Source organism: Lolium perenne, chromosome 2, assembly GCF_019359855.2.
Source record: "Lolium perenne isolate Kyuss_39 chromosome 2, Kyuss_2.0, whole genome shotgun sequence".
NCBI lineage: Eukaryota > Viridiplantae > Streptophyta > Magnoliopsida > Poales > Poaceae > Lolium > Lolium perenne.
Genome location: NC_067245.2, coordinates 206,721,339 through 206,790,874, shown reverse-complemented (window position 1 = coordinate 206,790,874; position 69,536 = coordinate 206,721,339). Strand labels below are relative to the sequence as shown.

Genomic DNA, 69,536 nt, shown 5'->3' with positions numbered 1-69,536 from the left:
GCGATAGAACATTGTTTCACATCAATTCAAAAAGAAGTTTGTTACAAAAATCAAGGGGCTTGGGTCTGGGTCGATAAACTTGGGCCAGCCGATGTTTTCTTTGATGAAACCAGCTCAAGGAGCTGGCGTGCACACTTAAGAGCTGACGTTTTGAAGATGCTTAAATCAATGAACTGCCCATCTTGATCTTTCGGCAGCTCCCTAGACATCTCCTCAATATCGGCCTTGAAGCCATGACCCATCATAAGTTGGAAGGCTAGGAGGGCACCATAGGTACGCGAAGTACGTTTGAATACCTCGATAACCTCCTTGGTGTCGACCGCGAAGGCATCGATCAGCTGCCCCAGAGTCCTGTCTTGACTAATCTTGGGGAAGATCATCGAGTGCATCCGCGCCATGGCACCTTTGCCCTTATCAAGGAGCTCCCGTGTAAGTTGGTGTGAGGCAAGAGTCATTGACACACCGTTTGCCGGAGAGTTGTTTGGAATTTTATCCAAGGCATCGGCAGGGATGTCAGCGGCCTCTACAAGAGAATGAAATAGCAAAGATTACTAACAAAGGATCTAATTCGCAAAGTAATAATCAACAGAGAAGCATAAACATGAATTACCAAGCAAAGCCAAGGGAGACTGGCGAAGAAGATCATCTTTTTCGGCCGCCCAAGCTTCAGCGACCAGCCTAGACGCTTCCTCCTTCTTCAGCTTTTCCTTTAGCTTGCCAAGTTCCTCCTTTAGGGAGTCAACCTCTTGGCGAGCTTCGGCGGCAATTTTGATTGCGCCTTCCAATTTCGAGGAAGAAGATTTAACTTCCTTCTGCAGCCGAACCTTGTCTGCTTCCAGGGAAGTAAATTGGGAGGCGAAGGCCTCCAAAGAAGACATAACGCCTCGCAGATCCTTAAGGAAAGGGAAAAACAGATGTTTGACGAAGAATCATTAATCAAGGCACATTCAGGGAAATTCGCGTTGCGATCGAGAAAGACTTACAGGTTTTCCTGAAGGAGGGATCGTGGCGGTAGCAGTCGAAGGAATATCCTTCCCCCTAGAAAGGGAGGAAGCAGTCGATACTTGGGCCGCGGGGGCTGCAGTAGGAGCTGAAGCTTCGGAAGCTGCAACATCCGGCAGAACGGCGCCAGATTTGGCTTTCTTAGACGGAGGCTCGATGAAACCCTCGTCACTACGAAAGGGAATGGGTGGCAAGAGTTATGAAAGAAATGCGAATGATAAAGGCGAAATACGAATTCTAGGAAAAAGGCACTTACTGGTCAAAGAGATCGTCTTCGTCGGCAAAGCCGCCGGTTGATCTCTTCGCGGGTGAAGCTCTGGCCTCCTCCACTGCTGCATTAACAAAGGTATCATGATCAGCGTCATCATCACGCACTGATCCCGCTATGTCGCAAGTATCATTGGCTGGGGGAGGAAGATCGGTGTAGATAGCCTCAGAATCTATCGGATCATCGTGTTCATCCTTTGAACTCATGTACTCGGCAGTATGAAAATCAACAGGGGCTGAGGAACCTCTTCCCTCGGAAGTGTCATTTGGTAGATCATGCAAGTTTTCAGAAACTATGGGGATCTGCCGAAGGAAAGAACAAATAAGAACAATAATAGTCGTGTCGACCAAGTGGAGCAGGGTAATAAGAGTGTGAGAAGGAAAATTTACCTCTGTCAGTGGATGATCGGCATCAAGAGGCGAATAAGAAGATATCAACGGGATCGAGTCTTCCTGACTAAAGAGAGTAAGGCGTCGAACTTCGTCAAGCAACTCCTTTTCCGATAGTTCAGCAATGTTTATCCTGGTCTCATCTTTCGGACCCGAATACAACCACATCGGACGAACCCTGGCCATAACTGGCTGGACTCGACGTTTCAAGAAAACCGCAGCCACCTCTGTGCCGATCATGGTTTGGCCATCGGTTTCTTTGATCCGAAGAAATTTGGCAAATAACTCATCGGCTGCTGTCCTTTCGTCGGGAGAAAGGATGTTCTTCCAAGAATGCTTAGGTTTGGATTCGAGGACGTCGGCAAAGCAAGGAAGCTGGGACTCGGTTGTTGGGGAATCCTTAACATAAAACCATTTCAGTCTCCATCCTTGCACGGATTCTCTCATTGGAAAGCTGAAATAGTTGACTTCTGAATGAACAACAAACCCCACTCCCCCAATGACAAAGGGTCCATTGCTACTGCTGTATCTCTTTACGAAGAAAATTTTCTTCCACAACCCAAAGTGAGGCTCGATGCCCAAGAACGCCTCGCAAAGGGTGATGAACACAGCAACGTGGATTGAGTTAGGGGAGAGTTGCCACAGTTGGATTTCGTAAGTCCGCAGAAGACGATGAAGGAACTCGTGAGCAGGAAGCGAGAGACCCCGATACAAGAATGACAAGAACATCACGGTAAAACCAGTAGGAGGATTGGGCCGAGAGATCGCACCTGGGAGAATCACATTCCCCTCATCGGAGGAGATTAGCCCGAGGCTTCGGGCCCTCTTCTCATCACGCTTCGTAATAGAAGACGCTAGCCAATCTCCGTGTTTGGCCGCGGCTACCGAGCTTGGCGGTGCTGGCGGCGCCGGAGTTGGGGGAGGAGCGTCTGAAGCGCTTCTCTTTGGAAGAGACGAGGAGGCCTTAGCAGCGGCGCCGCCGCTCGCGGAACTGGCGGCAGCAGCGAGGTTCTTCTTCTTCACCATCACGGGATCTGGAGAAGATCTAAGAACGGTGGTGGCGGCGCAGTGGTTATAAGAGAAGAAGGAGGAAGAAGAACAAGAGGATGCTACAATGATGTGAGAGAGTGTACATAGGATTTTGTTCTGAGAGATTTTAAGAAGGGGAGAACTTGAGGATTGCGTGGGCACGTGTCGTTGCTTCCAGTTCATTAAGTGGACCCTCTCTCCATTGTTGATCGCGAAAATCGAGGAGGCACTTTGGTAACCGTGCGAGAAAGGAGGATATTACTTAAAAACAGAGCAAGGCAGAGGTAGGATGGGCCCAATGGGTCGTGTCCTATCAGTCAAAACCAAAGTATCAATAACGTCATCAGTGACGTCGTGAAGATCGCTCGAAGCATTCGAAGGAATATAAAAGATGTCGGATGATGGACTTGAGTCTACGTACGGATTGCGAGCATCCGCACCTAGACTCGGGGGCTACTCCCATCGGGAGCGCTGGTCGCGCACCCGATACCCTGAGGACTCGAAGATATTCATGTGAAGAAACAATTGAAGAAAAAGATGGAATGCTCAGCTCGAGTCTGCACCCGGTTGCAAGCGCCCGTGCCCAGACTCGGGGGCTACTCCCATCGGGAGCGCTGGACGCACAGCCGATAGAACTTTTTTGCACTCCAGGATCATGCCCGGGGACTTGATTCTGTGTAGGGTGACGTTGTTTTGCCATCGGTAGTTAACCAGCAAAAGTTGGTCATGTTACTCATTATCCCTTAAGAGTTGAAGAATACAAGCCTTGATACAAATGTATCGGATGGCCTATGAAGGCTTGCAGTAAAACTTCGGCAGAGGAAAACGTTCGACTGGTACAACTTGAGTCTACGCATGGATTGCAAGCATCTGTACCTAGACTCGGGGACTACTCCCATCGGGAGCGCTGGACGCGCACCCGATAGAAGAAGATGATGCTGATGCAAGATGGACAAGAACAATCAAGGAGAAGAACATTAGGTGAAGGCATGCTTTAGTCTCTACCTGAATTATCTTCGGCTAGACACTCGGGGGCTACTGACGTGGGCATTACCCTTCGGGTAACCGACATTGCCCTATCCCGTAAAACCTAACTGGAGGCCCATGAAGGTACTCGATGGCAAGGCGGGCCACTTGGATGATGCAGCAGAAGGTTCCTTGGCGGACAAGACAAGGAAGGAGCCGAACAAGGAAAGTTTAGAGCTAAGACTACTGTAAACCTAGTCGTACCCGGTTGGATCTCTTTAGACCTGGCCTCCTATATAAAGGCCAGGAGAGGGGCTGCCGAGGGACACGATCAATCTTAGTAACTTTAGCCACCAGAAGTCTAGAGCTAGGTCGCCGCAGCGCTTAGCCTCTCGACGAGATCTCAGTCGAACCCTTCGGCACCCCATTGTAACCCAATATTCTCATAATCAAGATCAGACAGGCAGGACGTAAGGGTTTTGCCTCATCGAGGGCCCCGAACCTGGGTAAATCGCTCTCCCCGCTTATCTGTGAACCGATGTCTCGTGTCAGCCTACAGGATTCCATCAACCCTAAGCCCCAATCGGAGGGCATTGCCAAGGAGTACCCTCGACACTCGACGAAGTCGAGAATATATCGTTATTAGTGCATGTTAGAGACATGCGCACTGTACCTGACACTGCAGCGGTTAGGGAGGGTCAAATCCCTCATCTCCCGCGCGCATTTATGGCGCCTCATTTGATCCGTGTAACCCTCGTGTGGCCCTTTTAATTCTTGCGTGTATGCCTACGCCACGTGGTAGCCCAACCGCCAAAGCGACATGGGCCGAGCAGTTTCCGGCCCAATAACCGCCTCTCCCTATTTAAGGGGAGACGGTTCACCGCCCCGTCCATCTTCTTCCTCACTTCTCGTTCTCTTTGCCTCGGTTCTCACTGCGAACCGCCACGCACTCCTCTCCGCCGCTGCTCTCTCCTGAGCCCAATCCCGCTGACAAACTCGATGCCACCACCGAGGAGAAGCTCCACCGCCCATTTGAGGTTAGTGTGGACCGTCTCAATGTCTTTTTCCTCCTAGCGTTCTTCGTGTTCATCACCGTGGGTGGTAGATTTACTTATGCATTTTCCTCTTCTTTTTCCATGTCCTTAGATCTTCTCGAACGAGTAGAGTTGGTGAAACTAGTTTGTAGCTAGTACCGGTTTGATTAGTCAGATGGCCTTGGAAGAACCAGAGTTAGAGCTTTCCGAAGAGCCTAAAGTAGCCAGGGGGCATGAAGATGCCAGTGAGCAGGAAGAGGCCGGCGAGCAGGAGCAAGAGGCCGGCCCCAATTCTGCAGCTTACTCGCGAGGCCGCTGGGAGGGCTCTGATGTTTCCCAGGCCGAGATTGACTGGTTATACCGGTCCCGGCGTATACCGGAAGGGGTAACATGCCGGATCCCCGTGATGAGAGGGAACCAAAGGTTGAACCGGGCGAAGTAGTGGTCCTTACCGCTCACTTCGTGTGCGGCCTAGGTTTGCCGGCTTCGGACTTCTTCCGGCGCTTCCTTGATTTCTACCAACTCCTACCCCATCATCTTCCCGGCAACGCTATCTTCTATCTATCCTCCTTTGTTTCTTTTCTTGAAGGATATGTCGGCCTCTGGCCAACCATTGAAGCCTTTGCTCGGTTCTACAATCTCCGGATCAACTCTATCCAAGATCCGGAACTGCCACTCCCAAAGCCGGTGGTTCAGTGCGGGGCGTGCATAATCACCCCCCGCCAGAAGAGCCCATACTATAAACTATCCGGCTTAGAATCTTGCCGGAAGTGGTAGCAAACCTTCTTCTATGTCAAGAATTCCGGAACCACATACCTCATCAACTTGTCGGCATATGTTCCCGGCGAGCCCTCCAAAACTAACTGGCTCTTCAATCCGAAGGATACCCATCACGGAACCAACCGAATTGTCAAGTTTATCGTGAAGCTGCGTAAGCACAACGAGCTTACCGCAGATGACATTGTGCGCACGTTCATCACACGCCGGGTTCTTCCCCTCCAACGTCGTGTGCATAAGATCTGCCAAATGAGCGGGCGGTTTGATCCCACCCGGATCTCCACCTTCAGACTTTCTAAGGCAGACGTGGTCGCCAAGGCCAGACTCATCTCGAAAATGAAGATGCCGGTTGATTGGGATTAGGGCTTAGAGCCTCACAATCGCAGATACCCGCCAGCACCCCAAGTAAGGTTTTGGGAACTCCGGAATATCTTTTCCGGAATGTCCAAATTCATAATCTCTAACTCATTTATTTCATCTTATGTGTTCAGAACTTTGCCCGTATCAGCGCTGAGGAGCCGGCTTCTTTTACCCCTGACCGTACCGAGGAGGACGAGGAGGATCCGGACTCTATCCAGAACACCCCGGTGCACGAGATGGACTCCACCCACAACACGGGCTTTGGTAAGCCCTCGGAATTTTCTCCATCAAGAACTCGAGTCGATGATACCGGCAGCGAGGAAGATGATTGTGTTATTCTTGAGGTACTTGACCCAATTCCCATCTCCTACGCATTTCCCACGATGCCGGTTTCAGCTGATCCAGATCGTCAGGTGGTGGAGGACACGGTGCCAATTTCTTCCCAGTCTGGGGCACCTCCGCCCTCTCCCACTCGGAAGACCCCGGCAAGCGACGCTGGTACTAGCGCTCCTCCACCCTCCAAGCGCCGGAAGACACCTGGCACGGGTCCTTCGCGGGAGAGGAAGAAGAAGACCATTCCCACCACCACCGGGTGAGTTACGATTGAATTCTTTCCGGTTTTTAACCTTGTGTCTCCGTTATCTTTTTCAGCTAACATCTTTTCTTTATTTGTTCTCAGCGCTCCGCTTGAGCTTACCCGGAGCGCCCCCGGCAGGACCCGGCTTCCTCCTCAGAAAACCGACCGAACTCATGACAACACTGAAGAAGAAGAAGAAGTTCCTTTCGTGGTGCCTATTCCTTCTAAGGACAAGTGTCGCGTCTCTCGCGCAAGTCCGACACACTCCGGTGCCGGCAAGACTCCTTCCCCCCTCGGGGACCCACTGCAAGTGAGGGGAACACGGCCCCTGAAACTGAAGATCATCGTGATGAGGGGGACTTTGCCTCACCTCCGGAACCTGAGAATCCCGGCGCCAGCAACATGGGCGCCGGTAAAGATCAAACCGGGTGGTCGGAACCTTTAGTAGTTCCGCCCGTCCCTGAGAAAACTGCTGAAGTACCACATGTTTCTCCCAAGAAAACTTCTTCCTCTGCGCCTCCAGAAGGTTCCAAACCGGCCTCTCCTGCCAAAGGTTCTCCTGCATCGCCACCGGTATCCTCCAAGAAGCCTCCAACTGCTCCTACTACTAAGAAGGTCTCCTCCCGAAGGAGCACTGTAATTACCCCAGAGCAGCTTTCCGGCGCCCTCCAGGCCACTACGGCTCAGCCAACCGGCTCCCGGGCTCTTACGCTGCACACCAGCCGAGCCGCGGCTTCTATCAGCGATAAGATATCCGTGCAAGATGGCGGATCATCGAGCTCAACCGCGGAGACACTAACCTGGGCTCGCTGCAGAGGTACGCCAATGAGTGGAACGTCTGGGATATAACAGAAGTGACCTCTGGCTTGGGCAAGGATGGGCTGCCTGTGGTGGATCCTCGCGGCTCCCGTAACACAATCCAACACATGCAGCGGCTCAAACGGTGCATGCGAGATTTCGACAATGCCTGGTACGACGTCAACAAGAACGTATCGGTAAGTTTTTCCTTCCGGATCTGAATTTCATCATCATTCCGATCTGCCATTGACTTAGACATTTACACAAATATCCTCATAGTACCCGAGTTTTAGGTTAAGTACGCAGTACTTAGCGTGAAACTGCTGAAAAAACCGGCATACAGTCCCCGAGTTTCGGGTTAAGTGCAGTACTTAGCGTGAAACTGCTAAAAGAACCAACATACATAGTCCCCGAGTTTCGGGTTAAGTATGCAATACTTAGCGTGAAACTGCTCAAAAAACCGGCATACATCACGCCTGCACTTAATCTTTGCAGGGCGTGTTGGAATCCCGCAAGAAGATGTTCGAGCAGCTGCTGTGGGAGCACCACGGCCTCTCTGACGCTCATGCAGCACGCCAGCTGACCCACAGCCAACGCAGAGGTATGTTTCTTGTCTGTGCTTCTTTTCCCTGACTGGTTCCTTTCATATCAGTTTTGCCATTGTTAAACCTTATGAATCAGTTTCTTTTTGTATAGCGGCGCTGCCGGAATCTTCCCAGCTTGATGAGCTCATTAGCCGGGTCGTAGCCCTCCAAGGTTTTTCTCATTTTTTCCTATTTCTTTCACTTGTTAATTTTCATTTTGCTAACTTCTTTTTTTCGGTTTCCAGGCGAGAAGGAAAAGCTTTCCCTCCAGCACCAGAACGAATTGCAGGCTCAGAAGAATGAGACCGCCATGCTTAAGGAGGAGCTAATCCAGCTTGGGCTGCGACACGACAGCACGCTGAAAGAGGCCATCAAGGCTGGCAAAACTGAGGTCAAAGAATCCAAGGCCGCGTTGATCGAGCTACATGAGGGGGAGATCCAGATACTTCGGGACCGGATGTAGCAGGAGATCAAAGAGGAGAGGGATCTGCGGGAGCTGGAGAGTCAGCAGAACAATCAGCTGGAGCTGGTCTAGATTACCCATGGCCGGATCATCAAGGACTTGGATGACAAGTTCCGGAGTAAGCGTTTTTCTCCTTCTTTGTCAATTTTCTTATTTTGTCGGCTTGTTCTTATACCGGTTTCTTTTATTTTCTGCAACCATCTTCCCCGAATCACATGCACGTGCCGAAGCGGCCGTTGCTAAGGTCAGGGTCAAGGATCCAGCTTCTGATGCCGCCCCTGGACCACAGAAGAATGTATCATGGCTCTCTCTGCCCGCGTGACCCACATGAGCAAGCTTGCCAAGTTTCCGGATGCGGCGATCCAAGTTTTCAAGTGTTTCTGGCCCGATGAAGCTGTTCCGGAATGCGTTGATGACATCTGTGCCCGGCTCAAGAAGTGTGGCACCACGCTTCATGAATGGCGGTGTTCTGCCGCACGTTCTGGTGTAGACACCACTCTGCGGTTTGTTTGCTCCTGGTATGAAGACCTGGACTTGGATGCCCTGGAGACGATGCGCTTTGGTGCTCCTACTGACACCGACCCCACTCTTACCGCCAAGCGCCGCGACCGAGCTTATAAAGTAGCCCACTATGCCTCTGTCAGCACTTCATACCGTGCCCAGAAGACTTTGAAGATGCTCAGAGCGACGATGAAGTTGAAGAGCCTGCTGAAGAAACTGCAACTGCTAACGACGAACCAGCCGCATCTGGCCAAGCTCCGGAAAGCTCCTCTCCGGAATATACATTGCAAACTTTGTCCCTGTCTGAAAAACAATTCGTGAAATGCCCGGTATGCCGGGTTGGAAGATGTAATATACAGTTTATGTCCGTCTGGTCCGTTAAACTCTTTAGGTTCGGTATGTTTGAACTATGTTTAGTTTGTGTGAACCTTTTAAGTCAAGTACTCTGGGTTCAATCCCGAGTTCAATTTAGTGTTTGCTTAGCTCTTTAACTTTGGCTCTGTCTACCTCTTGTTGGTGTTTTGAAGTATGAGGTCCAAAGTCATTTTTCCAAACACACAATCTCTTGAACTTAGAGAAAAAACTTCGAGTAACTCGAAAATTTTGCAAAAAACCGGTGTACCCGGGGTTAGCTAGATTTTATCCCGGATTGTTTGCTTTCGGTCTCTTTTTTGTCCTTCATGTGTTTAGATCCTTCCGGTGCGTCTTTCTTGCCATGAAGCCGGGTTGTGGACAACAGCTAAGTCAAATATTTACCTTTAGGTTGAACACACTACTAAACCGGAAAAGTGAACTTCAAGCAAACTAACCGGCATACAGAAAAAATAAACATGTTGCATGCAATTTTGGTAAAGGCAGTCCCCGAGATACATTCGAGGTGCCGACATCTTATAGATAGGAAAATATTAAAAAAAGTACATGAACTTCTTACATTACATCTTCAGGAATAGAAAGGGCGAAGGAGAGCTACATTCCACGGATGTTTTGTTTCCTCTCCCGATGTGTCCTTCTTTCCTTCCTTTTCCTCATGTGCGTCGACAAGATAGTAGGCATCATTGTGCAGAGCTTTGCTCACAATGAAAGGTCCCTCCCATGGGGGTGCAAGCTTGTGTTGTCCTGCAGTGTGCTGCACCAGACATAGCACTAGGTCTCCTTCTTGGAATACCCTTGGATTTACCTTCCGGCTATGATAGCGTCTGAGGTTATGTTGGTATATGGATGATCTTGCCAGTGCCAATTCTCTTTGTTCTTCGAGTAAATCGACATCATTTTGTCTAGCCTCTTTGACCTCTTCCTCTGTATAGAGTTGAACTCGTGGTGAGTCATGGAGAATGTCGGTTGGTATGATCGCTTATGCTCCATATACCATGAAAAATGGTGTGTATCCGGTTGATCGGTTTGGTGTGGTCCTTAGACTCCACAACACAGATGGTAATTCATCAAGCCAACATCCTGGTGTTTTTTCCAGTGGCTCAATAAGCCAGGGTTTTATACCGTACAACACAAGTGTGTTCGTCCTTTCCACTTGCCCGTTGGCCTAAGGATGTGCCACAGAGGCAATATCAAGCCGGATCTTGTTATCCTCGCAGAACCATGAGTATTCTTCCTTGGCAAAATTCGAGCCATTGTCAGTGATAATGCTGTGTGCGTAACCATACCACATGATGATGTCCTTCAGGAATTTCACGGCTATGTGCCCATCGCACTTCCGGATTGGTTTAACTTCCACCCATTTTGTAAACTTGTCCACCATGACTAAGATATGAGTCATGTTTCCTCTTGCCGGCCGGAATGGTCGAACCATATCTAGGCACCAAACCACGAACGGCCAAGTTATCTGAATTGTTTTTAAGCCGGAGGCTCGGGTATGGTTTTTCTTGATGTACCTATGGCATACATTGCATTTCCGGACCATGTCCTCAGCGTCTTCCAAAGCCATGGGCCAGTAGAACCCATGTCGGAATACCTTTGCTACCAATGCCCTTGACGAGGCATGGTGCCCACATTCTCCTTGATGAATTTCTCGGAGCATTTCTTTTCCTTCTTCCGGCTCCACACAACGCTGCAGTACTCCTGTTACGCTTCTCTTGTACATTTCACCATTGATGATGGTGTAAGCTTTGGACCACCTTTGGATCCTTCTCGACTCAGCTTCGTCAGCTGGTAAACCGCCATTAACCAGGAATTCCTTAATACGTTTTACCCAGGTTGGCGCTTCTCGAACAAAAAAGACCGGCACATCGATTTCCATGCAGTCCACCAACATAGTTTATTCCGGATTCGCCTCTGAAGTCCCCGGGTTAGATGGAGTATTCCCCGAGTTAGACGGAGTAGCCCTCGGGTTTACCTTGTCAATGTCCATCGGAACAACATGTGACTCCGGAACAAAAATTGACTCGGATTCCAGACTTGGTTTGATTGATGGCCTCCTTAGGTGGGACAAGGCTATTCCGGGAGGAATTTCTTGCCTGGATGAGCCTAGCTTGGACAAAGTGTCAGCTGCTTCATTTTCCGCCCACGACACATGGTGAAACTCGTACCCTTCAAAAAATCTGGCGATTTGCTGCATGTAGAACCGGTACGACGCCATGTTTGCATCCTTTGCGTCCCAATTTCCGGAACACTGTTACACCACCAGATCTGAATCGCCGTAGCATATGATCCGGCGCACTCCAACTTCTTTTGCGACCATGAGTCCATGGACTAAAGCCTCATACTCATCGACATTGTTTGATGCCCTGAAGTGTATTTGCAGCACGTATCTCAGGTTGTCTCCCTTTGGCGAGGTGAGAACTACTCCATCTCCAAGTCCTTCCTTGAGCTTTGATCCATCAAAGTGCATCCTCCATTATTCTATTTCCGGCAGCGGCGGCTTGTATTGCATCTTGGCCCAATCTACCAGGAAATCTGCCAGTGCCTGCAACTTAATCACATCTCTTCTTTTCTGTAGCGGCACATATGGTGACAATTGGATTGCCAACTTTGCGATCCTGCCGCTTGCGTCCTTGTTGCCGATGATCTCCGAGATAGGAGCCTCACATACCACCATCATCGGGTGCTCCTCGAGGTAATGCTTGAGCTTCGTGGAGGCCATAAACACGCCATAGGTCATTTTCTGGTAATGCGGGTAGTTTTGTTTAGAGAGAGAGAGAGCACTTCGCTCAGGTAGTATACTGGTCTCTGCACGGTTTTTCCTTCCTCTTCCCTTTCCACCACAACCACAACACTTACCACCCGGTTCGTTGCTGCTATGTAAAGCATCATGGGTTCTTTTTCCAAAGGTGATGCCAGAATTGGCGCAGTGGCCATCATCTTCTTTAGCTCCTTAAACGTTGTGTCAGCTTGCGAAGTCCAGACAAAAGTGTCTGATTTTTTCATTAAGACATATAGGGGCAAGGCTTTTTCTCCCAGCCGGCTCACAAATCGGCTTAAGGATGCCAAGCACCCGGTAAACTTTTGCACGTTGTTGAGACATTGCGGTAATTCCATTCTCTCAATGACTCGAATTTTAACCGGATTGACCTCTATGCCGCGGCTCGACACCAGGAAACCAAGCAACTTTCCGGCTGGTACTCCAAAGGTGCATTTTGTCGGGTTGAGTTTCATCCGGAACCTTCTTAGCTTATCAAATGTTTGTCTTAGATCTTCGATCAGAGTGTATTTTACTTTTGTTTTTATCACGACATCGTCGACATAGACTTGCACATTTTTACCGATTTGGTTATGAAGGCATTTTTGCATACAACGCTGGTATGTTGCGCCGACATTTCTCAAACCAAAAGGCATAGTGACATAGCAATAAGCCCCGTGCGAGGTAATGAAAGCAGTTTTTATTTGATCTTACTTTTTCAGGGGAATCTGGTGGAAATGAGAGTAAGCATCCAGAAACGACAATAGTTCACATCCAGCAGTGGAATCTATCACCTGATCAATCCGGGGTAGTGGAAATGGGTCTTTGGGACAGGACTTGTTCAAGTGTGTGTAGTCAATGCACATGCGCCAAGCCTTCGGTGCCTTCGGGTCTTCTTCCTTTTTCTTCTCGACTAGCATGGGATTTGCCAGCCACTCGGTATGCAGGACTTCGACAATGAAGCCGGATACCAACAGTTTGGTTAGATCTTACTCTTGTCTTCAGCAAACCGGTGCAAAGGTGGATTCACCGGCTTAGCGTCCTTCCAGACATTCAGAGAGTGCTCAGCCAACTCCCTCGGCATACCCACCAAGTCATCAGTAGACCAGGCGAAGATGTTCTGATTCTCACGGAGGAAGTTGACGAGCGCGCTTTCCTATGCCTCACTCAGGTCGGCACCGATACGAACGGTGCGCTCTGGGTAAGCCGGATCCAGCACAATGTCCTTCGTCTCCTTTGATGGCTTGAACGCCGTTCCCCCAAGTGGGCTGCTCATTGCCGCTAAGTTCAACTGGGATGATTGAGCCAGCGCGACAATAGTTTGAATTCTCCTTTTTTTCTTCCGCTATGACCAGTGATTCGGCCAAGTTTGATCCGGCTGAAGCTATTTCCAGCGAGATCTTGTAGTTACCCACCACGGTTATTGGACCGTTAGGTGTCAGTATCTTCATCTTCAGGTAAGCCGTATGAGTAGAGGCCATGAACTTTGCCAATTCCAGCCTTCCAAGCAAGGCATGGTAAGGGCTTTCCACATCCACCACTTCAAACAGAATGTTTTCAACGTGGCACTTATCCCGGCCGCCGAACAGCACATCAACCCGGACTTTTCCCATCGGAGAGCAGGACACTCCCGGAACTATGCCATGGAACGTTGTGTGACTTGGCTCTAACATGTTTTGAGTTATGCCGAGTGTGTGCATGGTGTGCCGGTACATGATGTTGATGTTGCTGCCATTGTCCACCAACACTTTGCTGAACCGGACTCGCGATGATGGCCTGTGCATGATTGGATCCACCACCAAAGCGTATCCGCCCGGGTTAGGCATCACTTTCGGGTGATCTTTGAAGGGCCAAGTGATCTCTTGTTCCGACCACAACATTTATCTCGGTACCGCCGGTATTACGGCGTTCACTTTCATGGAACGGCGGTGCATACTTTGCCGATCTCTTGGTTCGGTCACGAAGACCACGCAACACACATCTGGATCATGAGAAATGTTCCGGCCTTGCAGCGTCGGAGGCGGGGCGTGGTTATTATTGCCCTGCGCCACCTGATGAACTCCTTCTTGCTGTTGCGGCCGGTTTTGCTATGCGTGAACCGGTTGCGCATTTGCCCCGGTAAGCGGAGGTGGTGGCGGTAATGTTTTGAAACCTTCTTTCATCAACCTCTTAGTCTAGGAGCAATCTTTCGTCAGATGATTTGCTGGCTTTGTTGGGTTAGGAGTGTGCCAGTGGCACGGCCGATCCATTGCGGATTCCATGGTGTACTTGGGCTGATCATGCCAAGGTTTTTTCTCCGCCCATTGCTTCTTTTGGCCGACCCATGGCTGACCTCCAGTTTTCTGCCTTTGGCTTCCGCCGGCTTCTGAGTTATCTTGTACTGCGGCCACTTGCTGCATTCCGTATCTTCTGTCCGGGAAATCTTCCCTTCTTTTGTTATGGTGGTTGTTCCGGTACTAGTCTTGGCGCGGTGGGAATCTCGGCAGTGGGTCACCCACGATTGCCGGCTGCATTGGATCTCCCAATGCAAAGCTATCGGCCACCCGGATCATTTCAGCCAAAGTAGTTCGCATGTTTCTCTGCAGCCTCTGCCACAGCGGTGAGCCTCTCCGGCATCCATTACAGGACCAAATTATAGCCTGAGCTTCGATCACACCTTCGCAGGAGTTTCTTGTTGAACTCCATCGGGTTAGATATTCCCGGTCAGTTCGGCCTCCGGTATGTGCTGCTGAAATTGCTCACAAAGGCTTCTTTAAAATCAAGCCACCTAGTTATGCTTCCTTTTGGAAAGTTGTTCAGCCAAATGCGTGCCGGTCCAACTAGCACAGACGGTATGAATCTCACCGCCCAGCGCCGGTTTCCTCCTCCAGCGACTGTTCCTCCACCACCAGCAACATATACCGCTGTGATGTAATCCGTGAGCCAATCTTCCGGCTTAGTGGTGCTGTCATATGTTTTTGTATCCCGGGGCAACTGAAAGTTACGCACCGAAGGTTCTTCCCTCATGATCCGGGGGCCAAAACATGGCGGATCCGGTGGACCCTCGGACTCAATCATCTCGGACAAATATACTCTATCCAATCTATGTCGCGCATCTTGCTCTGGCAGGCATATTTCTCCAACACGTTCTCCCAACGGATTCCTGTGATATCCGGTTCTTTCTAAGCCGGAGTTAGCCTCATCATACCGGCTTGGCACTGCAGCATTGCCTCTCGGATATCTCGGCGGTGGCACTTCTGCCCCGACATATGCGGCTCTAGCCGGCCTATAGTTTTGCCCAGTTTCACCGTTTCCGGCATAAGAGTTACCGGCATAACCGTTTCCGGCATAGCCGTGGCCTGCTCCTTGGCTTTTTCTGCTGGTATTATATTGCCCGCCTTTTTGTTTTCCGGCCAAAACCGGATCATACACCGTCATCTGTTGTGCGTTTGCATATTTTTCTCTTCTTATGTCCGGATGGGGGGAAGAGGCCTGCCCATGCGACTTGCTTCTGGCATTTTTAGCCGAATGAACGACATTGGACATGCCAGCAACTTTTTTGCTGCGGGCAGCTTCCGCGTTTTGAGCTGAGACCGCATCAAGCAACTCTTTTACTCGGGCCTGACAACGAATCACATGCATCCATATAGCAGCTCTAGAAGCTTTCAGAGTTTTATCCGGACTACTATACTTTGGTTTCTCTGCCGGCCCAAGCGATACCGACATAGTTTTACCGGAAAGAACTTCGCGGCGCAAATCTTTGTCTAAGTTGCGACCTCTAAGCCGGTTTCCAGCTACTCTAGCAGGGTTTGCGCTAACTGAAGCAAAGCCATGTGCAACATTGTACTCACGGAGGGTTAGGTTGAGATCCTGCTGGGCTCATGCGATGTCTGCAGCGCCGGTAAGCAGCGTCTGCCGCTGCGCCTCCAGCTCGGCTTGCGTGGCCGCGACATCGGCATTGGGTGTGATGGGCGTGGCCAGCACGTTCATGGCAGCTTGGAGCAGGGTTGCCATCGATGGCATGTTGGAGGTGCTGGCGATGTACCCGTCCCGCTCCGTCGGGGGTTTTGCCTGGCGTCTGGACTTGGCGGTCCCGACATCTACTCATGCGGCTCCTTTGCCAGCACCTGCTGCGTCATCCATCATCACCTCGATGCTGCCGGCGGTGCGGTCGGTGCGCGACCCGCGAGCAGCTGCAGATCTTGGTGGATCCAGCCCCGCCAACACCATCGATCGGTACCGGGGCTCCGACACGGTGCCAAGGTAGACATGGTGCGAGCCGAAGTGGATTATACGGCCGTTCATGGGGAAGCGGCTGCCGTTGGCGAAGCAGCCGACATTGTCGTTGACGAAATCCAGCGAGCCGAGGCGCTGCACGAGGCCAGACACCACACGCTCGCCGGAGGCGGTGAGGAAACCCATCCGGATATGAACGCCAGCAAGCGCAGCTGCTGGCCCCATGGTGGGCGCCAACTGTCGTCGTGGTGAACAAACAGATGCCATAGGATGGATTAAGTTAGGGGCCGGATGTGCAAGGGGATCCGGAGGAGGGGAAGGTTGAGAGAGAATGCAGCAGAACTCAAGGGACTAGCCCACGGGATGTATGAATTCACGAGATCAACAGGAAGCTACAGAACTTGGCCTCTGGCCAGAGGTTGAAGATGTACGACAACTAGCCTATCTCCTACTGTAACTGCCCAAGACTCGATCCTCTCGCACAGGGGAACCCCTCCTCTCCTTATATAGGGGAGAGGAGGCTTACAAGGGAAGGAATCCTAGGGGTATCTTTGCTGATCTAAGCTGCTTTATAAAGCTTCTTTGGCTCCAGGGTGACACTCCCTTCTTTAATCGATGGGCTGATGACCTCCCTCAGTATCTTTTACGTCATCTTCTTCTTTGACCTCAGGGCTTCGATTAAAGCTGAACTGCTTTGCTCATCTTGTCCTTTGGTCCTTGAGGGTATCTTGGACTAGGGTGCCGACATGCTACATTTGAAACTATGCTGGATCCCCGGTAGCTTAACCGGTATAAACCGGACTCTTGTTCTTTTATCTTTAGATTTTAACTCTTGAGCGTGCCTCCGGCTTAGATCTCGCTGGTTGCCCTTACTCCGGCATACCCCTCCTGGTATACCGGATTGTATCATCCAGCATTGTTAAACCCGGCCTTCATAATCCGGATTATCCTTTAATCCGGTTTATAAATACTCTATCATGACATATTTGCCATAGTCTTGACCTACCGGGGGTCATCCCCCCGACACTATAGTATTAATTTCTATTTGCGGTGGAGACAACCATGGAAATGTCTCCATAATGATGGAGATCACCCCGGTGTTGGATATGGAGACCAAAGGCGCAAGAAGAAGGCTATACCATATCACATATTAAATTGCATGTGATGTTTATTCTTTTTATGCATCTTATTTTGCATGATCATGACTTAAGTATTATAAGATAAATCCCTATTTTGCAAACCTTGATGTTTCTATCATAATATCTTTTGTGAATTGCAAATTCATGTGTTGTCATCAAACACCAAAAATGGGGAGATTGAAAGAGCATATTCATACTCCTTGTGTTTTGTGTGTTTGTTGACAATACGCGAATGAATTTTACCGTGTGCTCAAGTGTGCAGGGATATAAATAAAGGAGAAGACTATTGTTAACCCACCAAAAATACAAGACCATCATCGTGGTTTTAGTCTTTGTTAGTACCTAGGTGCTAGGTGTTTTGAGTTTGGTGTGTGTGTGTTTGCAGATTTGGATGAGGAGAAAGAAAGAGAGAAGGCAAAGAGAAGAAGACTGCTCCCAATAAGGGGGGCGGATAGTCCGACCTCACAAGGCCCTGTCCATCCCCCCCCCCCCCCCACCAGGGTGCCCCAGAAGTTGCCCAAAAGGTGGCAAGAACAACACTGGGGCCGGATCATCCGAGCCGGAGGATATCCAAATAGGGGTCACAACCCTATAAATAGGGCTCTTCTTCCCTAGCCCAAGATATATGTTGAAACTCTCTCTCTCCTCCATTGTTGCCGAGCTTCAAAGCCGTGGATCTCCCTAACCAACAAAACCACCCAATACTTGGGGATTCGGCGGAGGAGGGCCCGATCTACCTATCTACCCAAGAAATTTTGGATCCCCCCAACTTTTCCTGTGTGGATCTTGGAACCCTAAATATCCTTTTGTGGAGGTGCTTGTTGAGATGCATCTAGAGGCTAATTTGGTGTTATACTAGCTCTAGATGATGTTGGGAGCCTCCAAGTTGTATGTAGGGTCTTGCCCCAACCTTGTGTGAAGGTTAGCCGCCTCGACCTACCTTTCTTAGTGGAGAAATGGGCACACCTTGGTGGTGTGCTCACCGGGGAAGATGGTGATGCCTTTGTGGTAGCTGGTGGCCCTCGTGGCACCACACCTCTCAGACTTCACTTGGGAAGGAACTATATGAAACATCTCACGCTGCTCGTCTCCATTCGGCCTGGTTGTATCGCTTCCTTCTTTACATGTTGTTTTCTTGTTTTTGTTTGTATCTTGTTGCATCACCTTGTATTCAAGTTGCTCAATTTACTTTGTTGATTGAAAAAGAATAAAAATTGAGTAGTACTTATTTGCCCTCCTCGGATCACTGCCCTTTTAACGGGCTAATAGACCGAAAGTCACGCAAGCAAACATGATTTTTAGAAATACGTTTTGTACTTACATCTATGGGTGTGGATGTTTTCATCATCGTTCGTTTTGCTTTAAGATTCGCATAAAAGGAGAAGGGAGAGAGCTACTTTTTCATCTAGCGAGCGGGAATCTCGAGGAAAAAATCGACGGTCCTGAACACACCCACACCCATTCACGTGTGTACAAAATCCATTCTTTGGGATTAAAAAATGATTGTATCAATGTATCCCTTGCAGGGTATCCTACCGCTCATGAAGAATTTCTTAATTCATGCGATAATATTTTCAGCAAAATAAACATCTTAAGTATTGTATTGATTAATGTTTTAAAATCCAAATATGATTTGGTTTCGTATTTTCTCCGAGCTCCATCACAGTTGTAGGGCACGAAATTAGATGCCGCTCATACGAGAAAGATTTCATGTGACTAGAAATAGCCAAAGAAAGATCGCAAAAGCCGAAGAAAATAAAAGGCTTCAAAAGGGTAAAAGTGAAAAAAAAACAATAAACAAGACTGCGACGCGAGGAGGAGAGGACGCGGTTAGATTGGTTAGATTTTAGTATATCCAATACTGTCGAAACAGCCAGATCCGAGAAAGAAGAAAAAATAAAGAATTAGTGAACTCGTTGCTTCCCTCTCCCTCCCTCCTCCTCGTCCTCCCACCCCCATTATATTCTCCGGCTAGCCCACACACCTTCCTACCAATTTTCCCCATCCTCCACACGCCCTCACCACACCCGTCTCCTCATAGCCTCCTAGCGCTCCTGCTCATCACTCCTCCGCCTCAGCTTGTTCATCCTTAATTGAAAGGTGAACGAATCATCATCTCTGGCATGCCTTCTGTATATACATGTGTATATGGAAGCTCGCCTGCTTTTGTTGTCTTGCCCTGAACTTATTGGTTCTTGATTCATGCGTGTGTGCTATAGGCCCTTCAGGAACGGGGATTTCTTGGAGCAAAATTTGGGTTTCTATACGCAGATTGGATTGGGTTCAGGGATGAGGGGAGAGAAGGGGCTGCATCACCTGCCTCGATTCCCATCTCTCTGAACTTATGGATGCATCTGTGCGTACTCTCCCTGCTGTTAGCTTTGGTCGGTTCCATTCTTCCTTCTTCTCATGGAGTCGTCTTCTGCTGTCGTTGTTGTTGTACTGCACAGGTGAACTTCAAGAAGGTTAGCTCTTGTGGAAACACCGGTCATAGCCGCTGTGGTGAAGCTCATAAACCTGTCCAGCCGTGTCGCATGCGGGATCGCTGCTTAAACAGAAATAACCCCTTCTCACTTCAGGTTATCTTCTCTTCCCATTTGCCTTGTGAGATTGTTATCTGTATATGCTCCTTCTCTGCAGAGTCCTTGATTGATTTGGCAAGACCGTTAAAAAAAAATTAAAGATAGATCTTGCTAAACTCTGTGACGTATTAGATGTGGTATTTTCAGTTCTCAAGAACCTTTCCACATGTGTCCTATCGTGTGTGGTAGCTTCAAAATAAAATACTCCTCCGTCCATAAAAGGATGTCTCAAATTTTACTAAATTTGGATGTATCTAGACCCGATTTAGTATATAGATACATCCAAATTTTGACAAAATTGAGACATCCTTTTATGGACGGAGGAAGTACTATTCTTGGATACTATTAAATCACGCCCTGTATTTTTGGTAAGAAGGTACAACCTGTATAATTCAGCTCTGATGGAGGTTGTTTGTAGTCATAATAAATATTCATGAGACTGGAAAAGACTAGTAATATTGCATATGTCAAACTGGTGTTTTCCAATTGATTCACAACATGTAATGGTGAATATTTTTTCGACCTTCCCCACTTAAATTTTGATGGAAGTTCAGACAAACTTACTGGTAAAGCTATAGGAAACTGAATTACTGATCAACTACAAAAACCATGATATCAGCACCATGAATACATCACTTCCTTCAATATATAAAAAAACATAATCCTCACACTGTTGGAGAGCATGCTGGTATGTAGTAAAATAAAAAACTATTTTTACAATTGCTGAAACAACTGTTCCAAGCAATTTGGGGTAGGGTTGACATGAAAACCAACAAGAAACTGTGGTAACCAAGAGAAGACACATTTTTATCATGTTTATGCTACCTACAATTCTCTTGCATTGTATTTAGCTGATATTTTAGCTTAACATTGCAGGTTTGGTTTGCATTTCCATTTAAGTACAAAAGCAGCTGTATTTGGCATGGCATCTGAGTAGCATCAGAACCTCAAAAGCAAAGTTTGTCAGCAATATTACACTATTGTTGGTGTCATACTTTCTATATAAAGATGGTGACTGGGATGTTTTTTGAGGACAATAATGATCACAGCATCAGCTCTGAGGACGAAGAGACACTTGTCAGGAGTTGCAGTAGTCTCAGCGTCAGCTTTGGATATCATTGCAATTCTTATCAGAGCTTTCCTCTTGAAAATGATGAGCATGAAACGTCTCACCAGATGAGGTTTGAAACTAATGACCTGATGAAGTCACGAAATGGCTCATTTACTTGTTTATCTGGTGCTGCAATTAGTGCAAATTTCACACTGGCCAATACAAATATTTGCAATGGTCTTATTGGGGAAGAAATTTTACCAGAACTAGATTCTCCAAATTCTTTCAGAAAAATTGTTTCTTCTCCATCTATGTCAAGATTGGACTTACTATCCACCTCACAAGGCAGCCCTTCATCAATTGATAGCCCCATATTTGAGATCAGCAAAAATATTTGGAGGTCCAGCGCTCCAACAATTGTATCATCCAATTTTCTGACTGGTACCGAGGTTAAAATGGCTGGTGGAGCTGCTGGAGAGGATAGAGTCCAAGCTGTTTGCTCCGAGAAAAATGGATGGTTGATTTGTGGAATATATGATGGATTTAATGGACGAGATGCAGCTGATTTTCTGGCAGTAACTCTATATGATAACATAGTATATTACCTGTACTTGTTAGAGTGCCGTATCAAGCAACAATATGGCATATATAACTCACTGGAAGACTCCCTTAATGGTGTTAAAAGTGAGTTAACGTTGGCCATGAGAATTGCAGAAAATGAAGATGTAAAACTTTCTGAAAGTTTTCGAGCAGGTGTGCTAAATTGCCTCACTTCTGCTGTTGAGCAAGCTGAGAATGATTTCTTATCCATGGTTGAACATGATATGGATGATAGACCAGATTTAGTTTCAGTTGGGTCTTGTGTTCTGGTTGTGCTTCTTCAGGGAACAGATTTGTGCATTCTAAATCTTGGGGATAGTAGAGCCGTCCTTGCTTCCATGCCATATGCAAAGATGGATACAGTGAAAGCTATTCAATTGACAGAGATCCACTCACTTGAAAACCCGTCGGAATACCAAAAACTCTTAGCTGACCATCCTAATGAGTCTAAAGTTGTGACGGGTGACAAAGTAAAAGGGAAGTTGAAGGTTACTCGTGCTTTTGGAGTTGGCTATCTAAAGCAGGTAACATATTATACATTAGCATGTGAAGAAAATTCAAGCCATTCTCATGATTTATCTAATACCAATGCTTTAATCCAAATTTGCAGAAAAAGTTCAATGATGCACTCATGGGAATTCTCCGAGTTCGTAATTTGTGCAGTCCACCTTACGTATATACAAATCCACACACACTGAGTCACAAAGTTACGGAGGATGATTTGTTTGTTGTGCTTGGTAGCGATGGCTTATTTGATTTCTTCAGTAATGATGAAGTTGTTCAGTTGGTTTATCAATTTATTCATGATAGTCCATTTGGTGATCCTGCAAAGTATCTCATTGAGCAAGTTGTACATAAAGCTGCCAAGCAAGCAGGTATACCCCCAAAATGTATTAAATTTAATTTTTTATATGCAAATAGTTAGCCGCTAAAAGTAAGACACATGCTAGCTTTAAGGCGGACTAACACCAACTCTTCACTACTTTCTTCCTATGCCTTGCAGCTTTAACGGCTGAACAGTTGATGAGGATACCTGTGGGGAGCAGGAGAAAGTACCACGATGATGTGACAGTCGTCGTTATAATCCTTGGAAACGCGCGAAGGACGGTGAGCGCATCGACTTCAATATGAAAGACTGCAGATGTCAAGAAGAAGCTATGAGCTGGTAAAATTTTGTGGGTGTTAGGATTTGAACCTTTCTGAGGGTTCTGGTGTGATAGTGAATAATAAACATAATAATGTGTGTATATACTTCAAGTCAAAAGGTTCACTCACCGAGACCTGTTTGGCTTAATTTTGTACGCGGCTAAAAATAATTTGGCGCCTTTTTCGGTATTGTGATTTAATGAGCAGAACGGGGATACCCTTCAGTTCACATTACCTAGCATGTGCTGTCGTTCTATTTTACTGATCTGAAGATCACATGGAAACCTGGAGAGAACCCATGAAAAATGCCAGCCTAGTGTGCTGGTCCCCTGGTTGAGTTTGATAAATTTGCTTAGTGAGTGAGCTCAAGAAGATATTATGTGGTGGGTGATGGGTCCTGGTCACATCAAACCTATCAAATTTTCCATATCTCCAGTATTTTGGTGCTTTCTGGTCCACAATTCCATGTCGCGGCGTCGCTTGAACCTAGAGCACACCGGTTGTCCTGTCCATCTGCCAACGCACGCCACGAATTCCTGAGTTTCATTTTTTGTCATTTGAGGTATCAATCCTGATAGCAACGTCCTGGTTAAGCCGCCATTCACAAGAACTGACAAGCAATTGCCGCAGCAGTGATAGCTCTGCATGATTATTGCTTTCCCCGTAAGCAGAGAGCCTTTGCAGTTGCGTGCTTATTGCCTGGAGCCTAGTTTGGACATCTTTGGCACGTCATTGCGCCAAGGATTTATTTTGTACCGGCGTTGTGGACTTCACACTTGGCATAGACCAATGCCAGCTGCATGATGTGCCCTGTAAAGATTGTTAAAATTAGGCGAAAGCGACGGGCTTGACACCGTCACAGTATAACTTTCCCAATCCTCTGCATATGTGTTGGCGATCATAGTAGTCTTAGTGCAGTGCCGTTTCTCTTAGTAGTATAGCATAGCATGTGACGAGTCTTCGGGGGAGAGGAGACGATGGACGTGTTCATCCACGAGGACTACGTGAAGAAGCGCAACGAGGTGAGGCGAGAGCAGAGGAGGAAGAAGGTTCAGATGCAGGTGCTGCAGCTGGGACCAGCGTCGGGCAACCCTGGCGCTTCTTCTCGGCCGGCGTCGGCATGCCGGGAGGAGAGCCCCAGAGCGCCGAGCCTGTGCACGACGCCCACCGGCATGTCGCCGTCCACCGTCAGGTCCCCAGCACCCGCAGCAAGCCCATCGGAGGAAGCAGTTTCTTCTGGTCACCGCCGCCTCTTCGATTGCCTCAAGCCGTACTAGGTGAGATTTGGGCGGTGAAGATTCAGTCCTTTGTTGAAACCTATTTTTGTGTACCTGACATGTCTTCGCTCAAGTTGATCATACTTGCAAAAGCATGGCCGTAGTTTGCTGGTTGAGGCACCTGGTTGACTGCTGTTGCCTGTTGACGAGAACAAGCTGTAGCTGTTTGCATGTGCTAGTGATGTTTTATCTACTGTACTTGATGTAGCATGCCATGTAATTTTAACGATGTAAAGTATGAGTGGTGCCAGCTAAGAACAACGACAGCTTTTCAGTGGAACTTGTTAGTGCATTTAAACTCTCTAAACACTGCATTGTAGTATTGAGTTCAGCCTTAAGCTATCCACTAGTATCACAGAAGGTTTGAAAGAACAGGAACATCCCTCATAACTTCATAAGCTATTTCCAGCTAGGTATGGAAAACCTTACACTCTGACATTGGCCGCAGCTTCCTTGATTTGCTCGATTGTAAACACACCGAAGAAGTTGTCGTCTATGACAGCGTTGATCACCGCATAGGCAACATCGTCCACGCTCACGGGGGGTGCGAGAACCAGGTCCGAACCAGGCAATGCGCTCAATGGTCTGGTGAAATTTTCGACGGAGGAAAGCAGCTTCTCTAACGGTTGCCCTACCAAGTCGAGCGGTATCTCAAAGCCGTCTACTTTCCTTTTACCGTAAATAAAGCCTGGCCTCAATACAACACCTGAAAGAGAAAAGGTAGATTGGACACGTGGCAAGAATACAGGGAACAAAGAACAGCTGGGTTTAAATGATACCGAGCACTATTTCTCACCCGTGGAAGGGTATTTGGAGAGGACTTCAGATTCAGCCTTTCTCTTGCCAGTGAAATAGCCCGAGGTAAGAAGAAACGATGGAAGGTTGTAATCATGAACAGAGATCAAAATGAATTTCGGAATCCCTGCAGAAGAAAATAGCAAAGCTGTTTATGTTGTGCCCATTCTATTTTCCAAACCAAAAAATGGGAAGAGTAAGCTAAAGTGAGCAACTTGGTTTCAGAAAGAGTAAGTCTCAGCCATTTAAAGTCGTCAAAGGTTTAACAAGAATAGCAAGTTCCTGGACAAAATATAACTTAAAATTTGGTGTTCCACCAGATGCATTGTTAATTTTAAAAGTTGGTTTTTCCTATAGCATAGAGTACTCACCAAATTCTTTTGCGGCATCTACTGCAATAGCATTTGCTTCACCATTTATCCTTTTCATCTGTTCTTCGTTACCAAATCCTCCAAGGGTAGACACAACAGCAGTAGCACCTACTAACACGTCCTCCCATCTTGCATAGAAAACATCTCCTGCATAACAGTAAGATGCTTATTTGAATATGAGAGTACCGAAAGAAACAAATATGTATACCAGATACTCTTGGAAATCCAATATAAACATGTCGTTCCGTGACAAGTAAAAGATGGTGAAGGAGGTGTAATGTTAAAGCAATACTTTTCAAGAAAACTCATTTGTAACGAGCCAGGGGAGCAATTAAAAAATAAAGAATGGTCTTAAGTACATACTCCCTCCGTCCACAAATAAGTGTACTTCTATGTTTTGTCCTAAGTCATACTTTTTAAAGTTTGACCAACTTCATAGAAAAATATAGTGCATGTACATAGGCTCCAGGTGCTGGAGTTTCTTACTGAATATAACGTAAACTGAAGTCTTACAACACACGTACATAATGTTATATCTCGAACATGTATGCACATTGTTAGTGTCAGAAATCTGGAATATTCACATTTTAAAACTGCTGTGCTTCAACAATTCATTCAACCTGAGAAAAAGCTGGTGGAAGCAGGTAGCGGCAATCACTTCAATTTGAATTCGTTAACTTAGGTTCAGTGCAAAATTTGTGAAGAATGCGATCATAGATAAAAGAAACTAAGAACTTAAAACCAGAAACATATGCAATCATTCTAAATCTTGTAATGTGATACAGTGTGACAAACTTTTGAATCTTTTAATACTCTGTCAAATGGGTTTCCATTTTTAACAGATACTATCGATTTATTAATTTATTGCATAATTGTCATCAAAGCTGGAATAGCTCAGTTGGCTAGAGCGTGTGGCTGTTAACCACAAGGTCGGAGGTTCAAGCCCTCCTTCTAGCGTAATTATTTATTTATATTTTTCTCGGCCAATCAGGTCCCTCTTGTCAGACCACAAAGTCTGAACTAATCTTTTACCCTTGTAAAATGTGAACGGACACACTACCCACAAGTCCTCCAAAATTGAGTTAGACATGCCACCATATCAGAATTTGTATTATTGTTTTCATGTGTATAATTTCTCTCATTTGCCCCCGGAAGTTTTCCTCCTTCTAGCGTAATTATTTATATACCTTTATATTAGCCAAGCAGGTTCCTCTTGACAGAACATCAAAGCTGGAATAGCTCAGTTGGCTAGAGCGTGTGGCTGTTAACCACAAGGTCGGAGGTTCAAGCCCTCCTTCTAGCGTAATTATACATTTATCTTTTTCTCAGCCAATCAGGTCCCTCTTGTCAGACCACAAAGTCTGAACTAATATTTTACCCCGTGTAAAAATGTGAACAAACACACTACCCGCAAGTCCTCCAAAATTGAGTTAGACATGCCACCATATCAGAATTTGTACTCCCTCCGATTCATATTAGTTGCCATTAATATAGATGTATCTAGATTAATATAGATGTATCTAGCGTAATTATTTATTTATATTTTTCTCGGCCAATCAGGTCCCTCTTGTCAGACCACAAAGTCTGAACTAATCTTTTACCCTTGTAAAATGTGAACGGACACACTACCCACAAGTCCTCCAAAATTGAGTTAGACATGCCACCATATCAGAATTTGTATTATTGTTTTCATGTGTATAATTTCTCTCATTTGCCCCCGGAAGTTTTCCTCCTTCTAGCGTAATTATTTATATACCTTTATATTAGCCAAGCAGGTTCCTCTTGACAGAACATCAAAGCTGGAATAGCTCAGTTGGCTAGAGCGTGTGGCTGTTAACCACAAGGTCGGAGGTTCAAGCCCTCCTTCTAGCGTAATTATACATTTATCTTTTTCTCAGCCAATCAGGTCCCTCTTGTCAGACCACAAAGTCTGAACTAATATTTTACCCGTGTAAAAATGTGAACAAACACACTACCCGCAAGTCCTCCAAAATTGAGTTAGACATGCCACCATATCAGAATTTGTACTCCCTCCGATTCATATTAGTTGCCATTAATATAGATGTATCTAGATTAATATAGATGTATCTAGCGTAATTATTTATTTATATTTTTCTCGGCCAATCAGGTCCCTCTTGTCAGACCACAAAGTCTGAACTAATCTTTTACCCTTGTAAAATGTGAACGGACACACTACCCACAAGTCCTCCAAAATTGAGTTAGACATGCCACCATATCAGAATTTGTATTATTGTTTTCATGTGTATAATTTCTCTCATTTGCCCCCGGAAGTTTTCCTCCTTCTAGCGTAATTATTTATATACCTTTATATTAGCCAAGCAGGTTCCTCTTGACAGAACATCAAAGCTGGAATAGCTCAGTTGGCTAGAGCGTGTGGCTGTTAACCACAAGGTCGGAGGTTCAAGCCCTCCTTCTAGCGTAATTATACATTTATCTTTTTCTCAGCCAATCAGGTCCCTCTTGTCAGACCACAAAGTCTGAACTAATATTTTACCCCGTGTAAAAATGTGAACAAACACACTACCCGCAAGTCCTCCAAAATTGAGTTAGACATGCCACCATATCAGAATTTGTACTCCCTCCGATTCATATTAGTTGCCATTAATATAGATGTATCTAGACATATTTTAGTTCTAGGTACATCATACTAGTGGCAAGTATTATTATTTTCATATGTAAGTTCTCTCATTTGCCCCCGGAAGTTTTCCTCCTTCTAGCATAATTATTTATATACCTTTTTCTTAGCCAATCAGGTTCCTCTTGACAGACCACAAAGTCTGAACTAATCTGTGAACCCGTGTAAAATGTGAACGAACACACTGCACGCAAGTCCTCCAAAATTGAGTCGCACATGCCAGCATATCAGAATTCGTATTATTATTTTCATATGTAAGTTCTCTCATTTGCCCCAGAAGTTTTCCTCCTTCTAGCATAATTATTTATTTACCTTTATCTCAGTCAGTCAGGTCCCTATTGCCAGACCACAAAGTCTGAACTAATCTATGACCCCGGGTAAAATGTGAACAAACACCCTCCAAACTTGAGTTACACACGCCAGCATATCAGAATTCGTATTATTATTTTTCATATGTAAGTTCTCTCATTTTCCCCCGGAAGTTTATTTTTAATCATTTTCACGATTATTTTGGATTGGCACCATGCGTTGTGATCAGTTATCAAAAAGATATGGGCGGTCGCTGCAGTTATTTATAAACAGTTTTGGGATTCAGTCAAAGATGAGTAGATGACCTGCTAAGCATGTTCAGTACTTCAATGACTGGAATGCTGTAACTATTCAGAAGTTCAGTCCTATTGCTCTTACTAATTGCAGTTTAATTTTTTTCTCGAAGTGTGCACTAATAGATTAGGTTTGGTTTGTGAGGAGTTGATTTCTCTAGATCAAACTGCATATTACAGGTTGGTACATCCTACTGGGACCATCAACATCTTAAATGGATTCTTTTCTTAATCGAACAAATCTCTGATATGAGAATTAATTTTTATGGGTGTGATATAGTTCCAATTAATATTGATTCTGGTAATGCTCAATATTTCAGTTGTAGATTACGATAACTTTCATCAAAGCTGGAATAGCTCAGTTGGCTAGAGCGTGTGGCTGTTAACCACAAGGTCGGAGGTTCAAGCCCTCCTTCTAGCGGAATAATTTATTTATCTTTTTTCGGCCAATCAAGTCCCTCTTGTCAGACCACAAAGTATGAACTAATCTTTTACCCGTGTAAAATGTGAATGAACACACTACCACGCAAGTCCTCCAAGCTACACACGCCAGCAAATCAGAATTTGTATTATTATTTTCCTATGTAAGTTCTCTCATTTGCCCCGGAAAGTTTTTCTAATCATTTTGACGATTATTTTGGATTGGTGCCATGCGTTGTGATCAGTTATCAAAAAGATGGTCGCTGCGGTTATTTATCAACATGAGTAGATGACCTGCTAAGCATGTTCAGTGCTTCAATAACTGGAATGCTGTAATTATTCAGAAGTTCAGTCCTATTGCTCTTACTAATTGCAATTTTAAATTTCTCTTTAAGTGTGCACTAATAGATTAGGTTTGGTTTGTCAGGATTTGATTTTTCTAGATCAAACTGCACATTAGAGGTTTGGTACATCCTACTGGGACCATCAACATCCGATATATCTTCTGTTATGAATCTTAAATGGATTCTTTTCTTAATTGAACAAATCTCTGGTATGAAAATTAATATTTGTGAGTGATATATGGTTCCAATTAATATTGATACTGGTGACGCTCAATCTTTGAGTTGTAGATTAGGGAAATTCCCTTTGAAATATCCTGGGGTTCCTTGCATTATAGCAAGCTTAGAAAAAAAAAAGATTTGCAACCAATTATTGATAAAAATGATTAAGAGACTTGCTGGCTGGAGAGGGAAACTGCCGTCTCAAACTTGTCCTTATTCAAAGCTGTCTAGCCAGTATTCCCACCTACCTGCTGAGTGTAATTAAATTCCTAAGTGGGCCGTTTCTCTTATTAATTCTCAGATGGCACATTGCCTATGGATGACTATGAGGGACACCATAAATACCATCTAGCTAGTTGGGGTTTGGTGTCTCAGAAAAAAAGTTTGGGGCCTTAGGAATTCCCAATTTAGCTGACATAAACTCATGTTTGCTGGCTTCCTGGATTAAAGTATATCAACTAAATGACAATAAGCTTTGGAAGCAAATCATTGACTAGAAGTATCGGACCAGTAACACTAACTTGATTTCTTGCTATGCAACTGGTATTTCCCCTTTTTGGGAAGTTGTGTTATGAGGCTGAGAATGCTGCCAAAATGGGGCGCTAGTGGAAAGTAGGCAATGGTGAAAAGGTCAGATTTTGGGAGGACCCTTAGTTCAGCCCTTCTAGCTTAGCTATTCGGTGCTGGGAGATATATGTCATCATGAATGAACATAATATCGACATTGTTGATATATGGGATGGGGAGACCTTTAGGAAAGGTCTTGATCAGGAGCTTATGCTAAAATGGTTTGAGATTTTTACAAATTTCCCAATCCCTTTATCTTAGTGAAGAGGAAGATGCAATTTTGTGGTAAGTTGAGTTTGAAGGCATTTACAGTGTTAGCTACTTGTATGCAATTGCAAATTTCCTTGGAGTTATAGACGTGCATGCTTAATGGCGTAACTCAACATACCTGCTAGCCAAGTAACTTCATCAGCCCAGGGATCGGAGGAAGATGGTCTTCCTGACCTGCCATCAACATACAATGAAGCAGAATGTCTAATGATGACAGGATGGAGAATTGGTTTTCAGAAATAATGCATGAGTAATCGCCATGTTCACCATGGATGACAGATCACAGTCATTTTTTTGAACTCATCTAATCCCCTTATGCCTTAATGCTTCTAATCATCCCCTCAATAATCTTATAATTGTACTCCCTTAATTAACTACATGACACAAATCAGAAGAACCAAGGTTTCTCTGAGCTGGGAGGATTCAGATGCATGTGAGTCTTGTATTTGGTCTCTAGAAAAGGAACTTGCTAGATTGATGACATGCAGTACATGGACAAATCACTTGAGGGGCTTTGCAACTTGCAAGACCTTTACAAAGTTAACATTGTGAGGATGAGTTGGTTGATCCACTCTAGTAGAGCAACCACTTGATTGAAGAAATGGGAAAGCTAAACTAAAATATTTTTAAGACAAATAATACGAATGATGACAACTAGCAGAAAAATGTACATGACTTCACATGCACACTGTATATACATAAGCTCATACAGACAATGAGGTCAAAGCTGTACCTGCTCAGGCTCACAACCTCAATGCCTTTAGCCACAGCAGCTTTGCATATGGAGGAACCAACAAATCCACTTCCTCCCAAAACTACAATCTGCAAAAGCATTGTGAACTATTTCAGGAAACCCGGTCTTACTAGAGAAAAAAGCAGTGCCTGACAGCGCTGCCGAGCGAGTGATACAGAGGAACAAGTGCTGAATTGAAATCCATGCCTTCTCTGTTTTCACGTCGGCGACGACATCGATTGGCGTAGAAGAGTAGTCTTCCCTGACACCGGGGGCGGCAAACCTGCACTTGGTGCGCAGCCTGCGTAGCCAAGAGAAACCGTGTCACAGCCGCAAACGCTAGCACGACATCGTAATCTGCGGGCTACATGCATTTTCTTGCAGTAATAGCTCAAGGTCAATCAAGAAAAAACCATACACCAAGCGAGAGGGACAGAGACGGGGAGAGAAACCTGGAGAACTGGGCCACGGAGGAGGCTGCAGGAGACGTGCGGAGCGTCGCTGGCGCTGCCGCCGCTGATGCGGGCGCGCACCGGCGAGGCGGATTGGACGGGCTCGCCGGCGCCGGCGCCGGCGCCAGCGGCCGGACGAGAAGTGTCGAGGGGGACATGGGCGGGTCCGGGGCGGGGTCTCTCCTTCCGCCTCTGACTCTTTCCCGCGTCGGCGACGGGAACGGCGGCCGGCGGGGCAGCGGGGGAACGGCCGTGTGGAATGTGTGCTGTCTTGTTTCGTTTCCTGTGGCTGTGGGTTGGGGGTGGCTCGCTTCGCTCGTTTTCTTGTGGCGCGAGGAGCTAGTGACACGGCCGCTGTCGACATGAACACCGGTCCTCAACGCATGAAGCCACAACTTCACAAAATATTGTTTCGCAAAAAAACAAAAACTACACAAAATATTTCTGTCTCAAAAGTACAAGTGGTTCAAACATTAGTGAGTCCACATGTACCGTATATATATATGATTACAAAGTAAATCAAAACACTAGTGGTTCAAGTCTCACAACCTCAACTTGAAGAAATGGGTTCACATGTCAGAAAATATGCTTGCAAGATTAAGATTCACGAAACATGGCCACCGAAACTCACAGATAGTCAAGTGTGGTTGCACTTGCACATCCTAGAATTGCTACATTGGGACTCTGCTTGGGCAGGAGGAAAATTGTCTACGTAAAAATGAAGTGCCAGAAAAATTTCCTCAAAAACAAGTGAAATTGTCTAAATACAAAAATCAAGTGAAATTGTAAATTCAGTGTTACTTTAGTAAATCATAAAATATAGTTGCCTATTAGGCTCTTTTCTGTAAATACACAAATCTTTTATTACCAATACAACAAAGAATCACAATACATGTACACTACACAATATAATCTAAAAATTTGTAACTGAATCATCTTCAATCCTTCCAAGAAATAATCCTGGTAATTCAGGCAGCTGTACGTCAGATAATGCCTGTCCTTTGACATGAGGTCGATGACAATAATTTGCTCTTTGTTCAGAAAGATTAACTCGGACCTGCAAATCTGAGTCTTCAAAGAAGTTTTGAAACCTATCTGTGAACTGTTATGTTTTTATCTACTGCACTCTCCTTGAGAGCCCTTAGCCAATGAACTATCAATGCTGCACTTCCTATGCTGCAATGCCAGCATCCAACTTCAGGTATCTTTTCCCTGGCTCTGGGAAGATTCCACCTGACCCCACAGCGTCTCTGCATATATCTTCTCCTCTTCTTTCTCCTCAGGAGAACAATCAGATAGCTCAACCACAAGCTCGTCATCTTCATCCGCTATATCCTCGTCAGTCTCCTCCGACAAGTCAATGCTCTGCGGAATACAAGCTTCGATCATGGCTTCTCGCATAGCCAGCGGCGTCGCAGGCCTATCGCTGTGCGTGTACCGTGGTGCAGGGGTGACAAATGGAAGAGATATGCCATCGATCCGATGCACCCTTCCATTGCCCTTCTTTGACACGCCTGGCGGCGGAGCAATGAGGATGATGCCCAGCTCATAGTTGCAAATGTGCAGCCTTGGCCCAGAAGGAGCTGCTCTGGTGGCATCAGTAGTATTCGCTTTGGATGGAGGGCGCAATGGTTGTCCCCAGGCAGCTGGGCTGAAATTGTGAGACCCACAGTAAGTCCAGCCAAATGAATGACCACCTTTCCGAGACCGAAATCGCCTCTGAACAACCTGGTATAGAGAGTATGTTGTCAATATTGTAGCTTGGGTTCATTAGTTGTTAGCAAAATCGATGAGAGAATTGTCTTCATCAATGTAAATTCCTTGCCACTGTTTGCTTTAGAATATTTTCTCTTGAATCATCATCCTAATATAGATGTAGCCTAAGATGTATATATATGCTATTCACACATCAGTATGTTGACTAAACGCAACGAATTACTCCTATGATATGCCAAGAAAAAGTGCATACCTTAACATGCATAGGATGCCCGATTCTGTCATGTGGATGTGGGACTGCATCATGAAGTATGCCCGTTGATCTCAATCTTTGCCACGTTTTCTGTCAGAATGGAGTATATGAGATGGGTAAAAGTAAACTTGTAGTAATAAACCATGCCTTCTTTGTTAAACAACAAAACTACAAAGTTTAGGAAGGAAAATGATGATTGGAAGAAAACTATTCCCACTACAATGCATCTGCCATACAAGGAACATCTCTAAATCATCGATATCCTTATTCACTTGCTTCTCTAACTGGAGAGATGTGCCCTGCCTATATCATTGTGCATAACTTCATAATTCATTGAACTAATATCTCAGATTAATATGCAACTTTATCCTGGAGAAAGTTGCTTGGGTACAACTGTACAAGGATTTAAAATGTAATGTGAAATGTGTCATGAGCTCTCTTACTGGTAAAGTATGAACATAATTAAAATTCTGAAAAGTGATCTACCTCACGCAGAGAAAGCAAAAATCTGGACAACTGAATTCCACAAGCAGCACTTTTCACCCTCTCAATTGTCGGAAATAATAGACTGATTGATGGTTTCTTTAGCTCATGCCTTGCCGTCCAGCAACCCCACTAGGAAGATCAAGGGACATTGGAAGTGATTTATGCCATGAAGAATGAGTAAGAAATCCAATTTTACTAATATAGTGCAAGGTTCAAGACGCATTTCAATATATACCTCTGGATCCGATTCTTCAGAATCAAAATCATGATTGGCTCGTTTACCAGTTGCTGAAGCAAAGTGTGCAATGAACTGCGAATTAATAGAGGTCCCAATGGATGAAGCACCTATAATATAATTAATAATCACATTTGTTTAGTTAAAGACCCAGATTAAGATGATTGATTTCCAATAAAGAAATTTATGGCATTACTTACTGTACATAAAATCAGTCTCCAGTGTTTCAGGCCACTTGAAGCGTGATAACACCTGTCTCAGATCAATGTAGATCACAGTTTAAGACAATTTGCGAAAATCACAAAATATAACAGGTGGTAACATTTACTTTACACAATCACTAAGCAACTTAGGAAATTTTAAACAAACCTTCTCAAATACACGAGGCAAGTGTAAAACCCTATTTAGCTCCGATGAATTTCCCGGTCCATGTCTTTTAAGAAATAAGACATTGCATTGAATGTGCGCAAAGAGCGCGATGGGAAAAAAAAAAAAGCACTGGAAATGTAACACCATTGTATCTGGCCTACACTGCCCATAATTATCGCAGGACTTTTAGGGAGTTATTTATCATACACTGAGTGAGTCAGATACAAACGGTAATTCAAGTTATGCCAATGATAATTGAAAGCGGCAACTATCGCAAGTAATATGAATTCAAGACTGGGATACTGTTCCACATAAATGGTGTCAATAAAAAAAATAACTATTCCGATCACGGACTAGTGCTATGGAGCTACGAATTTCAAGTATATCAGAGTAAGCGTACCACTAATTCAACAAATAGTATGGAATAGTAATTTCTATTACGGAGTACCAAACTTTTGTTTGATTCAGTACCTCTTCTAACCGCCAAAGCCCAAGGCTCTTTTTCAAGGATGCTACTAGTGAGCACAACGAAGGAAGATGCTCATCCCGGATCAGCCCTGACATCCGAGAAAACTCTGGACCCTGCATTTCATAGACAGAGTTTAAGATCAGCATGAGTTTCTGAGAGTACTGCAAAGATATGAGAAGGCATCTAAGTCCTTCCTGCCATACCTTTGATACATACAGAAGCAACTGCACCTTTGTGTTAGTTACTCCAAACGCAGCTTCCAGGGCTTCCCTGGGGTAGATAAATCCAGAAAATTCAAAGAAACCCATGTCACTTAGGGGAGATACCCATTTTGCAACCTCTCTAGGCAAGAAACCAAGATGGACTGAATCTGCTTCAGGGCATTGGACATGGTTATTGATTAGAATAAGAAGCAAATATATCTTTTACGTGAAAGAAGCAAAATATCTTGTTCTGCACATGAAACATGATATACAAAGCACGTCAGGATGAGTACACAGGTTGAGATTTGCATACCTTCCTCAGAAAATTTATCCAGATCAGCAACAAGAACACTCACAGCATTAGCATCTGCAGGTATATTTGTATTCCTTTTCAATATCACTTCTGCAGTTCCGTGCATGTTCTCGTGGCATTTCCCAAGAAATACAGACAGGGATTTCAGTTGTGACCCGGCATCAGATGGCATGTGAAAGCGATGTGATAAACCAACTACAGATGTTTGGACAGAACCAAGAAACATTTTACGTGCAGATTTTGTGTGCAGAATCCTATTTTCCTACACAAATAATAAATAGTTAATAATCAGGGAAAGAGGACATTATAACCCAAAATTATTTGAATGCAGAACTAGAAACTAGAGCAATGGCTAGTTCTCGACTTAGTAATAATAAAGTTCATTTAGGACAAGTGTATCTACTCAGAGTGTATGCAAATTATAGATAGTACTCCCTCCATTCCACAAAAAGCTTCTCAACTTTGTCTAGATTCGGATGTAGATAGACATATTTTAGTTATAGATATATCAGTATCTAGAAAAAGTTGAGAAGCTTTTTTTGGGACAGGGGGGGGGGGTATTTTGTTTAGTACCATAATTTTTCAGTAAAAGGAACTTTAAATGTTTAGCTTCCTTGCTAATGACTTCAGTAAAGTAAAATATATATCATGCATTGTACCGGTAAAAACTGACTTACTGAAAGGCAATAATTGGACTCCAAATAGCATGGACTTGGCATATACAACCCTGGTACTGAAGCAACAAGGTACCCACCAGCTCCTTCAAAATCATACTTAGCTATCTCATTTATCCAATATGCTTGGGAAGGGACTTCGTTGATAAGGGATCCTATAAACGAAACTAACTGAGCAGCGAAGTCGGATTTTGGTTCCTCAACTGCACTAAAAAGAGCTGAATAATCCAAGGATGTCCTACGGGGGAAGTCTTGCCACCACACTGTGTTTGTTATAAGATGCCACTGCACGAATATAGTATAGTTTACTCAGTAAGAACATAGCAACACAAATCGCCAACATATTAACAAGAAGTTACTGGGAACAAATGGAAGGATGAAATGATAATCCATTATAGCATGAGGCATAAATAACACTGACCTGCCTAGGTACTAAGTTCGCTGAAGAAATAATAACACGCATACTGTCTTCTCTCTGTAACACTATGAGCTTTGGATGGTGGCATGCAACTCCTTGTTTCTTTCTATCCTTTCCAAATGCTATTTCTTCCGGGAACCGGGGGTAACTAGAAGGGTAAACACACATCAACATCAGTATTCATCCTCCAAGAAAATTACGCTTAACATGATTGACTACCATAAAGCTCAGCAAATGCTGCAAAGTAAGGTGCTGTGCCTGACTTGCCTAAACCATATAGATTAAAACTTGGAAGCACGAGAAATTAGATTTAAAAGCATCCCAGGTTAGTACTTACACTAATAGTAGATTGGGATAGTTTTCAAAAGGGGATGCAATTCTACTTTCACGGCTCGCACTCCAGCATCTATCCTTGTTGTGGCATGTTATTGTTACTGGCAGGAGCTGAGGAATCTTACAGTATTCCAGGAACCTGAGAAATAAAAAACCATACAATGATTAGCATTTCTATGAAGAATTTGACTGTCCCACATCATGCCAGGGGGGGAAAGTGGAGCAGAGAGAGGGCACACCAGGAAACATCAGAGGTGAATGTCGCGACAAATACTCGCAACAAGCTGCCAATAGGATGGAGAAGCTCTGGAAGTGTCACTCCGCTGTCTTGTTCCGTTCGCATTTCAGGCCTGATGCCGGAAAGGCGGTTCAGGAAGAATGTGCTCCCATCTGAGTAGCGTCTTTCATTATGCTGCTGCTCTACATTGCCATCACTGCATCCTTTGTGTTCCATATTGCCATTGCTGTAAGCTTGGCTTCTTTGAGGCAACTCAACAGTATCCTCTTTCTTAGAGACTGTACATTCTTTCACAGAATCATTTTGGTGTTCCAATCTGCCCTGGTCAAGATTGGATTCTTCTTGCCGCAAATTCTCTTCAGGAACAGGGTTAATTGGACTGTCGTGGCACAATAAATCACCCTCTTCTCTCACTTTTTTCACCCCAGTGTGTGCACAATGCGAATCCCTCAAGAAAGAAAGGGGATCCTGGCTCTCGGAAATCGCCCTTAGCCGCTTCCGGAGGGACTCAGCCCTCAGGACAATAACCTCCTCGCAGGACCCCGCTACCTCCTCACCCCGTTCACAGGAGACGAATTTCTCGGCCACAAATCCGTACCTGACGCCGAGGAGCAGCAGCGAGACCTCGTCGCCCACGGCCAGATCAACCGGACCGCCGCTGCCGCCGTGGAGGGGCAGGCCGTTGACGCGCAAGGCGCCGACACTGGAGAAACAGTGGCTGAGGCTGAGGGCGCAGCCAGAGGTGCTGATGAGAAGATCCCGGTGGCGCCGGCGGCGGTAGCGACGCGCAGGGGACGCGAGGAGGCGGAGGCGGTGGCCGCGGCGGCGGGAGAAGGAAAGAGAGTAGAGGCGGTCGGAGCGGAGCAGGAGCAGTGGCGCGGCGGGGCCGAGGATGCGGATGTAGAAGTAGCCCAGGCCGCCGGGAGTAGAGGGGTCGCCGTGGCGATTCTTGGGTGGCGGCTCCACCGCCATGAGGGGACTGGGAAAGGGGAGAGGAGCCGGCGGCCAGAGGGGCGGGAAGGCGAGCCGTGTGGATTTATGTTTTATGCCTGTTCCCGCCATTTACGTATTTCACAGGAGTATTATAAGATTAGCCCTCCAGGCTCCAACAAATACGGTGGAGTAGTGTGTGGTGTGCTCCTTAGTGAAGATAAGAAAAAGGCGAAAAGTGTCTTTAGCACATGAGCACCAGTGCTCCTAGTGCTATAAAATCGTATTATTTAAATTTTAAAAAAAAATCAGAAAAAGGGACTTAATTGTAATAAAGATTGTGCACTCGTACGTGTACAAGAACTCAGGGAGTTGTGGGCAAGAGTGCCAAGCGACTACTTTGGCTCCTTGCAAAGGAAGGAACTCCTCCTTCCACTGGAAGATTGCCAGGTTCTGAACATTGCCATGAGCCCATGATGAACCAGGCAAAATTCTGCAAAAGCGCCAAGAGTGTGCAGACCATCTTTGGATATTGTCTCAGCCCGTGCAGATCTCAACTGAGCGAATAAAAAATACTGAGCAAACTAAAACATACCGCCTCCGTTTCATATTAGCTGTCGCTGATTTAGTACCCTTGCTACCTGAGCAAACAATGCAGGCTAACAGAATGTTAGCCTTGTATATATTTTGTTTTGTTCTCTTGTGTTCTTCTCTTGTTTTTCTTTGTTTTTTGTTTTGCCTTCTGCTGTAGCCTTGCTACCAACGCTGTATCTTTCCCGTCATCTTGACGGTCTTCTTCTAATATACAAAGACACACGTCTAGGCGTGTGTTCGAGAAAAAAGTACCCTTGTGTGCGCACCACATTACACATGTGCATTCTGAACTCAGACATACATAGATAGCAAGAATGATGCTCTATTATTGGCTAGCCAAATGAATGTAGTACCATAATGCACTCACAAGAAATTCTTTTATTTCTCAAATTTGGCCAAAAGTTTGACATTCAGTTAAACTACCACAGCTGCCCAGGTTGGTCTGGAACTCAGAGAAGCGCACCAAGCACTTCCTCAGGAACCGAGCTACCCGCTTACACATCATTATTCCCACTAGGTGTGAGTTATATGCAGCAATAATCCGTGTGATGTATTTCAGTTACCAGCCTATAATCTTTTGTTCGTCAGAAATAAGATATGCTGATGTGGCTTATAGCAGGCTACTTGTGCCACACAGCATATCTGTTTCCAGATGCCGCCAGCTTCCACTCCACGTCGCTTGGGCACCAGGAGCCTTCTCCAATCTTCATGCACAACTTATCATCGATTACTGCAGAGTACAGATTTGAGCTTGCCTCCAAAATTTTAACAGTTGACCGACTGTGTATGTCTTGGCATTTCCTAATCTCCATCTGAGTACAAGATAGTCAGAACTTAGAGCAAACTGCGACATGGATGGCTGGATGAGTGTTTTACTACTAAATTGGTATGAGCAGAATACCAGTTTTGCTATTTCGCCATGGAAAGAATCTCCCCAGTCATAAAAGTGATCGTAGAACACTGTGGGGATCCCGGGATGAGTAAGTATATAAGCATATCCCTGAAGGACCATTAGTTTATGCATGTGTTAGTAAATAGTTAGATCTCCACATGGAACAGCAGGCTTATTATAAAGCAAAGGATAGTTAAGTGTCTGCTGATCAATGGAGCAATTCATTTTTATAATAATACCAGCTGCAGCATGGCCACATCTTGAAACAGACTAACTGTATTTTCCAATCAAGTTGATACAATATTGATGATACTTAAATACTAATAGGTACTAGCAGATAAGAGCTTGAAATTCATAATGTGGTGAATAACTTTCTGGAGCACATGTGGTCATTATTTAACTGATGTCAATGTTTTATAGAATCGTCAGCATCGCAGTGATAATTTATTGTATGATTTAATTATGTGGATCATGCAATTAACTTCTAACGAAACAAGTTGTATGGATATAAAGTAGTACAAAAAAATGTAGCAATACAAGCCCTCATAGCATACCTCCATCACATGATCAGGTGGAAAAGGCCAATGCCCCTGCAATAACAAAACTTCCAGTTAGCTTTGCTTAATAGCGTGTATGAGCATTCCACACAAATATTGACCTGGAAAAGTTAGCAATGAGCAGACAAGGGGAAAAAACATGGAATTGGTAATACCTGAGTTGACCCAGTGTCATGATTTTCAATAAATGTAGCTGATCTTGAAGGCCACCAACCCATCACACCAGGCGGCTTTTCTTCAGGGTCACGCAAACGCCACAACTCTCCTTTCACAGCTTCCTGCTCCAGCAACGCTTAACTGTTCAACCTAATCATGAAAGTTACTTATTGCTCCTAAAGAACGATGATCGATTTCTAACCTGAAGAATACCCTTTGTCGTGAAATCAAACGCGGCACAAAGGCCTCCAGTGCTATCGATCCAATTGATAATTCTCTGCCTATGTTTATCTGAAAAAGATGATGTTTTGTTTATATCTTTATTTGGTTTCATCCATATGGCATATGCATAGAGACAATCTAATGTAGTTAGTTTACTGCCTTGCATACTACTCCCTCCGTTTACTAATATAAAATGTTTTAGCTTTTTGTAAATTCATCCATTTTGGTAAGTATCTAGTCTATTTTTAATGTTAGATTCACTCACTATAGTGTATATCTAGTTCACTTTGAAATGTCTAAAACGTCTTATATTTGTGAACAGGGGGAGTAGTACATTAAGCACTCCAATTCAAGAACGATTCAGAGAGTTAGGCAGAGCAATTAAGAGGAAACCGCGACAGTGGCTTATAATTCAAATATAAATTAATTTCAATTAAATGAGAAAATTGGTTATTGCAGTAATAATGTATTCCGTAATATGCATGGTTGTCGATAAATTAATTGCCATAAGAGTACTTTGGCTAGAAACTGCACCATTCTGGCATAGTAATCACTAATCGGGATGGATGTCATTACAAACCTCTTACCCTGATTGTAGCTCAGGCGGTTGTCAGTGGGACTGTATTCACAGCTGTCCCAGTATTCACCCACTGCAAAAAGAGGCTTTGATTCCTCAATGTATTCTTTCACATACTTTGAAGCATAACTGCACTAAACAGAAAACTGTGACAAATCAGCATGCTAAAGAAGCAAAATAATGGCAGCAGTAGCCAATCCCTTACTTTCACAGTATGTTTCTAGCATATTGACTATTTACCCTTTTGTGAAATCGAACCGGAAATCTTGAAACCCAACGGTTTCGCGAAGCCAAATCAGCCATTCAATAATATCCTTCCTTACAAATGGCTGGGTATGATCTATGTTGGGAACCCCATCAAAGTTATTGCCGGTACTTTTGTTCCCCTGATTAAAAAGTTGCACCAAAGTTGAGTAATGCTCGACAATAAACTTATTAATCAAGATACGGTGATAGGTAATAGACTAAACAAAATATGAATATCTTGCACAAAACCAAGTCATACTTATCCATCAATTTTTGTCTACTTAGAAGTCCAGCTAATGATTTGCCATGGCTATTGTGTTTGTACAGGGTCTTTTTATTCCTTTGTTTTATTTTTTTCTAGTCTTAGTTTGTACAGAGGCCATGTCGTGGCGTTATTCTTAACACAATGATGTGTAAGGTATTTTTTGTGTATTCTAGGGGTAGGGCAAGTCAAAATGGTTACCTTCCCGCCAGAACAGGATGTAACAGCATGTTCATCCCACGGTATTGGGATACCATCATAACGATTATACATTCCATTGGATCCTTGAGTAGTCCCAACTCGGTGGTTAATAACTACATCAGCCATAGCCCTTATATTGTGGTCATTCATGTTCTGAATCAAGGAATTCAGCTGCTGGAGAGAACCATAACAAGAGTCGAGACTGTACAGGTTTTGTGGCAGATAACCTGTGGAAAAACACATCAGACCTGTTTTTCTACGACTATGCTTTGGATAAGAAAGAGTAATGCCAAACTCGTGACTAGCTTACCTTCTTGAGATAGTGATTGTGTCGGTGGAGGCAGCCATGCTGCGGTAAACCCAGATTTAGCAATGTCGGAAACTCTGCCCTCCAAATTACTCCACCAGTTGTGTTTATGGGATTCCCAGTTAAAAGCCTGCAACACAATCGATATCAACAGACATCTAAGAGAACTTGTATTGTTTGTTGCATGACTTCTTCTGTTATCACGGAAGGCACTAGACCTGTTGTCATTGTCATACAGGGGATAATCATAACTTATCTTGAGTAGCTTTCTGGTGAATGAACCATGTCAAGCTAAATATATACAAATTAAAACCATGCACAAATGCAAGCTCATCAACACATAAGACGCCTTAGAATAACCATCAGACTAACGACTGTTGACGGAGAGCTTCTTTTGTATTTGCACTCTGTCCAGGCTGGCTAAATAACTCAAAATGAACAGAAAACAGCTTGATAAATTACCCTGATACTTATCGAATATGCAAACCAATGCCAATCAGATGCTTTCTAATACTCCCTCCGATCTATATTACTTGCCACTAAAATAGATGTATCTACAATTAAAATGTGTCTAGTAATATGAATCGGAGGGAGTAATTACATTGGTGAGTAGGAGAATAATTTCTATTTTGTAGCAGAGTGCAGAACATTCATAATGCCTGTGGTTTGTTTGATAGCAGGCAAGCACATATCCTGATATCCACGGATTTGACACATAGAACGATAGTAAATACGTGTGTTTAGACACATTCTCACCTGGAGTAGGATTTCCCTTCCATTTTTAATGACCCCAACTGTCCAAGAAAATGCAACAAAGCAGCCGCATTCCTATCAGATGCTCAGCCAAATAACCAAAACAAGATACGGCAATAAGGTGCGAGTTTTTTTCTCTTCATTACCTTTTGGAGCTGGCTGTTCTTGGACAGCACCATCCGAAACCTGCACAATTTCGTCACATCAGGGGCATCAGAACAAGCTCGGTCGTCAGACACAAACAAGCACAGAACCTCTGCACATTAGCGCTCACTCACCATCTGTCCCATTAAAAATCTCAACGCCACGTAGAGAGCGAAGGGGCTCTGCAATATCGAAGGAGGTGGGCAGGTGGTGGATCTACCGTGGGGTTTGGGGCGTTCTATTTAACTGATGATGAACTGAGCACAAAATTTTCCTTCTGAGAAATAAATTCCTATAGGTGCAAAGGGAACCGCGACGAAGGGGGTGTATGTGGATATGTGGATTGGTCTGCTCACGCGGAAATCTCAGAACAATCCAAGCGGGTTAGGGGTTCGTCAGCAACGTGAGAAATTGGGTACCGGATATCTTTCGGCGGCGGCCTGGAGGCTAGGGGATGGATCGCCACGCCGCGGATCTTAGGTAGGGCGGGCAAGGACGATCGCGACGACCGGACGACGTCAGAGAGAGAGAGAGAGATGTCTTTCGGCGGAGCGGAGGCTTGTTCGGCGGAGTGAGGGCCTGAGAGGAGCAACCGGCTCCTCTAACGTTGAGGAGCAAAGTCAGGAAAAAGAAGGTGGCAAAGTCAGGAACTGTAGCATAATTATCATATTATGTGTTATAAATAATTACTGTAGATAATTACTGTTGACATAAAAAGTTTGAACTAAATTTTATTGCACCATAATTTTGTCTGTATGTAGTTACTCTAAATGCATAACAAAAATTTGTATTGTTTGAAATAATTTAAGTCCTTTTGACCTTAATCACACAAATTGAAAGAAGAGAAGTCAGAATACTGTTGCTTACCTGACTTCGCTCCTGCACGTTAGAGGATCCCGCCCCGAGGAGAGAGAGAATCGTCTGCACCATCCGATTGTTGACCTGTGAAAATGGTCTTCCTCGTGTGGTTCTTGAGTACGAATCTGTTCTTACCGTGATCGGATAGGGGTGTGCTTGTTTGTGTCCAACACACAAGTATAATATCATCATAGAATAACTTACTTTCCTTGCAGTGTTTTTGGTTTAGTTATTTCGTGATGGATTAGGGTGACTTTTTCATCATAGAGGTGCAGGGATCTGCAATCCCCGGTGGAGAATTTTCGATCCTTTTATATTGTGATTGAGTTGTAAAAAGAAAAAAACACGAGATAGAATATAAAAAAATCATAGTTCATGAGGTATGGTCTAGAGTTTTTTTCTATAGAATTTACATTACAAGATTCCTATAGGATATGATCCTATGAATCAAACAACGACTTGTGTAGATTTTTTTTTTCATAGAATCCAAATCCTACATAATTTCTGTGCAAAACATATGAATCCAAAACCTACACAATTGTTGTACAATTCCTACATAATCTGGTGGCATGTAGGACATGAGGGCTTGTTTGATCCAAAGGAATACTATAGGAATTTTGTAGGATTTTATCCTTGGAAATTTTTCTATGTGCACCGTTTGATTCGTAGGATTGAATTCTTTATGAATGCATAGGAATTTTCTTTATAGGATTGCAGTGCACTTGTGTTTTGGAGAAAAATTTCATCTACCCAAACCTCATGTTACGTACCATGCTTTTGATTTTTCTGTGAATCAAACGCTACTTTAAAAAAAAACATGTAGGTTTCAAATCATGTATGATTTAACTGGATTTAACATATTCGGATGTTCTAAATTTCCTAAGAATCGAACATGCGTGGATTATTTGCCCTAGTAGTTGAGTATCTCCACGGAAACCAGAGCATGACACTTGACCATGTATACACAATACTCTATTTGTCATTTGCGCCCTGATACATCTGATCAAGCTGACTTATTTGCATGTGTGGAGAACTGAAGCAAGACCTTTTCAATACCGATAAGATTACATTGGAGCACTGTGGTGACCCGGCATACCACTGCATGGTGTAGTATGCAAGTCTGACATAACACCAATGAAACACCGTTCCACTAGTATTACATCGCTCAGAGTGGTACAACAGAAACATATGCGGGTCCAAGGTATGTCTATAGAATTACAACTCCGACTCTGTTACAGAAGATCAGCACAACCTCCTACTTTACAATGAGGTAAATCTGCAAATAAACTCCAGAAGAACGACTCGTAGTCTAATCCTATCACAAACTCTATTTGTAGAGTATTTAACTAGCTATAGAGGTTATGAATAGATTCTAGCTAAATAGGAGCTAGGTGTAGGAAGCTAGTTCCTTTCTATTGCTAATCTAGGTTTTCTCCTTGTTGGATGTGGTATCAGACTCTTCTGTCAGGTCCTTTCCCGTGAAGTAGTTGTTGACTCCTCGGCCTTTGAGTTGCACTGTAGATCCTCCTTCGATGCCTCCATATCTAAGCAGGGGATTTAAGAGTGGGATGAGTACGAGCGTACTCAACAAGTTCATTATAGGAAAGAGGTGTTTAATGCACTAGCTACGGCATTAGACCAGAAAGTCTAATACCAATGCAGGTTTTCATAATCATTTCTTCAAAACGTTGCTTTTATTCAGAAGAACTATGTCCGTCAGCCTTCACCGGTTTACTAGAACTTCATGGAGTTCCTTTCCGGCAGCGTTCGCAGTTCCAAATCCCGGAACAGGGAGTGACAGGTCACGATTCATTACACTCTGCAGAGGTGTATTGCTTTACCCATAAGAGATCTTAACCTTGGTGCCAATCGGGCGTACACCCCGTCCACACTTCCTTTGGTGTGAGGCCCGGTATAAGGTCATAGCCAATCATATTCCTCCGCTACCTCATACACCCACCCTTTGCTGCAAACTCCGACCCTGGGTCCTCGCCGGTGCTCTTATACCAATTAAGGACGGCCCCCGACCACGACAACAGTTCAGGTCTCTACCATGAACTCCTTCGCCGGGAGATTCAACCCATCATAGACCGCAATAACCGTGGAGACTTCAACGGGACCCCCACCCTACCACTTGTCCTCTCTTGGATCAAGGGTACCACTTGTCCTCTCTTGGATCAAGGGTCTACGGTAAAGCGCATCCGTTGATGTACAAGAGGTGGAAATACAATTGACTATTCCGTCCCACTCCAGATCTTATGGTTAACACGGGTATTACGGCACAAGAATCACTGGACGACATTTGTTGTTTAATCCTAGATGGATATAAACCCTTGCAATGGAACCTCTACCATATCAACACAATCCATGGTTCCATTGCCCACCACATAGTTATATTCATAGTTATGAAAATAGTGGTTTTGGTTTTTATGCAATAGTGATAATCATAGTACTTTGCAAGTAATTTGATAAAGATACTCAAATGACATGAGCAAGTGATGAACTTGCCTTTCTTGACTGCAAGATTATGCAGGCAAGGTCTTCGATACGCAATAACTCCAAATTCTGAAATAGCATCATCGTCCGGTAAGGACGATGTTTAAAAGATTGGCAAGGATGCAATAATGCATAAGTATGAGATGCAATCGCTCTAAGCGTGACCTAACCCCGATAATTTAGGATTAGTGAGTTGATATGATTGGTTTAGAGTGTGTTGCACTTTTAGAGTGATTCCACAAACAAGGTTCTTATTAGGGTTTTGTTGTCTTAGAATCATAAACAAGTGGTAGAATGCATAATAACCATCATACACACCAAAGGATAGTAGTTGTATAATAAGTAAAGAGCAGTTGTCAATTTTAAGTCCTATAGTGCATGCTGATGATTACTTGTTATATACTTTAAAAGAATAACTTTTGAAGAACATGTTCTTTAATGAAGAACAAGTATGATAATTATGGCTGTGGGGTTCTATGGTTTACTATATGGTTCCAAGTAGTTTTTGGAGTAAGGATTAGATGGATCACAACAAAGTTGGATTCATCAGCCTCTAGAGTTTATATGGTTTTAGTGAAGCACATCTTAGGTAAATCATTATACATGGGTGCTATCAAGGTTGGTATACCTTGCTGGTGATAGCTGTCTAGGGTTTATAGATCCTATTAAGTAGGTTTTGATGGCTACTCCTTGTTTACTTCAAAAGAATAACTTCTGAAGAACATAATACTTAAGTATTAAGAAGTATTTCAATTAAGGTTGTGGTTGTCTAGGGTTTGCTATTGGATCCATTAAGTAAGGAATGGTTAGTTCCTTAATAGGATGGTTCATAAGTATCTAACACTATTAGGGTTTGGTGGATATAAGCATATAAGGTCCAATACTAGACATGGTTATTATTAGGATGGATCACCCTGGCGTGAGGCTAAATATGGATTGTTAAGGATAATAATTTGGATGATAGCAACTAGGGTTTAGACTTGGTTGATCCTATTTGATCAACTTGGTTTGATGGGTATGCATACATAGGATGCTAAATTATTAGTGATAGGGTTCCTATATTCTATGTGAATATGAACACGTATTGAGTTGCTCATTATGAACCTATGAATGAAAATAAATTATCATGATCACATATTTAACCTAGGTTTTAGGTTAGAAGTAATTTAGGTTTTTTAAATAAAATAGAGTTAGAGTTTCATACATGAGGTAACTAGGTTTTCATTTTATTTCTCCTCTTGTCAAAGGAACATCTTGATAAGTAAAGTTGAATTTAGGAAACAACTCTTAAATATAATTCAATAATGGTTTTAACATTTTTCTTATTTTTATTATTTTAAGAAAATGATAATTAGTATTAATACCATTTAGGGTTTAAATGATAATCTTAATGTTAACATGATGAAAGAAAATTACTTTTAGTGTTTTCTTTATTTTTCCTAAATGATTTTTATTTAATGTATAGATATTAAACACACATAAGTGCATATATTACTTCTAAGCACTTGCATGTATAAGTGCTATACACATCTGTGTACGTGTTAGACTAGTTTGCAATATAACACACACACAGACATGCCCACTAATTGCTAATCGATTGGCCTAGTAGCACTAGAACCCATACACGTACCTGACCGGGTCAAATATGTAGGCGTACAATCCAAACCAGCGCAACTCGTATACCTCACACGCCTCTCTCGTTTCCTCACAATTATTTCACGCGCTTGGCCTCTGCCGTTCCTCTCTCCCGTCCGCGATGACGCCGCCGCCGCTTGCTGCTCTGGCTGTTGCCGGCCAAGTTTGTCGCCGCCACATGCCAGCGTAGCTCCGCCACCCTCTCCCCTTTCTACTCCTACACTCTCCCTCGCCGCGGCGCTCCTGTCGCCCGCTGTCGAGGGTGCTCCTCGGCAATGCCCTCCGATAGGGGCTTAGGGTTGATGGAATCCTGCAAGCTGACACAAGACATCGGTTCACAGACAAGCGGGGAGAGCAATTTACCCAGGTTCGGGGCCCTCGATGAGGTAAAGCCCTTACGTCCTGCCTGTCTGTTCTTGATTATGATGATAATAGGTTACAATGGGGTGCCGAATAGTTCGGCTGAGATCTCGTCGAGATGGCTAATCGCTAAGGTGACCTAGCTCTAAGCTTTTGTTGGCTAAGATTGCTAAGATTGATCGTGTCCCTCGGCAGCCCCTCTCCTGGCCTTTATATAGGAGGCCAGGTCTCAAGAGGTCTAACCGAATACGACTAGATTTACAGTAGTTTAGATCCGATCTTTCCTTGTTTGAATGTTTCCTTGTCTTGCCCGTCAAGGAACCTTCTGGTGCACCGTCCTAGTGGCCCGCCTTACTTCTGAGTGTCTTCATGGGCCTCCAACTAGATGGTACAGGATAGGGCAACATCGGTTACCCGAAGGGTAGTGCCCACGTCAGTAGCCCCCGAGTGTCTAGCCGAAGATAGTTCGGGTAGAGACTAAAACACGTCTCCTCCTGATGTTCTTCTCCTTCATTGTCCTTGTTCATCTTGAATCTGCTTCACCTTCTTCTATCGGGTGCGCGTCAGCGCTCCTGATGGGAGTAGCCCCCGAGTCTAGGTACGGATGCTTGCAATCCGTGCGTAGACTCAAGTTGTACCACTCGAATATTTCGTTCTGCCGAAGTTTTTTCTGCAAATCTTCATAGGTCATCCGACATATTTTCTTTATGCAAGGGATAATGAGTAACGTCCCCAACTTTTGTTGGTTAACTGCCGATGGCAAAACAACGTTACCCTACACAGAATCAAGTCCCCGGGCATGATCCTGGAGTGCAAAAAACTTATATCGAGTGCGCGTCACGCGCTCCCGATGGGAGTAGCCCCCGAGTCTGGGTGCGAGTGCTTGTAACCGAGTGCAGACTCGAGCTATTCAAACAATTTTTCTTTAATCCCTTCTTCCTTCGACTGCTCATTCTATCGGGTGCGTATCACGCACTCCCGATGGGAGTAGCCCCCGAGTCTGGGCGCGGGTGTTTGCAGCCGGACGCAGATTCAAGTCCTTCATCCGATAACTTTTCATTTTTCCTTCGAGTGCCTCAAGGTTTTTTATGACGTCACTGTTGACGTGTAACTGTTGTGGGCTGATTGACAGGACTTGACCTGACGGGCCCACCCTAGCTCTGCGCGGGCAGTTTTTAGGGCTTGACCAATGCACGCGTGGCGATCGAGGCGTCTCCTCGATTTTCGCACAACGTGGGAATAATGGGCCGCCGGTTCCACTCCTTCTTTAAGCGCCACGTGTACAGTCAGATCTGCTCCACCTCCCACGACGCTTTGTGGAGTTATGGCCACGATTTGGCACAAATTCTTACAGCATAAATAGGGGGCCTCCTCTCTTTTTTATCTTTTACCCCGTTTACTGCTCATCTTCTCTCTCAAACCTTCCTGTTCCTCTGCCTCTTCATCAGAAGCTCTGTTCACCATGGGCAAGAAGAAGAGCGGCAGTACCTCGGAGGCGGCCAAAGTTAGCCGCGATTGGAGCGCCTCCGCCATTTCCAACCGCGACATCAGCAAGCTTCGCGCTCTCGGCTTCATCTCCGCATCTGAGGAAGACATCCGTCTTCCAGGTTCGGTTTCTCGCCCAAAGCCCCCGAAGGGCTTCACTGTCATGTTTGCTGCCTTCCTGTTTCGTGGCCTCTCTCTTCCGGCCCACGAGTTCCTTCGCTCCCTCCTTTTCTTCTATGGGATTCAGCTCTGGCAGTTGACCCCAAATTCCATCCTCCACCTCTCCATTTTTATTACCGTCTGCGAGGCCTTCCTCGGCATTGAGCCTCACTGGGGTCTTTGGAGGAAGATCTTCTATGTGAAGCGTCACAACGACAGTAATGGCCCCCCCGTTGTCGGTGGCGTTGGCTTCGTCGTCAGGAAGGAGGTCGACTACTTCGACTACCCAATGAAGGAATCCGTCCAGGGCTGGCGCAACAAGTGGTTCTACCTGCGAGATCCCGCCGTTTCTGGGCGGCGTTCAAATCTCCCTCCCTTTGATGACGTCTTGGTAGCTCAGAAGAAGAAGCCTTGGCAAAACGCCCTTTCTCCCGAAGAAAAGGCGACAGCCGACGAACTGTTTGAGCAGATAATCACTTTGAAGAATACAGGAGGCCTGACGATGTGCGGCACTGAAGTAGTTTCACTGTTCCTACAACGTCGAGTACAGCCGCTGATGTCCCGCCCTCACCAGTTATGGCTTTATACTGGCAAAGGCGACAAGTCAAGGGTCAACTCTGCCGACCTATCGGCAGATGAGCTTCGGGACGAGGTTCGTCGCCTAACATGCCTCAGTACGAAGGACACCATCGTCTTGACATCGGCTCGTCCTCCCTATGATTTCGACCACCTCCCGTCCGAGGTAATCTTACCGCTCCTCGCTTGCTGTTATTACTTCTTTTTCTGTTGTGCCTTACAAGTTTCTCTCCTTCGACAGGCTCCCACCGTTGCTCAATGTTATCCTCCCTCACCCGAGAGCAGCGTGGTACTGGAGGATGATGATGATGATTCTGAGGGAACCGAGGATGCTCAGCATGTTCTTGAGGACAGCGATGTCCAAGAGGAGGAAGCTGCCGAAGATAACGCCTTCCTCAGGAGCAGACGTCGTAAGCAGGTACACGATGACTTTATCACATCGGCTGAATCAAGTCCTAGAGGAGGAGATAATGATGCCGATGAAGCTGCTTCGCCTGTTAAGAAGAGTTCAACAAGTTTCTTCGCGGGCGAAGATGACCTGGACCTGTGAGCATCTATACTCTTTTTCTTGATTTATTTCTTGTCATCCTGCATGCTAACTATGCACTGTACTTAAGTAGTTCTGATGATGACGATGTTCCTCTCGCGAAGAGGGCTAAGTTAGTCTCCGAGAGAGCAGCATCGACTAAGGAGTCAAATCCTTCTCCCGCCAAGTCAACACCTCCCTCGCGAACGGGTGTGGAGAAGATTCCAATATCGAAAGTCATTCCTCCCGATGATGCTCCCACTCCGTCGACTGGCCGCGATCATGTAAGTATTTAATCTATCTGGCTTTGTTGAGTTTTTGTCGTCTGACTCCTCTTGATTTTTCTGGCTGTAGCCGATTTACGTTACAGTCGATGCTGTGGTGGATTTTGCCGAGCAATTCACTCGCCTCGAGGCTGAAAACTCCCAACTTCGGAAGGCCATCAAATCTTCGGCTGACCAGGTGCTTGAGGCCAACAGGCTTGCTACCGATGCCAAGAATGAGAACGCCTTGTTGAAGGAGGAAATGAAGAGGCTGAAGCGGCAGATGAAGGATGAACAAGATGCCAGGCATGCAGCGGCGGCTGCAGTCGATGAGAAGGAAGGCGTCCTCCGTGAATCCGTCAAGGATTTATTAGGTAAAAACCTATGGTATTCCGCTTTTTTCTTGATGTTTCTTCATTGATTACTGATATGTCTTTCTTTCAGAGGCCGCCAATATAACTGTCAGCCGACGTCATCAGCTTCGGGAGGACTCCACAGCCGATGCCTTGTCACTTGCCGCTGAGTCTAATGTCCAGGTCCTTGGACTACTGCAAAAGACCAAGGGAGCATTGTCGAGGCTATACTCGATGATCTTCCCGAAGATGAAGCAGGACAAGACTCTCGACGAGATGGCGGATGCTTTCCTTGTTGATCCTTCCGAGCCCGTGGAGGTACTGAAACGCCGTAGCCGCTTGGTTGGGGCGGTTCTTACTTTTCAATAGCTTATGGGCCATGGGATGGGGTCAGAATTGGAGGAGTTTTCTAAGGCACTGCCTGTTGATGATGACAACCATCTGGTCGACCTTAAGCCTTTCAAAAGATCGGCAATAACTTGCGCCAACCAACTTCTGAAGCTGGTGGATGAAGCGCAAGCCAAGCCTGTTCCTGAGTCTGCCCCTGGTTCATCGTCAGCGAACCCTTGAACTGTTATTTGACTTGTTGTAAATAAGATCATCCGTAACTCGACGTAGCTCAATTAAAATTCGGCTCTGTTGCCAATTCAAACATCCTTTTGTCTGTATAATGTATGTTGAGCGCTCCCGATGGGAGTTTTTATGTTAATGCTTGGTCTAAACTAGGGACTGTACTGCAGATTCCTTTATCTTCTTCCCGTGCCGAGCTCTTTCCGAACCCTTCGAGTAATGATGAGTCAGGCCTTGTTCGTCGCTTACGTGATCAGGTGTCTTGTCTAAATAAAGACATCACTTCTCTTCGCGCGATGGCAGCCTTAGTGAAGAAAAAGGGTGAGATAGCGACCGCTGTCGAACAATACGCTCTCGATGGTCTTCATGTTGCTACCGAAAGTTTGGGCTGTAAGTGTTAGCCCATCTTCTGATTTCTGGCATAGCTTGAATGTTCTTCTAACCGACATTCATTCCTTTTCCAGTCGTAGCTTCGGATGCAGCTGAAGAGAACAAGAAGATTCATGAAGAGGTTGAGGCGATGACCGATGTTGCGCACCCGACGCATGGTTTATGGTTGAATCGTCCGAAGGCTGTCGTCATGGCGAAGTTTAAGTACCGGGTGATGGAGGCGCATTACTATTTTGATAAGTACTATGCTCATCTCACGATGGTTTGGAACACCATGTTTCCTCTGGACCAAGCACCCGAAACCTTATCTGGCATGTTCACCCGATTCAAGTCTCCTGAGAGGATTCGACAGTTGGTACGGAAAGAGCTTCTGGCTGGTGCTGAGCTTGCCTTTGCTTCGATATTGGCGTGCCATCCATCTTTAGACTTGAAAGCCGTAGCAAATACTGAGAGGGATTTAGGCCAGTATTATGATGTTGCTAGAGGTCCTGCTTACACCGTTGTTTCTCGGATGGAGTCATGCCTTGAGAAGGAACTGAAGGCCCACTGGGACCGGGGAACCCGATCACGAATGTAATAACCTTGTATCTGCATAAGAATATTTACTGTGTGCGTTGCACGCTATGTTAGTTTGATTGATATTTTATTGTCGAGTGCGGCTGAGTGATCAGTTCAACCTGCTTTCTCGACGACTTCGTTGAATTTTACGCAATGTTATTGCGAAGTCGATATGTAATTTTTTTGAGAGCTTGGCTTCGTCACGCGGTGCACCGGTTTGAGCCTTATTTTGTGATAATGTAACCATCGACTGCAGCACTCGCGTATTTTCTCGAGGCTTGGATTGGTTGTTTTTGTGTGTCATTAATCTTAGCTCTCGCTGAGAGTATTTAATTAATGACACTGTGTGAGCACATTTCTTTTGGGCCAACGCTCCCGATGGGAGTTAGAGCCGATGGTAGGGGCCCCAAATGTTATGTTCGGGCGCCAAAGCTGCGCGATGTTCCATGGATTCTTGACGTCTTTTCCTGAAGCCAGATTTTTGAGCCGATATGCTCCTCCTGGTATCACTTCGGTGATGATGTATGGTCCTTCCCATGGAGATTCTAGCTTCGAGGATCTTTTTTGCTTCAGCCGAAGTACCATATCCCCAACATTGAAACTTCGACTGCGTATTCGTCGGCTGTGGTAGTTTCTCAGCGCTTGCTGGTATACCGTTGTTCTTGCCAAGGCGATATATCGTGCTTCGTCAAGGAGATCGACAGCATCTTGTAGCGCGATGTTGGAGGAGGACTCTGTGTATGCTGTCACTCGAGGAGCTTCAAATCGGACGTCGGCCGGTAGAACTGCTTCGGCTCCGTACACCAGGAAGAATGGAGTATATTGAGTCGACCTGTGGGGTGTGGTACGCAAACTCCAGAGTACAGATGGTAACTCTTCGACCCAGGCTCCGGCTGCGCCTGTAAGGCGTTTCTTGAGGCCATCTCCTATTAGACCATTGATCCTTTCCACCTGGCCGTTGGTCTGGGGGTGAGAGACTGACGCGAATTTCAATTTGATTCCTCCATCATCACAAAATTTCCTGAACTACTCGGAATCAAAGTTGGAGCCGTTGTCTGTGACGATGCTGTGGGGCATACCGAATCGACAAGTTATTCCCTTGAAGAATTGAACCGCCATTTCAGCTTTTTGGTTTCGCACAGGTACTGCTTCGATCCACTTAGTGAATTTGTCGACTGCAACCAATAAGTATGTGTGTCCTCCGGGTGACGATCTTGGTAGCGGTCCAACTTGATCGAGTCCCCATTGAGCGAAGGGCCATGCCAAGGGTATTGTCATTAGGTCCGTTGCAGGAGCGTGTGGTTTTGGTGAAAAACGTTGGCAGGGATCACACTTCATGACTAGATCTCTAGCATCCGACGCTGCCGTTGGCCAGTAAAATCCTGCCCTAAAGGCTTTTTTCACAAGGGCCCTGCTCCCTGCGTGATGCCCGCAGGTTCCCTCGTGTATCTCGTGCAACAGTGCTTTTCCATCGTCAATGGCGATGCACCTTTGGAAGATCCCTGAGATGCTACGCTTGTAAAGCTCACCATTTACCACGACGAAGGCCTTCGAATGTCTGACGATTCGCCTTGCTTCCACAGAGTCCTCTGGCAGCTCTTGCTTTGTCAGATACGCTAGGAACGGCTTGGTCCATAGTGGCTCGAGGAGGAGGACTTGTTCGGCAAGAGGAGTTGGAGATTCTTCAGCCGGAGGAGTTTGCTGCGAGCTTGCCTCCAATTCATCAGCCGATGGTTTTGGAGGTGCCGACGTCTTTTCTTTTGTTGATCGTTGAGTGATCACTTCGTAAAACACTCCGTCTGGGATGGGGGAGCACGTAGACCCGATGTTTGCCAAAGTGTCGGCTTCCTCATTTCTGGCTCTGCCGATATGTTTGAGCTCGCATCCTTCGAATTTAGCTTCCATATTCTGATACAGCTACCGGTAGGCGATCATGTTGTCGCTGACTGCGTCGCACAGGTTCATCGACTGCTGTACCACCAAGTTTGAGTCTCCATAGATTTCTAGACGAGTAGCACCACACGCCTTTGCCATTTTCATTCCGTGCAACAGCGCTTCGTATTCTGCTTCGTTGTTCGTCGACAGAGAGAAATTCATACGTAGTATATACTTCATCTTATCTCCCTGCGGTGATATCAGCACCACTCCTGCTCCCACACCTGTACTCCGTTTTGACCCATCGAAGTACATTATCCATGATCCCGACATGTCGGGTGCTGCTGGCGTCTGTGATTGGATCCAATCTGCCATGAAATCTGGGAGGATTTGGGATTTTATCGCCGTTCGATTAACGTAAGTTATGTCATATGGCGCTATTTCGATAGCACATTGAGACACTCGACCTGTGGCTTCCGGATTGGTCATTATGCTCTTCAGGGGTGCTTCACTTACAACGATAATCGGGTGCTCCGTGAAGTAGTGCCGCAACTTGCGGGCTGACCTCCATACTGCGTACGCCAGCTTCTGATGGTGGGGATACCTCTGCCTTGCAGGAGTGAGCACTTCACTGAGGTAGTAAACGGGCCTCTGCACACCATGAACTCTCCCTGCTTCTTCTCGTTCGACGACTAAAACGCTGCTGGAGACTTGTGCTGTTGCGGCTATGTACATGAGCAACGTCTCCTTCTCGCGCGGAGTCACAAGCACTGGGGAGGTTGATAAGATTTTCTTCAAGTTGTCGAAGGATTCCTGTGCCTCCTTTGTCCACTCGAACTTTTCCGACTTTTTCATCAAGTTGTAGAAGGGCAAAGCTTTCTCCCCTAGCTTTGCTATGAACCTGCTGAGCGCTGCTAGTCGGCCTGCCAACTGCTGCACTTGGTGCAGATTCTTTGGCGGCTCCATATCAAGAATAGCTTTGATCTTCAAGGGATTGGCTTCGATTCCTCTGGCTGATATGAAGTACCCGAGTACTTGTCCTCCTGGCACTCCGAAGAAGCATTTTTTGGGATTCAACTTGATTTTGTATCTGTCCAGATTGTTGAAAGTTTCCCGCAAATCATCGATGAGCGTGGCTGCGTGCTTTGTTTTCACCACGATGTCGTCGATGTAAACTTCAATGTTTCTTCCAATCTGTTCCCCAAGGCAGGCTTGCATGCAGCGTTGGTAAGTTGCTCCTGCATTTTTCAACCCGAAGGTCATGACGTTGTAACAGAAAACACCGTGTGGAGTGATGAACGCGGTTAGCTCCTGGTCTTCTTTCTTTAGTTTAATCTGATTGTACCCGGAGTATGCATCGAGGAAAGAGAGACGGTCGCATCCGGCCGTGGAGTCGACTATTTGGTCTATTCGAGGCAGCGGGAAATGATCTTTCGGGCAGTGCTTGTTAAGGCTGGTGTAATCGATGCACATGCGGAGGGCGGTCGTGTCCTTCTTCGGCACCATGACGGGATTGGCCACCCACTTAGATTCCTTAAGCTCTCGAATAAATCCCGCCTTGCGGAGTCGATTAACTTCTTCGCCGATTGCTCTTCTCTTCGGTTCGGAAAATCGTCGCATTGATTGTTGTACTGGTTTGGCCGTCGGGTCAAGATTTAGGGCGTGCTCAGCGAGTTCCCTGGGGATACCGGGCATGTCGGATGGTTCCCATGCAAATATCTCCCAGCGCGCACGGAGGAACTCGATGAGCGCGCTTTCCTATGCGTCAGTGAGGTCAGCCGAAGTATTGACCGTCTTCTTCGGGTCAGTAGGGTGCACCTGTGATGTCTACGGGAGCTTCTATTCTTGTAGACAGTGTTGGGCCTCCAAGAGCAGAGGTTTGTAGAACAGCAGCAAGTTTCCCTTAAGTGGATCACCCAAGGTTTATCGATCTCAGGGAGGAAGAGGTCAAAGATATCCCTCTCATGCAACCCTGCAACCACAAAGCAAGAAGTCTCTTGTGTCCCCAACACACCTAATAGGTGCACTAGTTCGGCGAAGAGATAGTGAAATACAGGTGGTATGAATATATATGAGCAGTAGTAACGGTGCCAGAAAAGTGCTTGCTGGCGTGTAGTTGATGGTGGTAATATTGCAGACAGTAGAAACGCAGTAAAACAGTAAACAAGCAGCGATAGCAGTATTTGCGAACAAGGCCTAGGGATTATACTTTCACTAGTGGACACTCTCAACATTGATCACATAATAAATAGATAGATGCTAGACTCTACACCCTCTTGTTGGATGATGAACACCACTAACTGTGTAGGATTACACGAACCCTCAATGCCGGAGTTAACAAGCTCCACAATATTCGATGTTCATATTTAAATAACCTTAGAGTGCATGACAGATCAACACAACCAAACCAAGTACTAACATAGAATGCACACTGTCACCTTCACGCTACGAAAGGAGGCATAGATCACATCAATACCATCATAGCAATAGTTAACTTCATAATCTACAAGAGATCACAATCATAGCCTACGCCAAGTACTAACACGATGCACACACTGTCACCATTACACCGTGCAGGAGGAATAAACTACTTTAATAACATCACTAGAGTAGCACACAGATAAATTGTGATACAAAACACATTGCAATCATAAAGAGATATAAATAAGCACTTCACTATGCTCTTCATAATGTTGAATAAGTATTACGTGAAATATAGCCTAAGAGACCCACACGGTGCACACACTGTCACCTTTACACACGTGGGACAAGGAGTCTCCGGAGATCACATAAGTAAAATCCACTTGACTAGCATAATGACATCTAGATTACAAGCATCATCATATGAATCTCAATCATGTAAGGCAGCTCATGAGATTATTGTATTGAAGTACATAGGAGAGAGATGAACCACATAGCTACCGGTACAGCCCTTAGCCTCGATGGAGAACTACTCCCTCCTCATGGGAGACAGCAGCGTTGATGAAGATGGCGGTGGTGTCGATGGAGAAGCCTTCCGGGGGCACTTCCCCGTCCCGGCGGCGTGCCGGAACAGAGACTCCTGTCCCCCAGATCTTGGCTTCGCGATGGCGGCGGCTCTGGATGGTTTCTCGTACCGTGGCATTTCCGTATCGAGGTTTTAGGTCGAGGGGCTTCTTATAGGCGAAGAGGCGGCGTCGGAGGGTCAACGAGGCGACGACACCATAGGGCCGCGCGGGCCACCCCTGGGCCGCGCCGGCCTATCATCTGGTGGGCCCGTGGCCCCCCTCTGGCGACTCTCGGGTGTTCTGGATGCTTCCGGGGATTCTAAGATGTTGGGCGTTGATTTCGTCCGATTCCGAGAATATTTCCTTACTAGGATTTCTGAAACCAAAAACAGCAGAAAAAGAAGCGGCCCTTCGGCATCTCGTCAATAGGTTAGTTCCGGAAAACGCATAAAAACGATATAAAGTATGCATAAAACATGTAGATATCATCAATAATGTGGCATGGAACATAAGAAATTATCGATACGTCAGAGACGTATCAGCATCCCCAAGCTTAGTTTCTGCTCGTCCCGAGCAGGTAAACGATAACAAAGATAATTTCTGGAGTGACATGCCATCATAACCTTGATCATACTATTGTAAGCATATGTAATGAATGCAGCGATCAAAACAATGGTAAATGACATGAGTAAACAAATGAATCATATAGCAAAGACTTTTCATGAATAGTACTTTCAAGACAAGCATCAATAAGTCATGCATAAGAGTTAACTCATAAAGCAATAATTCAAAGTAAAGACATTGAAGCAACACAATGGAAGATTAAGTTTCAGCGGTTGCTTTCAACTTATAACATGTATATCTCATGGATAATTGTCAACATAGAGTAATATAACAAGTGCAATATGCAAGTATGTAGGAATCAATGCACAGTTCACACAAGTGTTTGCTTCTTGAGATGGAGATAAATAGGTGAACTGACTCAACAATAAAAGTAGAAGAAAGGTCCTTCAAAGAGGAAAGCATCGATTGCTATATTTGTGCTAGAGCTTTGGTTTTTAAAACATATAGAGAGCATAAAAGTAAAATTTTGAGAGGTGTTTGTTGTTGTCAACGAATGGTAGCGGGTACTCTAACCCCCTTGCCAGACAAACCTTCAAAGAGCGGCTCCCATTTTATTTTTATTTTTGGGTGGCACTCCTTCCAACCTTTCTTTCACAAACCATGGCTAACCGAATCCTTCGGGTGCCTGCCAACAATCTGATACCATGAAGGAGTGCCTTTTTATTTTAGTTTTATTATGATGACACTCCTCCCCACCTTTGCTTTCTCAAGCCATGGCTAACCGAATCCTTCGGGTGCCGTCCAACAATCACATACCATGGAGGAGTGTCTATTTTTATTAATTAATTTGGGACTGGGAATCCCATTGCCAACTCTTTTTGCAAAATTATTGGATAAACGGATGAAGCCACTAGTCCATTGGTGAAAGTTGCCCAACAAGATTGAAAGATAAACACCACATACTTCCTCATGAGTTATAAAACATTGACACAAATCAGAGGTAATAAATTTTGGATTGTTTAAAGGTAGCACTCAAGCAATTTACTTTGGAATGGCAGAGAAATACCATGTAGTAGGTAGGTATGGTGGACACAAATGGCATAGTGGTTGGCTCAAGGATTTTGGATGCATGAGAAGTATTCCCTCTCGATACAAGGCTTAGGCTAGCAAGGCTATTTGAAACAAACACAAGGATGAACCGGTGCAGCAAAACTCACATAAAATACATATTGTAAACATTATAAGACTCCACACCGTCTTCCTTGTTGTTCAAACTCAATACTAGAAATTATCTAGACCTTAGAGAGACCAATTATGCAAACCAAATTTTAGCATGCTCAATGTATTTCTTCATTAATGGGTGCAAAGTATATGATGCAAGAGCTTAAACATGAGCACAACAATTGCCAAGTATCACATTATCCAAGACATTATAGCAATTACTACATGTATCATTTTCCAATTCCAACCATATAACAATTTAACGAAGAAGAAACTTTCGCCATGAATACTATGAGTAAAGCCTAAGGACATACTTGTCCATATGCTACAGCGGAGCGTGTCTCTCTCCCACACAATGAATGCTAGGATCCATTTTATTCAAACAAAACAAAAACAAAAACAAACCGACGCTCCAAGCAAAGCACATAAGATGTGACGGAATAAAAATATAGTTTCAGGGGAGGAACCTGATAATGTTGTCGATGAAGAAGGGGATGCCTTGGGCATCCCCAAGCTTAGACGCTTGAGTCTTCTTGATATATGCAGGGGTGAACCACCGGGGCATCCCCAAGCTTAGAGCTTTCACTCTCCTTGATCATGTTGTATCATCTCCCTCTCTTGATCCTTGAAAACTTCCTCCACACCAAACTCAAAACAACTCATTAGAGGGTTAGTGCACAATCAAAATATACATTTTCAGAGGTGACATAATCATTCTTAACACTTCTGGACATTGCACAAAGCTACTGAAAGTCAATGGAATCGAAAAATCCATCGAACATATCAAAACAGGCAATGCGAAATAAAAGGCAGAATCTGTCAAAACAGAACAGTTCGTAAAGACGAATTTTATTGAGGCACCAGACTTGCTCAAATGAAAATTCTCAAATTGAATGAAAGTTGCGTACATATCTGAGGATCACTCACGTAAATTGGCATAATTTTCTGAGTTACCTACAGAGAATTTGGCCCAGATTCGTGACAGCAAAGAAAACTGTTTCTGCGCAGTAATCCAAATCTAGTATCAACCTTTCTATCAAAGACTTTACTTGGCACAACAATGCAACAAAACTAAGAAAAGGAGAGGTTGCTATAGTAGTAACAACTTCCAAGACTCAAATATAAAACAAAGTACTGTAGCAAAATAAACACATGGGTTATCTCCCAAGAAGTTCTTTCTTTATAGCCATTAAGATGGGCTCAGCAGTTTTAATGATGCACTCGCAAGAAATAGTAGTTGAAGCAAAAGAGAGCATCAAGAAGCAAATTCAAAACACATTTAAGTCTAATATGCTTCCTATGCATAGGAATCTTGTAAATAAACAAGTTCATGAAGAGCAAAGTGACAAGCATAGGAAGATAAAACAAGTGTAGCTTCAAAAATTTCAGCACATAGAGAGGTGTTTTAGTAACATGAAAATTTCTACAACCATATTTTCCTCTCTCATAATAACTTTCAGTAGCATCATGAGCAAACTCAACAATATAACTATCACATAAAGAATTCTTATCATGAGTCTCATGCATAAAATTATTACTCTCCACATAAGCATAATCAATTTTATTAGTTGTAGTGGGAGCAAATTCAACAAAGTAGCTATCATTATTATTCTCATCATCAAATATAGGAGGCATATTGTAATCATAATAAAATTTATCCTCCATAACAGGCGGTACTAAAAGACTACTATCATTATAATCATCATAAATAGGAGGTAAAGTATCATCAAAGTAAATTTCCTCCTCAATGCTTGGGGGACTAAAAAGATCATGCTCATCAAAACCAGCTTCCCCAAGCTTAGAATTTTCCATAGCATTAGCAACAATAGTGTTCAAAGCATTCATATTAATAACATTCCCATTAGCATGCATATAAAGTTCCATGGGTTTTTTAATTCTCTCTTCAAACACATCATGTCCTAATTCAAGATAAAGTTCATCAAGATCTCTCATATTTTTGTTGTTTTCCATTATGCCTAACTAGTGTAAACAAGAAACAAAAAGATGCAATTGCAGGATCTAAAGGAAATAGCTTCGAGCACACACACAATTGTGCCAGAAAAGTACTTAGTTACCTGGAACCGGAGTATGAGTGCCTTTTACCTTTCCTCCCCGGCAACGGCGCCAGAAAAGTGCTTGATGTCTACGGGAGCTTCTATTCTTGTAGACAGTGTTGGGCCTCCAAGAGCAGAGGTTTGTAGAACTGCAGCAAGTTTCCCTTAAGTGGATCACCCAAGATTTATCGATCTCAGGGAGGAAGAGGTCAAAGATATCCCTCTCATGCAACCCTGCAACCACAAAGCAAGAAGTCTCTTGTGTCCCCAACACACCTAATAGGTGCACTAGTTCGGCGAAGAGATAGTGAAATACAGGTGGTATGAATATATATGAGCAGTAGTAACGGTGCCAGAAAAGTGCTTGCTGGCGTGTAGTTGATGGTGGTAATATTGCAGACAGTAGAAACGCAGTAAAACAGTAAACAAGCAGCGATAGCAGTATTTGCGAACAAGGCCTAGGGATTATACTTTCACTAGTGGACACTCTCAACATTGATCACATAATAAATAGATAGATGCTAGACTCTACACCCTCTTGTTGGATGATGAACACCACTAACTGTGTAGGATTACACGAACCCTCAATGCCGGAGTTAACAAGCTCCACAATATTCGATGTTCATATTTAAATAACCTTAGAGTGCATGACAGATCAACACAACCAAACCAAGTACTAACATAGCATGCACACTATCACCTTCACGCTACGAAAGGAGGCATAGATCACATCAATACCATCATAGCAATAGTTAACTTCATAATCTACAAGAGATCACAATCATAGCCTACGCCAAGTACTAACACGATGCACACACTGTCACCATTACACCGTGCAGGAGGAATAAACTACTTTAATAACATCACTAGAGTAGCACACAGATAAATTGTGATACAAAACACATTGCAATCATAAAGAGATATAAATAAGCACTTCACTATGCTCTTCATAACAGTGAATAAGTATTCTGTGAAATATAGCCTAAGAGACCCACACGGTGCACACACTGTCACCTTTACACACGTGGGACAAGGAGTCTCCGGAGATCACATAAGTAAAATCCACTTGACTAGCATAATGACATCTAGATTACAAGCATCATCATATGAATCTCAATCATGTAAGGCAGCTCATGAGATTATTGTATTGAAGTACATAGGAGGGAGATGAACCACATAGCTACCGGTACAGCCCTTAGCCTCGATGGAGAACTACTCCCTCCTCATGGGAGACAACAACGTTGATGAAGATGGCGGTGGTGTCGATGGAGAAGCCTTCCGGGGGCACTTCCCCGTCCCGGCGGCGTGCCGGAACAGAGACTCCTGTCCCCCAGATCTTGGCTTCGCGATGGCGGCGGCTCTGGATGGTTTCTCATACCGTGGCTTTTCCGTATCGAGGTTTTAGGTCGAGGGGCTTCTTATAGGCGAAGAGGCGGCGTCGGAGGGTCAACGAGGCGACGACACCATAGGGCCGCGCGGGCCACCCCTGGGCCGCGCCGGCCTATCATCTGGTGGGCCCCGTGGCCCCCCTCTGGCGACTCTCGGGTGTTCTGGATGCTTCCGGGGATTCTAAGATGCTGGGCGTTGATTTCGTCCGATTCCGAGAATATTTCCTTACTAGGATTTCTGAAACCAAAAACAGCAGAAAACAACAACTGGCCCTTCGGCATCTCGTCAATAGGTTAGTTCCGGAAAACGCATAAAAACGACATAAAGTATGCATAAAACATGTAGATATCATCAATAATGTGGCATGAAACATAAGAAATTATCGATACGTCGGAGACGTATCAACCTGCAGCTTCTTAACTTCCTTTGCTGCGTCGAACTCATCGGATCTTACGTTTCGATTGTCGGCTGGTGGTTGTGTGTGGTCTGTAACGGTATCGATCGCGTTGAGTTCTTCCTTAGCTCCAAACTTCGAGGCGATCTTCTGGAACTCCCTGTCGCAGTTGTCTGACCGAGCAAAGCTGCCATGAACGGTTATTGGGGTCCCGTTGTTGCCTGGCATCTTCAGTCTCAGGTATGCATAATGAGGCACGGCCATGAATTTAGCAAACGCAGGCCTGCCGAGGATGGCGTGGTACTGAGATTCCCAGTCGACTATTTCGAACTCGATCTTTTCTTTCCTGAAATTGCTGGGCGTGCCGAAGACTACGTCCAATGATGTTTTGCCGAGCGAGTAAGTGGGTCGAGTCAGTATAATGCCGTGGAACCCTGTGTCAGATTCTCTTAGCATGTCGACTGTTAAACCCATTGCTCTCATTGTGCTGGCGAATAGTAGGTTCAGGCCGCTTCCTCCATCCATGAATACTTTGCCCATATTGTACCCTCCAATCTGTGCTTCAAGGACAAGGGCCGCGTGGCCGGGCCTTGGGACAGCTTTCGGGTGATCCGCCCTGCTGAAGGAGATGCTTTGTTCTGACCAGTCGATGAAATCAGGCGTATCAACCATGGCGACTTCCGCATATTTTACTTCTCGGGAGAACTTCTTGATTTCTCTCTTTGAAAAACTGGTTTTATGGATCATGTTGATTTGTCCGCGTAGCTCTCGGAATACTTCGGATGGTACATATTTGTCTTTCTCCATTGGTTCGTATGGTTCTGGTACATATGGTTCTGGCGGATGGTCGTAGGACCTTGCCCTCTTCTCCATCATGTGAACTCTCGATATAGCTTCGGCTCTAAGATCATCACAGAACTGCCGAATCTCTAGGAAGTGTCGACAGTTCCTCAACAAATGACTGGACTTCTCCCGACCATCTTTTGGATCAATGTAGGAGTGGAGGTAACATGGCGCCTCGAGTTGCTCTGTAGCCCGAAAGGTACGGAGAACGGGTGCGGCCCCTGATTGATGATGTGTCGTGGCATCCTTGCTCGAACTGTCGAGGGTGAACTGCTGTTCTGCCTTCCTCCTCGCGGTGTGAGCCTCTTCATCTCTTCCTTTGTCCAGCCGTGGTGTCGAGACCCCCTTGGTTGCTTTTTTGTATGCTCCTGGGCGGAATTTCTTGGGTTGTCGCTGAAGGGACACCCTCCGAAGGTACGGCCTTTGAGTCGGACGCGCCGGCCCTAGGGAGGCAAAGGAAACCTCCGGAGTCGATGACGAAGTGGACGCCACCGAAAACAGCCTCCGTGTCGTGAGATGGTGCCATAGAGTTTGGGTGAAGTGCTTCGTGGCGCGGCACGAACTCGAAGGACCCGCAGCGGATCGGATCTCTTGACTCTGCCGGCATCGGTGATTCGAGTAAGAACGCCGCGGACGTGACTGGTACTGCCGATGACCTGCCTTGTGCCGACAGATTTCCCACAGACGGCGCCAATTGTCGAGGGTGCTCCTCGGCAATGCCCTCCGATAGGGGCTTAGGGTTGATGGAATCCTGCAAGCTGACACGAGACATCGGTTCACAGACAAGCGGGGAGAGCAATTTACCCAGGTTCGGGGCCCTCGATGAGGTAAAACCCTTACGTCCTGCCTGTCTGTTCTTGATTATGATGATAATAGGTTACAATGGGGTGCCGAATAGTTCGGCTGAGATCTCGTCGAGATGGCTAATCGCTAAGGTGCTAGCTCTAAGCTTTTGTTGGCTGGGATTGATAAGATTGATCGTGTCCCTCGGCAGCCCCTCTCCTGGCCTTTATATAGGAGGCTAGGTCTCAAGAGGTCTAACCGAATACGACTAGATTTACAGTAGTTTAGATCCGATCTTTCCTTGTTTGAATGTTTCCTTGTCTTGCCCGTCAAGGAACCTTCTGGTGCACCGTCCTAGTGGCCCGCCTTGCTTCCAAGTGTCTTCATGGGCCTCCAACTAGATGGTACAGGATAGGGCAACATCGGTTACCCGAAGGGTAGTGCCCACGTCACCCGCGCTCGCGACCTCCGCGACGTTGCTGCTTCGCCGCCTGCTCTCGACCGCTACTGGCCGACTCCGGCGCCGGCGAGGTGGGGTTTTTGCTCACCTCGACGGGATCTACAACCTCCCCCTGTTTGATTTGATTTTCGTGGCTCCTCACTATCGCCCCAACCTGGAACCCTAGCGGTCGCTGGTCGGTTTAGCCGTCGCCGGCTAACTCCAGTGCCGCCGCAGGTTGGCTGACCTCTGGCACGTCCTCCTCCACCAGCCTCCTGCTGCTGTGATTCTCTACAGCCCTGCATCGACCCCCTATGCCCCCCTTTGATTTGTCATCACCGCTCACAGCGTTGGTCGATGTCGACCGCCCCTGGCACCTCCGGCTATCTCCGGTGCCGGCTCGAGCTTCTCGTCTATCTCGACTACTTCCTCGAGCCCTTGGTCGTCCTTGTTGGCAACCCCGACCACCCCTGCTACTAGCGCTATGCTACTATGGCTGTGTACTGGTGGTGATATGGTGCTGGTTGCTGCGATGGCGTTCTGGTGGTGGTGTGGTGATGTTGCTGGTGGTGGCATGGTGTTGTGATGCTGGTGATGGTGCCCTGCTACTGCTACTGCCCCCTCGACCTTGACGCCGGCGGGACGGTGCTGTGGACGCAACCCCGGCGTCAACTTCTTCTTCTACTGCTGCAATTTCAATGTGAGCTAATCCTCCCCACATCTCTGCCTATGACCATTGTGTCCTGTGTTGTACAATTTTTGTTGGATACTTGTGTTTAATACAATGCTTATAGTTACTACATTTACTGCTTAAGATTGGTATTTCATATGTGAAGTGGAATGCTTCCTTTTTGGATGAATTAATCAGCCAAAGCATGTGCGGTCTGTGTTAATTAATGTGGTGCGGTATGAGGCCCTGTATTGACCTTGCTAGATACTAGCATTTCAAGTTTCTAGTTTGATTGTCCCTGCTGGAGAAACAATTCTTAGCTGCTGGTTATGTTGCCTGGCAATGACATACTCCTTGTCTATTTGTCAAATACCAAATGATGGATTTATTTTTGATGTTGCGGAATATTACTTGGTTGGCCTGCGAATGATTCCTGGACCCTAAGTAAATCTCTATAGCTTGTGGGTGAATAACTAGTTGCTCTACTTGCTGCTATAAATTTGTGATGCCCCTGTTTGGATGAGGTATTCATCCAGGCATTTATGATGATGCTGTCTAATAAGAAATATCCATGTGTTGATGTTGCTCTCAATAATTGGCTGGACATATTTGGGTTTGTGTGTGCAAGATGAACACTGCCCCTAGTCCTTGGAGATATCTGTTGTTTCTAGATGGATGCTTTATTTGATGGCTTACTTGTGCTTAAACTGATGATCTTGTAGTTTAGATTATTGTTTCTTCTTTCTCTGCATAAGTGTCCATGTACTTTCTAGTGATCATATCTATCCTGTGATGCCTCAAATGAGTGTACACGGGATACATATATGTTGGATTAGAATCTTGTGCTGTAGGTGCTTATGTAGAGTAGGAACTAGACAATGATCATAACTATATGATCAAATGATGGTAAATGTCCATCCCAAGCTCCTATTGTTGCTTGAGTAAATTTCATGGATATACCTATGCTTGCTTTAGCCGATGATGCAAAGGCCGAGGCTCGGATTTGTAATAAGAACAGATGCTATTTATGCGTAATAAACTCTGTGATGAGACTAGCATACCACTTGTATGCAAATCTGAGAGTTTCCCCTACCAAAATGCTTTGATCTAAACTGAGAAGAATATATGCTAGATGATCTAAAGATCAACCTGCTGTAGTAGATCAGACTAGCCTGGTCTTCTGGCATCTGAAACAACCTTCTTCTTGTGGCATGTCTGCTCCTCCTCGCAGCTTGATTTATCTCCAAAGATCTAGCTAAAGATATAGATGTATTCTGGTTGGTAGATCATTGTTAGGATCTGTTGGCATACTCTTGATGTTCTGGTTGATTCAGCTAGTGCAAATTTTTACTAGTTGAGCTGTTGATGTGTGGATATGCTCAAAGAGCTGCTAGTACTGAATACGGTGATGTATGAACCAAACGTTTTGGTTGGTTGTGATGGCCCTGCTTTTATACTGCTGTGCAGATGTTGTGGTATCGACAGCACATAGCATGCAAGTGGTGATAGTGCTGCTAGCAAGTGGCCCTTCCTCTTGTGCAGGTTGACGAGTTGGTTTGCTTCTCCTCCAAGCAACGACCGTGTGATCTTTATCCCTTGCTAGACCATTCTTTTAGGTGCTGCCAAGTGGTTAATCCTTATTGGCTAATATTATTGTGTGAGCTAAATACCTCCAGAGGATACCCCTAAAATTTAATTAAGATTTGCTTAATTATTAATTGGTTTATGATTAGTGGGCTTAGGATCATATTGACTCTGCCATGTCAAGGATGATCTATTTTATAGTAATTTGTGGGTTTTCTTAAAACAGGAACTTGACTAAATTAGAGGGAAACAATAATGTTGCTTTTATTGCCTACTCCAGTGGATCAAATCTGGTTGCCTAATGCCTCTTGTTGCCTTCTTAATTCCTATGTGATCTGTGTTGCCTCATGTGATCAGAATTGATCCATATGTCTCAATTGTTGCCTAAGATGAATTAAATCCCTCTAATTACATCTCGATATTAGGACAAGTTCCTAATATCCATGAGTTGAGTTCCAAAACCAAAATGCCTCATCTTAGATGATGGCAAACATTTTAATCAAACACAACTATTTTCTTGTCTTTGTTCTTTTTCTTATTGCAGGAAAAGAGGATTGGAAGATTGGAAAGATGGAGATCTTAGATTAGGAATTCTTTTGGTTCCATTTTGTAATCTCATAGTTCTTATGTAACTTATAATATTTCAATAAATTTTGTAATAGTACTTTTGTGAATTGTTATTAGTAATATTTGATTCTCATTCCTATTTGTTATTACTTTGTATTTTATATAATTGTTTAGAATTCAAATTCCAATTCACATTTTCATTTGAGTTTTGTCTTTCATATTCTAATTTGAATATTGTTTCCCCCAAAGCACATGTCTTTGCAAAGGTCATGTCGAAATTTATCGCACTCACATCGATGACTAACTCAATTCCATCGATGCAAAAGAAACCTCGATCCCTTTGACAATTTTAAATAAAAGCGCGAAAATTCCTCAGATTTTTTATGCATGAATACAATGCACACATCTATTTACTCTATTTTTGTAACACCAAATACTGGGATATTACAGTCTCTACCCCTTAAACTAAACTTCGTCCTCGAAGTTTGAACTCTCTCACGTTTCGGAGTGTGGAACTGACTTGTATAGACTACCACTTTTCTCGAACTCCTTATTGATCTTACTGGATATAATTGAATATATCCCTTTTCCAGATTCTTCATGGAATCCACTAGTGTCTGTCTCTGGACCATGGCTTCTTACTTCAATTCCATGATTTCTTTCAATACCATAATCTTGTTTCCTTTCTCGTTGAAGATTCAAAGATTGGGACTTCTTCTGATGCTGCTAGTCTTAACTGAGGATTAATTTGATAACATACTCCTAATTGGTAAATAGGTCTTTGTTTTCCCTTCCTACCAAAACTGCAATAATGGTACTTGGTAAGGTACTTACCATGGAAATGGTTTTGATGATTTATTTTCCTAAGAATGGATTAGACTCATTTAGTCCATCCAATCATGGTTTATAGTTGATACCTATAACTATTTTGGGTTATTTAGGTTCCATGAAAGGAATCATTCAAATAGATTTTAGTTTTGGTATGGTCAATCTCCTTCGGTCTTTGGCCTTCTTGAGCTGTATTTGGTCTCCGATATTTTCTTCGTCCAACTTTATTAAACTTAGCTGACTG

At 44.9% G+C, this 69,536-nt stretch overlaps 5 protein-coding genes, 1 long non-coding RNA gene and 5 other non-coding genes across 13 annotated transcripts; 8 read left to right on the top strand and 3 right to left on the bottom strand.

Moving 5' to 3' along the window:
- Positions 1-19,174: 19,174 nt before the first annotated feature.
- On the top strand, positions 19,175-22,845 carry LOC127321106 (probable protein phosphatase 2C 39). Its single transcript, XM_051350142.2, has 6 exons — positions 19,175-19,332; positions 19,452-19,588; positions 19,683-19,811; positions 20,691-21,989; positions 22,076-22,340; positions 22,469-22,845. Exons 4-6 carry the CDS (start codon positions 20,823-20,825, stop codon positions 22,594-22,596), a joined length of 1,560 nt encoding a protein of 519 aa, XP_051206102.1. The 5' UTR covers positions 19,175-19,332; positions 19,452-19,588; positions 19,683-19,811; positions 20,691-20,822; the 3' UTR covers positions 22,597-22,845.
- A 724-nt stretch (positions 22,846-23,569) lies between these two features.
- LOC127321108 (uncharacterized) lies at positions 23,570-24,168 on the top strand. The gene has a single exon (XM_051350144.2). The coding sequence runs from the start codon at positions 23,589-23,591 to the stop codon at positions 23,886-23,888; it is 300 nt and encodes a 99-aa protein (XP_051206104.1). The 5' UTR covers positions 23,570-23,588; the 3' UTR covers positions 23,889-24,168.
- LOC127321107 (uncharacterized protein At1g32220, chloroplastic) lies at positions 24,141-31,653 on the bottom strand. The gene is made up of 7 exons (XM_051350143.2): positions 31,318-31,653; positions 31,073-31,166; positions 30,866-30,954; positions 30,251-30,306; positions 25,055-25,201; positions 24,685-24,810; positions 24,141-24,594 (listed from the first exon to the last, which is right to left on the bottom strand). Exons 1-7 carry the CDS (start codon positions 31,473-31,475, stop codon positions 24,314-24,316), a joined length of 951 nt encoding a protein of 316 aa, XP_051206103.1. The 5' UTR covers positions 31,476-31,653; the 3' UTR covers positions 24,141-24,313.
- On the top strand, positions 25,938-26,011 carry TRNAN-GUU (transfer RNA asparagine (anticodon GUU)). Its single transcript has one exon. It is a non-coding gene; the product is annotated as a tRNA-Asn (tRNA).
- On the top strand, positions 26,284-26,357 carry TRNAN-GUU (transfer RNA asparagine (anticodon GUU)). The gene has a single exon. It is a non-coding gene; the product is annotated as a tRNA-Asn (tRNA).
- TRNAN-GUU (transfer RNA asparagine (anticodon GUU)) lies at positions 26,853-26,926 on the top strand. Its single transcript has one exon. It is a non-coding gene; the product is annotated as a tRNA-Asn (tRNA).
- Positions 27,421-27,494, top strand: TRNAN-GUU (transfer RNA asparagine (anticodon GUU)). The gene has a single exon. It is a non-coding gene; the product is annotated as a tRNA-Asn (tRNA).
- On the top strand, positions 28,660-28,733 carry TRNAN-GUU (transfer RNA asparagine (anticodon GUU)). The gene has a single exon. It is a non-coding gene; the product is annotated as a tRNA-Asn (tRNA).
- Positions 31,654-32,073: 420 nt separating the features above from the next.
- LOC127321102 (uncharacterized) lies at positions 32,074-38,090 on the bottom strand. 3 transcript variants are annotated; one of them, XM_051350136.2, is made up of 12 exons: positions 37,026-38,090; positions 36,791-36,925; positions 36,457-36,601; positions 36,039-36,320; positions 35,362-35,623; positions 35,049-35,218; positions 34,848-34,958; positions 34,208-34,259; positions 34,008-34,117; positions 33,773-33,901; positions 33,287-33,376; positions 32,074-33,045 (listed from the first exon to the last, which is right to left on the bottom strand). In XM_051350136.2, the coding sequence occupies exons 1-12, from the start codon at positions 38,084-38,086 to the stop codon at positions 32,515-32,517; spliced, it is 3,078 nt and encodes a 1,025-aa protein (XP_051206096.1). In that variant the 5' UTR covers positions 38,087-38,090; the 3' UTR covers positions 32,074-32,514. The 3 variants fall into 3 exon arrangements, with proteins under 3 accessions (XP_051206096.1, XP_051206098.1, XP_051206097.1); XM_051350138.2 differs by having other exon boundaries at positions 35,076-35,218; XM_051350137.2 differs by having other exon boundaries at positions 35,049-35,215; positions 37,026-38,089.
- Positions 38,091-38,906: 816 nt separating this feature from the next.
- LOC127321103 (probable alpha-amylase 2) lies at positions 38,907-43,478 on the bottom strand. The gene is made up of 12 exons (XM_051350139.2): positions 43,000-43,478; positions 42,868-42,907; positions 42,725-42,762; positions 41,972-42,098; positions 41,662-41,888; positions 41,193-41,338; positions 40,963-41,081; positions 40,356-40,444; positions 40,153-40,275; positions 39,995-40,030; positions 39,450-39,548; positions 38,907-39,360 (listed from the first exon to the last, which is right to left on the bottom strand). The coding sequence occupies exons 1-12, from the start codon at positions 43,009-43,011 to the stop codon at positions 39,169-39,171; spliced, it is 1,248 nt and encodes a 415-aa protein (XP_051206099.1). The 5' UTR covers positions 43,012-43,478; the 3' UTR covers positions 38,907-39,168.
- A 22,180-nt stretch (positions 43,479-65,658) lies between these two features.
- On the top strand, positions 65,659-68,610 carry LOC127321080 (uncharacterized). The gene is made up of 2 exons (XR_011752307.1): positions 65,659-66,343; positions 68,442-68,610. It is a non-coding gene; the product is annotated as an uncharacterized lncRNA (long non-coding RNA).
- The last annotated feature ends 926 nt before the right edge of the window (positions 68,611-69,536 follow it).

Coding starts and splice junctions, on each gene's coding strand:
- LOC127321106 (XM_051350142.2), top strand. CDS start 20,823: ATGGTGACTGGGATGTTTTTTGAGGACAATAATGATCACAGCATCAGC. Junction 21,990..22,075: donor GAGTTGGCTATCTAAAGCAG/GTAACATATTAT, acceptor CCAAATTTGCAG/AAAAAGTTCAATGATGCACT. Junction 22,341..22,468: donor TAAAGCTGCCAAGCAAGCAG/GTATACCCCCAA, acceptor TATGCCTTGCAG/CTTTAACGGCTGAACAGTTG.
- LOC127321108 (XM_051350144.2), top strand. CDS start 23,589: ATGGACGTGTTCATCCACGAGGACTACGTGAAGAAGCGCAACGAGGTG.
- LOC127321107 (XM_051350143.2), bottom strand. CDS start 31,475: ATGTCCCCCTCGACACTTCTCGTCCGGCCGCTGGCGCCGGCGCCGGCG. Junction 30,307..30,865: donor GAGGTTGTGAGCCTGAGCAG/GTACAGCTTTGA, acceptor TGTTGATGGCAG/GTCAGGAAGACCATCTTCCT. Junction 25,202..30,250: donor TGAAGTTACTTGGCTAGCAG/GTATGTTGAGTT, acceptor ACTGTTATGCAG/GAGATGTTTTCTATGCAAGA.
- LOC127321102 (XM_051350136.2), bottom strand. CDS start 38,086: ATGGCGGGAACAGGCATAAAACATAAATCCACACGGCTCGCCTTCCCG. Junction 34,260..34,847: donor GGCTTTGGCGGTTAGAAGAG/GTACTGAATCAA, acceptor GATCTGAGACAG/GTGTTATCACGCTTCAAGTG. Junction 33,046..33,286: donor GGCATCCTATGCATGTTAAG/GTATGCACTTTT, acceptor TCTCTATACCAG/GTTGTTCAGAGGCGATTTCG.
- LOC127321103 (XM_051350139.2), bottom strand. Junction 42,763..42,867: donor AGAACAGCCAGCTCCAAAAG/GTAATGAAGAGA, acceptor TTTCTTGGACAG/TTGGGGTCATTAAAAATGGA. Junction 40,445..40,962: donor CCGCCTGAGCTACAATCAGG/GTAAGAGGTTTG, acceptor CATCTTTTTCAG/ATAAACATAGGCAGAGAATT.